The sequence below is a fragment of the Lynx canadensis genome, chromosome X (assembly GCF_007474595.2).
Source record: "Lynx canadensis isolate LIC74 chromosome X, mLynCan4.pri.v2, whole genome shotgun sequence".
In the NCBI taxonomy this organism is placed as follows: Eukaryota; Metazoa; Chordata; class Mammalia; order Carnivora; family Felidae; genus Lynx; species Lynx canadensis.
In genome coordinates this window covers 1,908,580-1,980,668 of record NC_044321.2, presented here as the reverse complement: position 1 = coordinate 1,980,668, position 72,089 = coordinate 1,908,580, and the positions used below count along the sequence as shown (strand labels likewise).

Genomic DNA, 72,089 nt, shown 5'->3' with positions numbered 1-72,089 from the left:
CTGTTCTTTCCACCCTCAGCTCTTAATTGCCCGCGGACGCTTCTCCAGTGAGTGCCTGACAGTTCTGCCTTTCCGGAACTCGCACATGGGGAAGTAAACAGCCTTTATTTTTGCGTAAGAGTCTTCAAATGCAACATTTATAAATACAAGAAGCAAGCCGGAGGGCCAAGGACATGGTTACGCATGCTAATGGGTGATGAATATTCTCAGCACTGGTGTCTACATAGTGCTGAAGGAGAGAGAGCCCACTGGACTCCTGTAGACACCTGCCTGGCTGACGATGCCTTTTTGTCTGATCTGAGTTAGGTTCTCTCCAAGGCAAGTGTCAGCTCTGAAAAGGCTCTTAGGGTTTCCTTGCTGTGATGGACTATGGCAGGGACACGGGCCCTCGGAAGTGATTATTTTGACACTTTGGCAGTTGTTGTAGATATATATAGATATATATCTCTCTATATATATAAATATATATATAAATATATATATATAGAGAGAGAGAGATTTTTTTTAATGGGCTAGGCTGTTAAGTGGATGCCACTGAGGAGGAGAAATGATTGCTTGGATCTCTGGAAAATGTACGAAAACGTCAGTGGGAGATTTTTGTCCTTCCCCGAGACGTGTTTACTATCGTAACTGTGAGAGCAATATTACCACAATTACGTGCAATGCCTTCTCAAACTAACGTTTTCCTCTTTCTTTTACTCAAAAAACATATCTTTGGTATCTTTTAATGTGGGCGTATCCCACAAACACAGCACTCATTTCCTTTCTGAACTTTTGAGAACAAAAGACTTTCGCCCTAATACGAACTTTGTCCTGATGATAAGAGTCAAAAATGGAAGAAGCCCTCCAGTGTTGATCTTGCATTTTGGTCTGCCTCTCCAGACCCTCCCAACTCTTACGTAAAACAAGCAGAAAAGCATTGGGTCCATGATCTTACTTTCCAACCACGTGTGGGCTCCAGTTAGCTGACATTTGACTGATGATCTCATCACACTACTGAAGCTGTTCTAGCCAGGATTTTGTTTTTAATTTTTTTATTAATGTTTTTATTTATTTTTGAAGGAGAGAGAGAGACAGAGCATGAGCAGGGGAGGAACAGAGAGAGAGGGAGACACAGAATCCGAAGCAGGCTCCAGGCTCTGAGCTGTCAGCATGGAGCCCGATGCGGGGCTCGAACCCATGAACTGTGAGATGATGACCTGAGCCGGAGTCAGACGCTTAACCGACTGAGCCACCCAGGTGCCCTGATGATGGATAATATTTTAATTGAAGCGACACCAAAAGGGATTTGAGGGCAGCCATGGCCGGAGAACTGGAACATTGTAGTCTGGGTTCTAAAGAAAGCTCGGTGCGAGGCAAGCTGGTTTCCCTCGCTTGCTCGTGCATTTATGAACAAGGGACGTGTTTATCCTGTGCCTCGTGTGCTGTTTGCCCCATCGGGCTCTGCCCTGATGCCGTGGCCTACAGTCAAGAGATGGAGGAAACAGAAACAGTCGGGGGGAAAACCCTGGCCACGTTTTCCCCGAACCCGAAGCTCCGTTCCAGAGACCTGCAGTGTAAGTCACCAAGGAGGAGCCATGCTCTCTAGCAGGAAGGAAACGAGCCTGTGGGGCCAGGCTGCTGGGGAGGCACTCTCTCCGTGCCGCCTCCCCACTCTTCCCTTTGGATGCGAGCACGATACTGTTGGGCACTCCGCTCGGAGATGCCCGCAGATCAACCGTCAGGAAGCTGATTGCAAATAATTTGATCATCACTCAGCACCTGAGAAGTACTCTGTTTCTCTCACGATTACACAACCTCTCGGCGAACGTGGATTTATTTCACTGAAAAATGTGTGAGGCGAAAATAGCATGTGCATCAAGATCAAGGAGTAAGGAGGAAAGCTCCCTGTCCAAATGACAGACAACGGGAGATGCGGTCATGCGCTTGGTAGCCTCAAGGATCCCTGTTCACCGTCAGCGTTCAGTTCTTCGGGGACGTTGAGGCAGGGTCCTCACAGTTGTGCTCCCGACAAGCCACCCTGATGTCCCCACTCCCTCCCTCCGTGCTCCCCCAGCGTCCTCTGAACACCTCCCACTTCCGGTTCTGATGCATTCTTCTGCTGTGTTCACCTCTGCCCCCTGGCCTTCCTCACTGCTTCCAAGAGCGTTTCTTGCAGGATTTGTTAACAAACACAGGTGAACCGCCTGTCACTCAAAAGAGCAATTCTCAAAAGATGAGTTTTCATTGGAAAGGAACTTCAGCTTCACCCAGGAGGCCAGCAACCTGGGGAGAAGGCAGACTCCTGTCCAAAAGCCAACTCTGATTTCTGCCTGGCCCACGGGTCTTTAAAGGGTTTCATCAGTTAAGGGAGTGCAGTGGTCTGTGATGTTCCTGGTAACAGCCAGGCTCGACGACCTCAGCTACAGAGTTATCTCGGTGCTTGGAGGTTGTGCGAGAAGTTGTGGTTCTTGGTGCCCAGGGAGTGGTTTTGCAAGGTCTGGTTCTTTGCAACCCCCAAAGGCAGGGCGGGTGGGGGGAATGTTGTGCAAAGGTACTCTGTTCTTTCTGCACAGGAGGGCAGACTCAACAAATGCACACAGCTTGGTCAGTAAAGTCATTTGTGTGATCTTAAAAAAACAAAAACACGTGCTCAAAGATTGCCAAGGTTGGGGCGCCTGGGTGGCGCAGTCGGTTAAGCGTCCGACTTCAGCCAGGTCACGATCTCGCGGTCCGGGAGTTCGAGCCCCGCGTCAGGCTCTGGGCTGATGGCTCGGAGCCTGGAGCCTGTTTCCGATTCTGTGTCTCCCTCTCTCTCTGACCCTCCCCCGTTCATGCTCTGTCTCTCTCTGTCCCAAAAATAAATAAACGTTGAAAAAAAAAATTTAAAAAAAAAAAAAAGATTGCCAAGGTTATCAGAAAACCAAGAGCCTTCAAACAGACCTGTGGGCCTCTGTGACCTGGGAGCGTTGAGGTCCTTCGCTCCACAAAAGCCACCGGACTGCAGATCTCGAAGTAAATTAGTTCTGTTACAGATCAAGGGCCTTAGGTCAGCAAAGAAGGAGCGTGTTAGCTTGAAGCAAGTTAACCCTTAAACACTGGCTGCAGTGTCTAGGTAGCCGGGAGCAAAGGAACAGTGCTTGGACAAGCCACCTTGATGAACCAAGGTGTCCAGCCGTGTTGATGAAGGACGCTCCTCCCCGCAAATCAGTGAGCACTCCAGTGGGAACACGTGGTGACATCACTCATTGCCGTGGCGATGGCTAAGTGTACCGTTCATGGTATGTCTGCCTCCATGATGCGTCGTGCAAATTAATCATGGGATTTGTACCTTCACAAATGTTACGTAATTACTGATTCCTGATATTTTTATTAAAATTACAGATATGCAACTGGGAAATTGAGAGAAAGCTGCACACAGGATGTGTGTGGCCATAGTTCTTAATCCTCTTGTCTTTGGAATAAAAAGTGGGACTCCGTGTTCTCACTGTTGTACCCCTCGTAGCTTTTTAGCTTCATGCCTGTCTATATCCTTCTGCTCCAGGAAAGGAAAAACTAATAGAAAAGCCCAGTTCTCTGTTCTTTTGTGCCAGCAGGAAGTTTACCCCAGCACCAAGCCCTAACCCAATGAAAACCCCAAATCTGGGACGCCTGGGTGGCTCAGTCAGTTGAGCGTCTGCCTTCAGCTCAGGTCATGATCTCACAGCTTGTGGGTTCGAGCCCGCATCGGGCTCTGTGCTGACAGCTCGGAGCTTGGAGCCTGCTTCCGATTCTGTGTCTCCCTCTCTCTCTGCCCCTCCCCTGCTTCCATTTTGTCTCTCTCTCTCAAAAATAATAAAGCATTTTTAAAAATTAAAAAACAAACAAATCTCTCTTCTTTCCTTGTTCTTTCTACCCATTTTCAGATGTTGGAGAGGAAGAATTTCCTCTGCCATTCAAGGTCCTCCTGGTTGGACTAAGAATCAAGTTGACACGAGGCAGATGAGCATGAGAAAATCACGTTTACTTTACTACATAGGGGGAACCCACACAGACACGGAAATTCCAACGACAGGCAAAATGAGGTACATATGTCATTCTGAATTAGGGGAAAGGGGCTAAGGGTCCGGGTCTTCAAAGGGAAGGAACGTAGTTCTCAGGAATACGAAGAAGGAAATGTTTGTCTCTGATCAGAAACCGGTCTCATGGCTGTTCCTAAATTATTCGCAACCAAAGAGAAAGTGAGAGTCTCTTGTCTGGCCCACATCGAATGATCCTTATGCTCTGGGCTGGGGAGAGGCTGAGCTTTCCAGGGCGTGTCGTTTAAACAATATCAGCCTCCTAAAAACTGAGAAGAAAGGAAGGTCTGTTCACCAGACAGCCATCCCCATCTGCTGCCAGCAGTCACCTATGCGTGGAGTACCTTACCCTTTCTCCAGTCCCCAAGCCGTGGCAAGCAGGGAACAGCCTCTTTAATTTAACACTGTGAATATGAAAATAAATAAGCTCACAGGGTACATGCTCTGTGAAAATATACGGCCAGGAATAATAGCTATCTTCGACCTTTGCCTGCAACATTCATGTGTTTCAATTAATTTTTAAGACGGTCTGATAGTATAGAAATGTACAGGGAAAGACATCCAAATAATTGTGGAAGGGAGAAGCTTGAGTTATTTGTAATCATGTGGAAAATTAATTAGAATTAGATAATCACAGCTTTTTACAACGGTGGGATATTTCATTTAAAAATTCATTAATTTATGTATGAATAACAATCTTTAATTTAGTCACTGTATTTTAGCATCTAATTATTTGTGGGAGAGCCATAATTCGCTAATTTTGAGTATACCCAAATGGATTCATTTGACTTCTTAACAACCAGAGGACTAAACTGTGAAACATGGCAAAACCTTTTAAAAACGTGGCGCCTCAGGTTGTCATCAAAATCTGTCATAACATAATATTTTAAGGCTGCTAAAAGCATCCTACGGTAGGGCGTTAATCAATACTGAGAAGAAAATTAGTGTTGGTGGTTATGAAATACACGTTAAAACATTTTCGTTAATAGTTTGGAGTTTGAAATAATGCACAGGTTCGGGGAGAAATCTTACGTGAGGCAGGGGGATTCTGAGACACGTGTGCAGCTGTGAGTGTCGTGTCAGCACTAAGACAGCTCCCCGTCCTTGGCTGGTGCATCAGTCACGAGCCTCGTAGGGTTCAAAGCTTATGAATGTTTACAGGCAACGCCTGCAAGGTTCAACTCTGAGTCATTTGTTTGGAAGAAAATAAAGTATTTGTTTCTGCACAGCCGTGTTATTAACAATGGCAAGGTTCCCAAACAACCCTCAAAAAAATCTTCTCTCTAGCCTGGCACAAAGAACACGAGATACTCAAGACTTTCGGTGCACAACCGTAGGACATAACACCATGGTAGTCATAAATAAATGAATATAGACTCGAATGTTTTAAAATCACAGTTTCAGAAACCTCTTAAATGTTGAAACACAGAATGAAGGCGTTTCCTTTCGAGGATGATGAAGTGTCAGATGTAGCACTTTATGGGAATTCTGCAGACTCATTCTGGAACCTTTGAAGGAGTTGGTACGTTTGATTTCTTAGCACTGGCTGCAAGGACGGAGGTTGGACCAGAAGAGGACGTGTGGGCAAACATTCCCTGAGAGGCAGGGACTGTCGGTAGGAAAAAACCCAGAAAGGAACAGAACAGGGCTTGGGGAGTGATCCTCGTCACCCTAACAAAAATGATGCAGACCTAAACCTTGGCGACAGAATTCTTAGGCCAACGCTGGGCGGAGCCGTTGAGAATCTGGTTAAAGCAAACTGGAGGGCAGAGTCCATTCAAAGGTACATACTAACCGAGCGAGCGCCCAGTGCAAAATCCCTACATAGCATTTGAGAATCCAAGGTCAATTTTCAACATGCAAAGCTTAATTGCGGGGTCAGTCTTTGCTGGTTGGCTCATTTGTATACGGGACTTAAATGTTTCCAGAATTTCAAAACGCATACCTTAATCGTAAGGTCAGTGTTTGCTGGCTGGCCCAGCTGCATATCGGAGTTAAATACTTCTAAAAAGATACTTCCTGGGGCGCCTGGGTGGCTCAGTCGGTTAAGCGTCCGACTTCGGCTCAGGTCATGATCTCGCAGTTCCTGAGTTCAAGCCCCGCGTCGGTCTCTGTGCTGATGGCTCAGAGCCTGGAGCCTGTTTGGGATTCTGTGTCTCCCTCTCTCTCTCTGACCCTCCCCCATTCATGCTCTGTCTCTCTCTGTCTCAAAAATAAATAAAGGTTAAAAAAAAAAATTTAAAAAGATACTTCCTTGCTTTTGATGGTGACCAGCATAGCTGCCCAGACATCCAAGCTATTTTCTGACGTGTCAGAGTGACTTCAGGCCATCTCCATTGAATGAGTAGCGACCTCATTACCCTAAAGATGTAGAAATTGTACTTAAAAAGAATCTGTTTGCTTTGTTTCCATTTATTTCTTGCATATTGGAAATGTAAATTTCTGAGACTCCAATTCTCCCGTTGCGTATTCTCACACAAGCTACCGGAGGGGGATTTCATAGATGTTTCCTCAGTATTTACCAAATACTTAGCATTTCCACTTGTGGTTTCCAACTCAACATATCCGAAAATGACTCCGTTCAATGAAGCCAGGTTTTGGTCTTGGGTCGTTCTCTTTAGAGGTGATAATTGGGCTGGGGTTTGAGACACCGGAACATACTTTTTGTCTAATGATTTCCTTCCCCCCAAAATTATGGAACTGAATCTGTTGAGCTGTGCTTTTCCATTTTACCACCATATCCTCTTTATTGATGCTGGTAACAGACCAACTGATGCCTTCTCATGTGCAAGACCTTTGTGAACACAGCCTAGTTTCCTTGGTATTAGAATGATGTTGAGTACATTAGAGTTTTCCACATATTATATGGCATTTATTATATGAAAGCTGTTTTAGATTCTCGCCAAAACTGGGGGTAACTCATTTTGCTGATCTAGACTTAAGTTTGATTTTTTAAACTACAAACAGTGATCACGTCTAAGGACAAGAGACTTAAAGACCTGTCAAAGATATAGAAGGTACGGGCCAGGGCAGACAGCACGTTTTGCCTAAAATTGGGTATTTGTTTCAAAAGAATGGAGCACAGGATCTTGGGCAGAAATGGTGCAAAAAAAAAAAAAAAAAAAAATTCGACCATGAGGATTTGACAGGATTCTTGGGCTGGCATAATTTGTAAATTGTGATAATTTTGGGGTTCCTTTGGTTGGAATAATGTGAAGTCGTATCATCCTAAGAAAGATGCATGCAGGTATTGGCATGACGTAGTTGGCATCCATTCACAAAATGTTTATTTTCCCCTGTGTGAAGACTGCAAAGACATCAGTAAGTGTATGAAGGTGGGTCGAGACATTCAGATCTCAGCAGTGGCACGTCACTTAGCATCTCTTGAAACACCATCGACAGATAATGCATACTGCTGCCCACAGTAGGTGGTGACCCACTTATGGGTAAAATAGGGCCTTATTTATGTTTCCATACTAATGAAGAATATCTTACCACAGTAGGAACATAATAGCATAAAGAAAAATAAGGAAGGAAAAACACCTAAGGAAAGCAGTAGGACTTAATCAAAAATCCCAATGTGACACCAATTATAAATTTTGAATTGCCATTTGAGAATGGGCATGTCAATATCTTGAGGCAGAGATAGAAAGTTCCATTTCGTTTTATTGTATTTATTTTACATTTATTTATTTCGAGAGAGAGAGCATGAGCACGAACAGGGGAGGGGGAGAGAGAGGGAGAGAGAGAGCCCCAAGTAGGGTCCCTCATATCAGCACAGAGCCCACTTCAGGACTTGAGCCCACAAACCATGAGATCGTGACCTGAGCCAAAGTCAGGAGTCACAAGCTTAACCAACTGAGCCACCCAGGTGCCCCTAGGAGCTTCTGTGTCAGAGGGAACATTCACATGAGGGCAGAAGTTTTGGTTCTGTATTCTTGAAATAGGTGGTTTCAATTCCAACCAAAGAATTTTTTTCAGGCATATCTCATGACACCCGTCTGGGTGTCCTTAGAGAAATCATTGAACCTCAGGGGTCCTAAAGGCCAGTGATAAAAGTCTGTAGCAAGACCCTTAAAACCAAATGAGAATGTTCAACGTTTGAAGCATGCATGCATCATTCTAGAGAGAGACTCATAATGTGAATCAGATGCTCCAAGGCTCTGTGATCCCAGAAATATTAACAACCGCTAACAATTCCCTTGAGTCTATTTTTTTCAAATGATGGAATGGAGCACACTGACCTCAAAGTCAGTAGTAGCTCTATAATTGTAGGCATCTGTGAATTATATAGTAACTTCTTAGAGACAGACTTCCTCTCCCCCTTCCCTTGGTATCCTATCTCAGCATGGCCTCCTAACATCTCCACAAGGAAATAAATCACGTTGAACCAAAGTAAGTGATCACAAAGACAGAACTGCATCTGTCAGTGCCCACAGATTCAAGATTCCCTTTGAAGAACGTGTCAGATACCATGGTTTATTGCATCACAGGGAAATATTGTTTAGAAATAATAGTAACTGCTACCTAAACCATAGGAAAGTGTCTTCAATCAATCAGTAAGTCCAATAATGGCATGTTGCTACAGTGCTGTTTCATTCAAAGGATCAATCATTTGCAACAAATCCACCCACATAACCATTTTCCAAAACTAATAATCTTGCACATTTATGGGGAACTTTTTCTTTTGCAGTGTTCACCTACTTTGAAATCATTTAGTCTTCATTTAATCTCATTGCCCTCACATATAGTCACATAAATGTGAAGATAGGTAGCCATACTTTTCAGCATTTAGGGAAAAAAAATACCATCCCAAACCATGAGATATTAGGAATGTCTCCCCAATATGGCACAGACAGGAATGGATGGGAAAAGTACCAATCAGGTCACGGTTCATGACAGTGGCAGGAAAAAATAGAACCTTAGCAGAAACACACCTGTAACACAAACAAGGAATGAAAACAGACCCGTATATGCTTGTTGTATCAAAGGAGCCATGTCTGAATAAACTGTGGTGTAATCATTTGGCATTATGACTTGTCTTCAGAAATTATATCAATTGACTTAGGGTCACCGCCCAGAGTTGCCGGCTTGAGTATGTATCCCTCATGCATATATTGTCAAAAGTGGCAGCATCCAGTTGTGCCTGCCCTCGTGGTGGAAATCAGCTTTTAATCGATGCCACACAAGGTCTCTGCATGTATCCCATGCCATGTCGCACAAGGGCTGGGTAGTATTCCTTCTCATGGTCTCATGGTGGGAGACCACAGTCCGTGAAAAAAGGAATTTCCCCATATGTCCATTTCAAGAAGTAAATTTGAGATGTTGTATTTACAGGTCCTGTCTCTGGTAAATGGAGATTCTTTGCTATTTTTGGTTTGTTTTTTTGTGTCACAGAAATTGGGAGTGTTGGCAAGATACGATGCAGTAAGCCAGAGAACATTACCATTGCTTGGGGAGCCCACCTAGCCATTCAACAGAGGAACAGAGAGAACCCCACGTACGTAAGGGACAGAATTCCCAAACATTGCTCTAGGATATCTGAAAGGTAGAGTGCAGGGTGGCAAGGAGAATGGACTGGAGGCAGCGAATGAGACATGGCATTCATATGCTATTTCACCCCGACTTACCTTGGTGGTACCACATGGCCACCATCTTGGACCTTTGACACAGTTCGTAAAAACAAGAGGCAACTCTTCACTGAAGGGAAGGGCCAGTGCCCCACCCTTGGCATCCTAGGAACATGCAGTTGAAACACAGAGGAGGTAGTTTAGGTAGAGCTTCGACCTCGAGCCAGAGAAGGAGACACATGGGCTATCTGAATTCCCAAGTATATTTCACTTGGCCCGCAAAATGGTTTTTTAAAATGTTTAACCTGTAAGTACTTCAAGCCCCAGACACATTCATCAGTGCCCTACATTCTCCACCATTTCCCTTATTATTACCCCTGGCCTTAAAGGAATTTGAATTTCCAAACAGCGCAGAGGATTGAGTGCTCTCACACTCAATAATTTTGTAAATCTAAATTTACCTAGGAGAGACGGCAAGACAGCAAAGAAATGTCCACTTAAATAGCATTACGATTTCCATCTTTAATAGAGTGAATACATGTCTGGTCTAGCTCCAACTGTAATCATTGCCTGGTTATTTTTTTTTTAATAAGACAACTGAGTGATTTAAAATCCAATTTTTCTTCTTTAGGGCTTTATCTATTTATCATTCATTTCTAAGTGGAAAATAAGTTAGGCAAGCATAAAGTATTGGTTATAAACTTAGCATATCAACAAAGCTCATGTGCAGAAATCCTCAACAATATAACAAAGACCAGAATTTGTTATTAGCCCGAAATAAATTTTCATTAGGAAGGATGAGGGTATTCAGCAGTGGAATTAGGATATGAGGTGGTTTACCTTGAATATCCTTCACACGCGCCACTCTGAGGACTAAAAATTTAATAAGAAGTTATTGGATTAAACTTTCTTCTTTGAAAACAGTGACAGAATTACATGGGCTCTGATCATAATCATCCGTTAAAAAGACATGTCAAGGGAACCAAGTGCCTTAAGACAATGTAAGACTTTGAGGCAGGGAAGTTTTATTATATGGACAAGTTTGACTATGGCTACAGCACAGAAGTGAGCAATCTTGGGTGAACACAGATGTCACCTTGTGCCCTAGGAAGAATTAGGGGCATCGCCTCTAGCAACTTAGCTAAAGGTGTTCTCTTAAGCTGGGAACTTCTATAAAAGACAAACTAAGGAGGAATTTGGCTTTCAAATCCATAGGCTTAAAGACAAGACAGAGTTCTCCTAACAAAATGTTTTGCATGTATGCGTTGTCTTCATGGCCACCATGGTTTAACACCACACCTCTTTAAAAACCTCAGGTGTTTCTCTGTTCTCTACCCAGGAGGTGTTAAAGGTGCCACATCATGCATGAGTCAGCTATAGCTCAGAGAAGCAAAATATTTTGACTGGGGTAAAACGGTTTTCAAGAAGTCTGGCACACTTTACCATTCATGCTCAATCTTTGGAATCCTGTCCAAAGGAGTAGGGATATGAAGAGGAAGCCCAGAGAAATCTTACCTCTTTCTTTCTTTCTTTCTTTCTTTCTTTCTTTCTTTCTTTCTTTCTTTCTTTCTTTCTTTCCTCCTTCCCCCCTCTCTCCCTTTCTTTCTTTCTTCATTTCTGTCTTTCTTTCTTTCCTTTCTTTCTTTCTTTCTTTTTCTTGGTTCTTTCTTTTCTTTCTTTCTTTCTTCTTCTTTCTCTCATTTATGGATATGTATGATGTTCGAGATGGACACCTAATCTCATGACTCACCCCTTAAGAGAAATAGGAGATAATAGGGCGCTTGGGTGGCTCCCTGGCTAAGCATCCGACTCTTGATTTCGGCACAGGTCATGATCTCCTGGTTCGTGGTTCGAGCCCTGCGTGGGCTCTGTGCTGACAGCTCAGAGTCTGGAGCCTGCTTCGGATTCTGTGTCTCCCTCTCTCTCTGCCCTTCCCCTGCTTGTTCTCTCTGTCTCTCTCAAACAAAAATTTAAAAAAAAAAGTTGACATGAGATGATCTCCCTTTTGTGTTCCAACCACGTACCCCCCAATTCTCTGAACCATGTCTACGTATCTTCACAAAGTCACCAGCAAGTTTGACGTTTATGTGCTCATGCACTATTCAAGAGCAGCCTGCTTCAGCCTGATTCCTGCCAGTATCTGAGTTCCTGAAGTTGCCTTTTCATCTCCAAAGATAACTGTGGACCAAGCCCACAGGACCTGTCTCTTAGGAGCATTCCACTCAGCTGTCCATCCGCCCCTTGAGTCCATCCTTCCTTCTATGACTGGGAGCTCATTTTCCTACCTCACTGAGTGGTTCATCTTTATGATCTCTTTCCATGGCTTTCTTCCCAGTTTTTAACACTGGGGAGCTCGACTAGCTTGGTTTGGGACTTCTGGGCCCTTCCCTCCATCTACTCTGTCTGTAGGTAACTATATTCGTCCTCACACTTTACATCCCATCTCTGTATGGGTTGATTTCCAAATTACTATGCCCAAGGGCCCCTTCTCTAAACTCCCATCTTAGATAAGCACTTGACTTCATGGTTTCCCCAGAGTGTCATCCCACGAGATCGCCAACTTACCAACCCAGAGACAAAGCTTTGATTTTTCTCTCCAGACTTGGAGGAGGAGGAGGAGGAGATAGAAGATAAAATAAAGGAGAAAAGCAAAGATGTGAGAACAGAGAATAGAAAATACACACCAGGTTCAGTCCCTGAGTCCCAGCCTTGGCTGGCTGGCCCAGGTGACAACCGGCCTCTTTTGTGGAAGTCTGCTTCTGTTCTGTTTCAGTTACTGTGAAACAACACAACCTCAGCACCCTTAATCATCACCTCCATGCACGTTGTTCCCTAATCAGGTATCTGTATCATGGCCTCTCCTCTTTGCCCCAGATTCACATTTACAAAGGTCTCTCAGATATTTCCGGCCAGCCGCCCTGCCGGCACCTAAATTTCAACAAATCTCGAACCTAATTAATCATCCCATCCCCAATTCCAACCCTTCTCACTGGGCTCCCTCTTGTCTTAATGGCTTCATCATTTTTATAGTCAAGGTGGAATCCTTTGGGCTGATCTGTCATCCGTGCTGTGGTCCTCCTACTATTTGCCAGCCAGCGGCGTTTTGCGGATGGACGTGCAGTGTCCAAGCACTCCGCCACATTTTGACCTTTGCCTGGCATTGACTGTGTCCTCAATAACATCTTCAAAAGACAAGTGGAACCCCTCCTTTGTTTCCTCACACAGTGCCCCTCATAAGAATCCTATATTCCCATTCCTGCTGATGTCTTCACCTTTCCCTCCTCAGCTCATGCTAAATGAAAATTTCCACATCACCCATCAAATGCCATTCTTGGGGGTTTCTTCTCCCGCTTGTCCTCATCGCTTGTTGGTTCCTTACTTCCCCATCCTTCTCTGTGGCCTTCTGGTCCTCCCTCTCCTCTGACACCAGCTCTCCCTCTCCCTTCCACTCTCCTTCCTCCGCTCCCCTGGACTGTATCCTTCTCTTCCTTCTTCCCCCGACCTTTCCCTTTTTTGTACCCCCTCTGCCACCATCACTGCTGTTCTCTCCAAGATGTATCTGTGTTGGGTGCTTCCTCTGTTTCTCTCTCATCTCCTCAAAGGCCCTGCAAGATGGATGTTGCCCTTGTCGCTTGGTGAACAAGACGTCTGTGGAATGTGGGGTAGGTCCCCTCACTGACCCTCAGCCAGTTGCCCCGCAGCTCAACCAGTATCCACTGCTGAGTTGGGCGCCCTGATCATGGGTCTCCATGCTTCGTTGTTCCCATCAGCAATCACACAAATGGTACCGTCTTGCATTTCATTATTTTTTTTTTTTTGTATTTTGTTAACTTTATTTATCTTGAGAAAGACAGAGTATGACCACTGAAAGGGCAGAGAGAGAGAGAAGGAGAGAGAGAATTCCAAGCAGGATCTGCACTGTCAGCACGGAGCCCAACCCAGGGCTCAGTCCCATGAACCGTAAGACCATGACCTGAGCCGAAACCAAGAATCAGACACTTAATGGACTGAGCCACCCAGGCGCCCCTCAGGTACACGATCTCGAATTTCAAAGTGAGTTTTAAATGTCACGTTCCCCACCTTCCTCTGCTCAACTTCGCAGAAAAACTCCTCAATCACTGTTGAAATTCACTAACTCCCCTTTTCTCTCCTTTATGTTCTCTTGAGTGCATTCCTATCGACTATTATCCCCATGACTGGACTGAGCCACTTGTTGGACAATTTGTCCAACGATCTCTTCAAGGACAAACTCATCGGTCATCTCTTGGCATTCCTTGTTGTCCACATCAGTGCTGATTTACCAACTTTCTTCTCTAGTCTGTTTGCAAACTGCTGGCCCACCTCATTTGCTTCCATTCATTCATTCAATAAAGACAAACTTTATTAATAAAAGTCAACCCTTCTCTGCATCACCTCCAGCCACCAGAACAAATGCACTTTCTCTTTCCAGCAAAGATACAGACGTGTCTCTAAGACGGATGCTTCGCATTTGGCTTCCCACCTATTGGATGTGTTGTCTTTTCCACTGAATTTTTATCCTCTAGGGGCCAAAGCTGATAAATTTTGCTGTTTCTCACAGTCTGCAGCATATGGAAAACTCTCACTAAATATTTGTTAAATGGATAATAAAAGAGAGAATGGATTTTATCATTTCTCACTGTGTAAGCCTAACATCTCTACTTCGCTTAATAAAATTCACAAGAGAGTGGATTGTCACTTTCACGGTTAGTTTTTATCTTCAAGATAATAACAGTAGCTGCATGGTTCCAATTCCAGTCAACAGCCAACTTTTTTTAAAATCATTTCTCATGTTATTTAAGTTTCTCTAATGAGTTTGAAAATTCTATTTCAGGTTGCAAATGAAAAATTTAATCACTGCTTTTTGGTTTGGAGTATCTCCATTGATGTCCCTAGTTTATTCTGTACAAATGCGGTCCTTTGATATTGTGATGCAGGGAGTGAGGACATTTTTTTTTACCGTGTCCTCTCTGCTTGGGGAGCTCAAAGTCCCTAAGTGACACGTGTCCTGACTGTGTCTACCACCTGCGTGGAAACCTTTACTCCTTGCCTGTTGCCTGTGGAGTAAAACCCAAAACATTTTCACCTGCTGCTACGTGTCTGGGGAAAATTCTCATTTCGGTTATTTGTAACTGAGTCTGAACTCGGTTCGCACTTCGACTCACATTCACTTTCCTGATTCTATCATTTCCACTTGTGTATCATCAAGTCGAGAACCTAAGCGTTTCCAAGAACTGTGTTTATGGCCTTTTATTGACCAGGAATGGCCCCTTCATATCCTATGTCGTCAAATCCAAGATGCTTTTCAAGGTCAACTCACTCAGTCACTCTTACTGGGTAAAGTACTATTCCCACTGAAATCACTCATTTTCTCTTATTGATTGCTATGGGCTCATAGCTGAAGACACCACACCCACAGCCTGTAGGATCTTAATGGTTTTTATACCACATGACATTTGTGCAGAGAGGGGCACGGCTGATTTTGTTTCATTTTGACTGCCTCAAATAATTCATTTGTATTTTTTTAAGTTTATTTATTTTGAGAGCAAGACAGCATGTGAGTGAGGAGGGCCAGAGACAGAGAGGGAGAGAGAGAATCCCAAGCCGGCTCTGAGCTGTCAGCACAGAGCCCGACACGGGGCTCAAACTCACGAATCATGAGATCATGATCTGAGTCAAAATCAAGAGTGGGACACTCGACTGACTAAGCCACCCAGGTGCCTGGTAATTTTGGTTTTAATTTCATTAAAACACAGTGTGTTTGCCTTCAAAAGTCTTCATCATTAATGCCATTGGATGGCTGTATTTTGGGGAGAGGAAATGTGAAATACTGAGTTAGGATCCAAGCACACAATCAGGGCTCTGTCAGTCTGTAACTCATGGAGAATATGTTACCCCCAACAGTTAACGGTTGACCTTACACTGATTTCCTGCTAGGTCCTCACAGATACAAGGATGCCCCAATAACACGTGTCACTGGCAAAGCTGTTGATCTCTAGGGCATTTTTTTAGTGCGTTATATTTTTAATTCCTCTGCCACTCCATGATACTGGTTTGCATTTTTATTTCTCAGGTGAAGACTTGCAAATCAATCAGAGCATTAAGTGGATCTCCAGAAGTTTCACAGCAATTTAGAAATGAAACCAAGATTTAATACCAGCCTGCTTAAAAAGTATGTATTCGACAGGAAGTGAAGGTATCATGTGATTTATTTATTTTTTGGTATCACGTTATCTAAATGGTTGCGATACATAATGAAAACAGTGCCTTTACACAACAGGAGAAGTCAAACATTTCTCTAAAATATACATTTTTTAATTTTAAAAAATGTCCTTCAAAATATCCATCATCATATGGGCATTCGGTTAAGCATCTGACTCTTGATTTCTCTTATCCCTGCTTGGGATAATTATTATACCTTTGCATGTAACAAAAAGAAATGTATTTATGTACGTATGCATTATACTTACGTATATGTTTAAATATCACTTCTTTTTAATGTTTATTTATTTTGAGAGAGAGCAAGCACAAACAGGGCAGGGTCAGAGAGAGGGAGAGAGAACGCCAAGCTCGAGCACAGCCTTGAACCCATGAACCGTGAGTTCGCGACCTGAGCTGAGATCAAGAGTTGGACGCTTAACCAGTTGATCCAGCCAGGGGCCCCTAAATATCACATTTTTAATTTAATTTTTTTTAACGTTTATTTGTTTTTGAGACAGAGAGAGACAGAGCATGAACGGGGGAGGGTCAGAGAGAGGGAGACACAGAATCTGAAATAGGCTCCAGGCTCTGAGCTGTCAGCACAGAGCCTGACGCGGGGCTCGAACTCACGGACCGTGAGATCATGAGCTGAGCCAAAGTCGGCTGCCCAACTGACTGAGCCACCCAGGCGCCCCTAAATATCACATTTTTATAACCATGTCGCAGTTGCAAGTTGTGGAGGCTTTGATCATATAATTCAAGATGAACTATTTCTATATAATATATATATTTGTGTGTATATATATTACAAATTATTAACATTACATATTATATATTACATAATACAAATATATTATGTATATATTTATATATATTATATAAATTACTTATATAGTATATATACACGCCATAAAACCTTGGTTTGCGAGAATAATTCGTTCCAAAAACATGCTTGTAATCCAAAGCACTTGTGTATCAAAGCGAATTTCAAGAACATTGGCTCAGTTGTAATCACGTGACATTGGGCATCACGTACCACTCTTTAATGGGAGACATCTCTCGGTCATCAAGTTAAAATGTGTTAGAAATGTTTGCTCGTCTTGTGGAACACTCGCAAAACAAGTCACTCACAATCCAAGGTTTTACTGTATGTATAAATGATAAATACATATGAATATTTAACTGCCGCTTGTAATTTACTTTGTATCTGCTGACATTTAATATTCTTTAGTATGATCATAAGGAACACAGAGCAAGACAAGTTCACCCACCTTAAAAATACTACCAAATGGGGACGCCTGGTGGCTCAGCCGGTTAAGCGTCCGACTTTGGCTCAGGTCACGGTCTCACACTTTGTGAGTTTGAACGCCGTGTTGGACTCTGTGCTGACAGCTCAGAGCCTGCTTGGGATTCTCTCTCTCTCTCTCTCTCTCTCTCTCTCTCTCAAAAATAAACATTAAAAAAAAAACTACCAAGTGTCTGTGTGAACTCTGACATCCATACTCTCTGAGGACATCCCTGTGTCTGGCCATGTGCTGACAGCTCAGAGCCTGGAGCCCGTTTGAGATCCTGTGTCTCCCTCTCTCTCTGCCCTTCTCTCGTTCATGCTCTGTCTCTCTCTCTCTCTCTCAAAAATAATTAAATATTAAAATAAACAAATAAAATAGACACTTGTCACCTACTGAGAGTATTTGCTACAGGACCACACCGTATCACTATCCCCCCATTGTCATCCAGGGTGCCATGTCGATGATGCACGCCGCGCAACAGATGGGAAAAATCCTCATGCAACTTAACAACATGCTCACGTTTTCCTGTAGTTCTGCCAAAACACAACTTTGTGAGAGCTCCCTCCGTTACCGCCAAGGTAAGCCACACCTGCTACAAAAGCATAGCTCCCATGTCCGCAAAGTCTCTGGTAGCCTTGAACGTCTGATTCGCCTTCTGGAAACATCCTGTCCAGACTAGAGTATAGGCGGGCGCCTGCGTCTTTTCCTTGGGTTTTTGGATTTTTGTTGTCATTGGGAGGATGCTACAATGAGCTGGTGTTCCCGGAGCTGTATCTGTAGGAATTCTTGGAGGGTTGCATTTGAAATATGTGCTGCTCAACAAAAATACTGTTTCTACCAAACTCCCGGAGGACCAACCAATTTAGAATTATTTCTTTTTATTTCTTTTTTATTTTTTTAAATGTTTATTTGTTTTTGAGAGAGAGAGAGAGAAAGACAATACAAGCTGGGGAGGAGCAGAGAGAGAGACACAAACAGAATCCAAAGCAGTCTCCAGACTTACCTACAAGCACAGAGCCCCACACGGGGCTCAAACTCACGAGCCGTGAGATCGTGACCTAAGGTGAAATCAAGAGTTAGACGCTCAACCTCCTGATCTGTAAAGACCATCATCCATTTTTTTTTACTAATGACAACCTTCGTCTCTCAGGAGTGGCTGGAAACGCTCCCTTCTGGCTTTTATATTTGGGGAACACTTCTTCGTGTCCTCCTCAAGGCACTCGGGGGTCATTTTTTCCTTCTCTGTCAAAGTTTACAATAATAACTTACAGTGTGGAACATGGCGTTTTGTGACCAGTCATTTTTCCTGCATCTCTTTAAAAACTTCCAGACTTTTGAGGAGGTTGGGAACCCCGACCCAAGCCAGAGGAGGTACATGCCCATCACACTCAAGATGAACACACAATCCAAAGAGAAAGCTCATAGGCCAATGGTCCATGTTGCTGCAATTTATATTTTCGCTCTAATACGTACCCAGTTTTAATATAGGATCCATCTTGATTAACAGACTCAATGTGTATTCTCAAATGTATAATAAAATAGAAAGAAAAGCCATAAACTGTGCCAAAAATTGATATGCCATCAAGCCCAGTGGCTCCGGGCATTAAAAAAAAAAAAAAAACTAAATCATGAATATTTCTTATTCAATTCTCTTGGGCTGAGCAATGCATAACCAGCTTCTCTACAGATTAGATAAAAAAAAACATTGGATGGATATACTGAATTCAGCTAAAACATTATATTCTAATGCATGTGCCATTTGAGATATATCTTACTCTTTTTATACAGAGTGAGTCCCTGCCTTTTATTATTTTTTTAATAACATCAGATTACCGTGGCCACAAATCAACTCGTGAGACCATAAGCAAGTTACTGAACTATTACTATTTTTTAAATTTATTTTGAGTGTGGAGGAGATTGAAGAATATTCACAGGCTGGTTCAGAACTACATTCAAATAAGCCATCAGTGAAGGCTGGGCGTATCAGACAAGCTCTCAGTGCTTCGTCTGTACGCCTTCAACTTGTCAGAATACTTGAATACCCTTTCCTTTCATAATAAACTGTCCCAAAGGTCATGGAGCAGGATAAAAAAAAAAAAACACGTGATAAATGTTCTCATCTTTTGCATTGCAATGGAAAGTATTCACTGAGCTTCATGGAGACTGAAAACTTAGCCCATGGCTTTTATACTGAATTTCTGGTCTCCTTTTTTTGTTATTGACATTTGATAATAGCAAAGAGAATAGCACTGATACTATTTACCTTAAGATGTTCCATTAGCAGACACACCCACGGAATTAGCTTTGTAGAGCCCTGTCCCCACGCACTGTGAGGGCTCCCTGACTGTTGCATCCTCTCTGGAGGGAATCAAGTGCTTTCCAAAGGACATGCGTTTTTCCAGTTAGGCATTTAGGGGGTCGGTGTCCTTTTAGAAGCTCCCCCCAATCTCAGAATGTGGCGTATTTATTTACAGTGACACTCTCACAGTTAAGTCGCGCCCTCGTGTTTAGTGAGTGGCGAACATTTTCACAGAGTGACCCAGTGTCTTTGGAGAAACAACCCCAAGGAGTCAGGAAATTTAAGTCGGGTGGTACAATAGCAGACACTGAGCATGTCAGGTTCATGGGGAATGTAGCAACAGCAAGGAAACAGCAGGTGCTGGGGATATGCTGGGTCAGAGTTTGCACAGACACGACCCTGTTGGTTCTGTTCTAACTTGATTAGAAAACCCTTAATCAAATACTGATAAGCAAAGTCCTTAAAGCAAAACGCTGACTTCAATATACGGGGTAACCTCTCCTACAATAGCCAGTGAGAAGACCCTTTCTTGTTATGAAAAAAAGTATATTATTCTTTTTTGCTTTGCCTAAAATTTGCATGGGTGATAACGCTATTTCTAGTGCCCACATCGCTGGGTACCTGTTCCTTTGCCATTTGCAAGATTTTCCCCGGGCTGTCAGAATACCTGGAAGGATTCTCTAGCAAGGAGAATCTCTAGCAAAAAGAGGCTATGTCCAGAATGAGAAAAGCGACTCTATAAAGAGAGCACAACAGACACATTTAGAATACGGAGGTGTAGAGGGTATATACTGTTTTCAGAAATCAGTTTCTATTTCTGATTAATGACCTCCCTGTTCCCCAGATGGATGCATATGTAGTTTAGGTTACCTGTTAAGGCTCAGATAATTCTCCTGACCTCTCTGATCTTTTTTTAAAAATGTTTATTTGTTTACCTTGAGGGGGGTGGAAAGGCAGAGAGAGGGAGAGAGAGAATCCCAAGCAGACTCCCTGCTGTCAGCGCAAAGCCTGACGCGGGGCTCAGTCCCACGACCGTGAGCCCAAGTCAAGAGTCAATGGGTCAACCCACTGAGCCACCCTGGTGCCCGCTCAGTCTGTCCTCTCTGATCTTGATTCTTAACGTAATCCATTCTGAAAGAGAATGGGAACTGGCATCAGTTTTCCTTTTGTGTTTCATTCCCAAGTTCTCCCGGTAAAGGTAGACGTAGTTATGAGGGGCAGGCATATGAGGACATAGTTTTTTAATCCTAGGAATTGGCTAAGATAAAGTGGGCCCCTCAGGCCATTCAAAAGACGAAGGCAAATCAAACGGAAGTAGATCGTTTGTGGGGAAATACAACGATGCCTTTGGGTCAGGCTCTACGCAGTGTTCTCTCTTGAATGGAAGCCTCCGAACATGGAAAGAAGCCTTCCTGATGTTTCCATTTTCCATGAGCCACCACTTGACCTTATTAATATTCCCTTATAATCTCTGTGGAGCTGGTCTTTTGAAGTAATTTATATTATTAATTATTCCCTCCGGATACTTTCTGAGATCAAGAAAGGTGTCAGGATATTGTCGACAGCGACCACCTACTTCCTATACGTGTTACTCTGCTGTGGCTGCTATAAGAGAAACCGTGGACCCGGGGGCTTATGAACAAGGGACACTTACTTCTTACAGTTCTGACGGCTGGATGTCCACGATCAAGGCACCTGCAGATGGAGTTTCTGCTGAGGGCCTTGCTTCCGGGTTCATGGACGACATCATCTCACTGCACCGTCATATGATGGAAAGGGCGGGGGGCTTTCTGGAGTCTCTTCTAAAAGGACACCTAATCCCACCACGGGGACTCCACCCTAAAGTGGAAGGAATCCCGCCCCACTGCCTAACACCATCGCCTTGGGGGTTAGGATGCCAACATACGAATTTTGGGGAGGGGGACACAGGCATTCAAATACAGATATTTACCAACATATATTTACCATGTACCCACTACTTGGGTAGGTAGAGACTGTTACACAAGGTCTCTGTGCTCACTGACTTTATATTTGAGGTTGATTCTCGGTAAACAATAAGGAAAACACACAGATGTTGGAAATCACCATACACAGCATGACTTTAATAAGCAGGATGAGGGGTCCGTAAGTGGAAGGAGAAGGTATATGCAGGGGTCACTGGTGATCATGGGTCTGTCCATGTGAGCCCACACTCACCTCACTAGCCATACAACAGGTGTAGACACCAAGCAGGTTCAAGGCTAAATTTGCATCCATTGTACCATGGGAGCATTTGAGCTGAGAATACAGATCCCTCCAGGCCCCTTAAGAGAAACACCGTTAATCATCTGAACTGGTCAGTTCTCTTTTCACAGGTGCCTCCAAGTAAATGACTATTTATTCCCTCAGCTGATGGATATCAATAAATCCAGAGACACCACCCCCATATGGCCCCAGGGTCAAACATATTCCATCCTGACTTGCAGAGAAAAATCATATGCAGGGACAAAGTCGCAAGGGAGATCCAAAGAAGCCCATCTTTCTAGAGCCTTCAAGAGGCCAAGGTGCTCCCACGTTTCCGTGGCTGCAGGGACACAGGAGTAGTTGTGAGTTCAGCTAGTCACGCCAGGAATGACATGGGAGCATCGCGCCTTCTGGCTTATGGACCTACCTCCTGCCCACTGAGAACTTCCTTCAGACCAGACAACTTTCTCATCAGCCAACAAATCCACCATACTCTCCGGGAAGGGTGAAGAAATGATACCCCCAAGATTTATTACAGAGCATTACTTACATAATTTGTTGGGCAAATAAAAAGAAAAGAAAAAGAAAAAGGAACAATGATAGAGACAGTCTCCCTGGATTTCCTTTCTTTCTTTCTTTCTTTTTTTTTCTTTTTTTACTTTTATGATTTTTACTTTAAAAGTCATTTCGAAGACATCCCCTTAGGTAAAATAGGATATTCTTTATTTTATTACAAGCAAAAGAATCAACTTTAATTCACTTCCTTAGAGATTTTCCAACTTCTATAAAGATGATAATGTGCACAATAAAATTTAACTGACTTCTAGAAAATCTACTATTAGGAATTTCATTTGAAATCATCTTGAACTTTTTAAAGGCTCTTTTTTTTTGATGTAGTCAGATGCTCCTCCTTCTTCAGAAGGAAGAAGGCTTCAGACTATGACAGATTTTCCAGAAAGGCCTTTAATTTGGTGCCTCAGGCTTCTATCATGAAAATAAACATGGGATGTGAAACAGAGAAGCCTATTTTGATTTTGTTGACACTAAGTTACAAAATAACAAGGACTCGATTGTGGATTTTAACAAGGCCGTTAACATGATAAGAAAGCTTGCTGTTAAACCACAAGGACAATTCGGGTCAAAACTTACAGTTTTCCAAATATTTATTCAAGTTCTTCAGCAACTTCTTTCTGGAACTATGGCAACAAGAAAACAAAAGTCTATGAATGCCATTTTCCAGGATGTGCCCTGAAAATGTTTATAGTAAATGTGCTTCCACATACATTACTCAATGAACTAGACATAAAATGTAATTATGTTATGTTAGTAAAAAGTATGTCAGAAGGACCAACGTTGGGCACATAATTCAATCCAATGCCTAAAACCTATGCCCTTCGTGTTTTTAAAATAAATATTTGATGCTTTTGTATTTTTCTTTTTAAAGACTGTTTTGGGGTTTTTTAATGTTTATTTTTGAGAGACAGTGAGCAGGAACATGGTGGGGGGCGGGGGCGGGGACAAGGATCCACAGTGAGCTCTGCTGTGACAGCAGAGAGCCCCGTGTGAGATTCGAACTCACGTACTGTGCGATGATGACCTGAACCGAAGTTGGATACTCAACCAACTGAGCCACCCAGGTGCCCCTAAAAGACTTTATTTTTTAGAACAGGTTTAGTTTCATGGCACAGTTGAGAAGAAGAGACAAAGAAGTCCCATACACCCGCTGTCCCCCACAAATGCACAGCCTCCCCCGTTATCCACGTCAATCAAAGTAGGACATTTATTACAACTAATGAGCTCACAGTACCATGTTCTCATCCTGTAAAGTCCACAGTACACATTTGGGTGCATTCTTGGTGTTGGACCTCCTGACTTTGACCAGGTGTCCACTGTAGCTTATCATACAGAATAGTTTCACTGCCCTAAAAAATCCCCTGTGCTCCGAATATTCATCCCTCCGTCTGCCCCAACCCCACAGTGCATATACTGGTTCTGTTTCTCCAGGGAACCCTAACACAATGGTTCATTCTTTTCTCCTAATTATGGAGGAAACACTGTTAGATAAATCTGTACATTCAGTTTGACCAAGATCAGACGGGTGAAAGAAGAAAGGAAAAAGGAAGAGAAAGGTTTTCTGCCCCCTGGGATCAAGAACAGGAACAAATGTGGCTGATCAGCCGTACAAATGTCCAGCACCCATCACCCCACAGGCAAAATTATCTCACTGGCGTGGTGGACCCTGGAGGAGCTGATAGCTGAAAAAGTTCTTGCTGAGAAGTGAGCTGCATGGCACCACATGGCGTCATCTACCTGTGGGTTGATCAGTTGTACAAAAGAGTTCCATGAAGTATATCGGTGTCCCCCAAAAAGCCAAGAAGAGACCAGGTGTAGGGTGTTAGGGGGGTCATCTGTGTCTCCCTGAGTCAGTGGTTAGCTTGAGCTCACATCACATAATCGAGTCACCAAACCCATGGCCTTGAGATGCATTCTGGACTCTGGAGCCTGGGAAGCTGCAGCCTCTCCTGAAGAGAAATACCTCTGCAGCAAGGCAAGCCAAATCCACCCTTTTGTAAAGAAAAATCAGTGACCCCTTCTAGGGGCCACAAAAGAAGACATCAGTCAGATAAGATCGGACCCCTCTTTTCAGGGGACAAACTCAGTGGGCAGAATAATGGCAGATGGGTTTCATCAAGCTCAATTGTATGACTTAGGAAGAGTGAAAAACGGAAGTACCCCTCTAACGGGTTGTAACTCGTTGGATGCTGCTGCATAAACACCATCTGAGTCCCTTCTCTCCTCCCTTGTCTCCTTCATTTCTTCCTTTTTCTCTACATGTATGTGATGTGCAGTAGACACATTCTTCTTATAAAGCTTTCAGTTGAAAATGTAACTCAAAGGACGAGCAAAAAAGATATCTGCCCTTGAGGACCTCATACTCTGTTGCAGAACCCTGACTGGCAAAGTAGAATCACGATGGGGCTCCACGATGGCTGGTCTTCCCAGGAATGGACACAAGAAAGGAAGAACTTCTTCAACAAGATACTCAGTGCTCTTAAGGACAAGCTACTATCATGACGTGGCCGGTAGTGGTAGCGTCTCACATGAAGTGACCCAAATCGGAGTATGAATATTAAATACGTTTCAAAATTAGAACAGGCATTGAAAGATATTCCTTTCGTGGCCCAGTTGGATTTGCTTAACTCATTTGATACACGGCACCATGTGGCAACCCGCAACAGCAAGGTCTCAAATAGAATTTCTAAATGTTAGATCAAAGGAGAGTGAATGGAGAAACAAAAAAGGATCCAGCAACTTGATCTGCCAAATGTTGGGAGGCTCAAGTCTGGCCGCAGGTGGCTATGCACCAAGAATGAGATGTGAGATCTCAGGGATCCTGTTTCCAGAAGACGTCCAGTGCCTCAGTCTCCCCACTGCCCGTTGGATGGTGCACACCGCACATCCACAGCAAGGTGCACAATGCATTGCGGGAAGGATCAAGCAGTAGAGCGCGAGTTATTCTTTTTATGGGATACATAATCTTAACCAGCAAGACCAGATAGCAGGCATGAGTGATACCAGAATGCATTTGTAAAGAAGCACAACTAACATCAAATTATTATCGCGCTAGGGGCGCCTGGGTGGCGCAGTCGGTTAAGCGTCCGACTTCAGCCAGGTCACGATCTCGCGGTCCGGGAGTTCGAGCCCCGCGTCAGGCTCTGGGCTGATGGCTCAGAGCCTGGAGCCTGTTTCCAATTCTGTGTCTCCCTCTCTCTCTGTCCCTCCCCCGTTCATGCTCTGTCTCTCTCTGTCCCAAAAATAAATAAACGTTGAAAAAAAATTTTTTTTAAATAATAAAAAAAAAATTATTATCGCGCTGGGTGTAGCCATATACAAAGGAGCTGATGTTGGTTTCGAACCCCCTTTGGAGATTCATGCGTGACATTTACAAAATTGCGTGAAAAATGCCAACCTTTATTCGAGAATTGGAATGACTATATTTCAGTGGGCATGTGTCCCTAAAATGTAAGCGCTCTTGCAATGTGCAGACAAAACTCCCTTACTACGTTGGTGGATGGTTTATATGGCAGGATGCTTTACCGATGTCCTCATCTTTGTGGTTTTCTCAATCCTCCCCTCTTCCTACCCAAGGTTTGAATGGTGGTGCTTTCCAGGAACCAGACCCTAGTTGTCCTCAGGTTCATTTAGGGGACTTTTTGTTTTTGTTTTGTTTTTTGATAACAAAGCTCCCTCAGAAATTTTAAAGAGAGATTTGCCTTTCTTACCTAGAAGTTTCTTGAACCCATAAATTCCAAACAGAGCAGTTCCTCAGAAAGTTAAACATGGACTTTCCATATGACTTAGCTTGACTCCTTATGACATCCCCCGCCTTCAAACATACTTAAACCAGTTGAAAGCCAGGACTCAACACACCTTTGTACACCAATGTCCACTGCAGCATTAGTCACAGTGCCCCAAAGGTAGAAGCAGCGTAAAAGTCCAGCAGATGAAGGGAGAAGTATATGCAGTAGAATGGGGCACAAACATACAACTGAGTTTTAAAAAGGCAGGAAGTGCCGCCATGCTACAACATGGATAACTTTGAGGTAATTATGCTGGGTGAAATAGGTTTGTCACAAAAAGACAAGTTTTGTATGACTGCACTTATATGGAACGTACAGGGTCACATGCATAGCGACGGAAAGTGGAGGATGGCTCTCAGCAGCTGGGAGAGGGGGCTGAGGACTTAGCATTAAAAAGGTGAGAGCTTCAGTTTGGGGAGATGGAAAAGTTCTGCATGGCTGCACAACAATGGAGTGTATTTACTGCCGGGAAACTGTACACTTAAAAATGGTTAAAAGGACACATTTTAGGGGCACCTGGTTGGCTCAGTTGGCTAAGCATCCAACTTCGGCTCAGGTCATGATCTCGCGATTCATGAGTTTGAGCCCTGCATTGGGCTCTGGGCTGACAGCTCAGAGCCTGGAGCCTGCTTCTGATTCTGTGTCTCCCTCTTTCTCTGCCCCTCCCCTGCTCACACTCTGTCTCTGTCTTTCAAAAATAAATAAATGTTAAAATGGTACATTTTATATACATATCCCCGAAACACATATAATGGAGGCCAGCAGAGAGAGAGAGTCCCAAGAACAGTTGGATTGAAGGCAGGATCCCCATGGAATGGGAATGTAAGAAGGGGTGCTGTGTCTCTGGAACCCAGTGGTTCCCAATGCTAGTGTCCCTGAGGCAAGAGTGAGTCCACAGATGGACGTGGCTGGAGGCCTGGCCCAAACGTGCTGAATCCTGACACAATCTGACTGACCTTCCTGACTTCCACGTGAACCATTGGTGCAGATCTGGGAAGCAGCCAGGGTTCCAGCATCAATCACAAGAAAGTTGCAAGGGTGCAGAGTGATGCAGGGGGACTCTACCACTGTGTTGGGGCCCCACGTGGCCTCCTAGCTGCTCACAGATGCCCGCTGTCCCTGGTGCCTCAATGCCCACCCTCCAGTGACTAATCAAAGTTTATTACTGCTTCACATGGAGGAAGTCAGGATGATATATGCTTTATTTCCAAAGTTAAATTACATTAAAGTCATGTAGGGATTCAGACTGGACACACAGCATTTAGTGGGAAATCTCTGTGCCCTCCTCGCCAGGTCCTGACAACTTCTTGTCTCCGTGTATTGGTCTCTGACTTCATAACCTCCACCACCACGAACAGAGAGCTATTTTCCTCTCTCCATAGTTCCCAGAAGCTAAAATGGAAATATGTGAACATCCATGAAGCCAGGAATTTCAATTCCTGCATGTGGAGGGGCAGAGAGAGAGAGGGCGAGAATCCCAACCAGGCTCCGTGCTGTCAGCACAGAGCCCAATGCGAAACTTGAACTCAACAAACCGAGATCATGACCTGAGGTGAAACCAAGAGTTGGATGCTTAACCGACTGAGCCACCGAGGTGGCCCTTGAATGTATTTTTCCACCAAGGCCGCCAGGTGTACTTTTTCATGTTTAAAATGGAAGAGGTGACATCCTTCAAATTTGCATGTTTATTCTCAGAATAGCACAGACAGTGTAGTTCGGTCTATGCTCTCAAGAACTATTCCTGGCTGCATAAATGAAAGAAATGTCAACCTTATACGTACTAGTTCCTATCATACAAAACCATCTATACCCCTCTGAGAATTTGTGCTGCCTTAATATTCGGATGCACCGTGAATATAGGCTGATGGTCCTCTGGACTATGTAAGCTAGCATTTGTTTAAAAAGGAGAAGCTATGAAGATAATCTCTCCAAGACATCTTTAAGAAAGCCATTCGTACAAACAGATCATAAGAATGCAGGGGACTAAATGATGGCACAGGAAGAACTTGGGATGAAGGCTTTGGTACAAGATGGAAAAGCTAATTGTGAAGTGTTCCTGCTTTTAAAAAAAGTGGTTATGGGGTAATGATTTTGCATTCAACATGAAGATTTTCTTCATTTCATTTCAATTATTTTTCTCTTTCGCCAAAGCCAGTCCGTGGGCTAGCGAAAAAAAGCGAAATGCCACGTAGCATATACACACAATGAAAAATGAGGCAATAAACCTTAGAGAAAATACATTTCAAAGAGGTAATTCATAATCCCAATTAACAAACATACGGGAACAAGACTGCGTCTGCGTCTAATTTTAGTAGGAGAGGCTGGAAAATTTTCAAAGTGAACACAGTATCATTGTCTGAAGCATTCGACACAAAGAAACTATAAATTCAGCGCGAAGCAGTCTTGTTGATAAAATAGGAGTCATTTTCACGTCATAATATAATTTATGGAACATTTTCGCACACGTAAGTTTCTTGGATCAAAAGTCTTTCTGAAGGAAGGAGGCCATGGGCATTATCTCTATTCTGCAGAAAACTAACAGAGGCTCATAAATACTGAAACTTGTCAAATTCACACACACACACACACACACACACACACACACACACACACCATCATTTTAAGCTATCTACGTACACAGTTGCTCTTCCGCGGCCTTTAAATGCGATAGTCTGCATCTAGGCATGGACTTGAGTTCATCGCGGGTAGTTTTTCTCTTCATATTTTTCCTACTGTTGTCTTTTTTAAGATGTCATTTCTTCGTTGTATTGAAGTATAATTAACATACAATTTTATATTAATTCCAGATGTACAACATATCGATTCAACCATTCCATACATTATCCAGGGCTCCTCTCACTAAGTATAGAGTATTCCTCAGTCACCCAACAATGTATTACAGTATTATTGACTCTATTGCCCATGCTGTGCTTTTCATGTCCATGGTTATTTATTTTCTAGCTCTTGATCTCTTTTCCGTATTTCACCCATCCAACTACCCACCTCTGTCTGGCAACCAGCAATTTCTTCTCTGTATTTGGGAGTCTGGTTTGTGTGTGCATCTGTTTTGTTTCTGAGATTCCACATGTGAGTGAAATCACATGGTATTTGTCTTTCTCTGACTGTCTTATTTCAGTTAACAGAATAGTCTACAGCTCCATCCATGTTGTTGCAAATGGCAAGAGTTCATTCTTGTGTATGGCTGAGTAATATTCCATTGTGTGTACGTACCACGTGTTCCGTATGCATGCATCTTAGTGATGACACTTCGGCTGCTTCCCTAATTTGACTGTGGTAAATAATGCTGCAATAAACACAGGGGTGCCTATATCTTTTTGAATTCGTATTTTTGTTTTCTTTGGATAAATAAACCCTAGAATTAACAGGATCATATGGTATTTCTAGTTCTAACTTTTTGAGGAACCTCCATACTGCTTTCCACGGTGGCTGTACCAATGTACACAGAAGACACATGACATGACACTTTTATAGCAACGTGGCACTGATGTCATCGTAAGACTTGATTACACATGAGGGTTATTTTATTTCCCACTTACTCACCTCCAAAGTGAGTTGAGCTAACAGTACAGTTAGCACTAAAGAGTGGCTTGGGGTCTGAAGGCAAAAAGACAGGGTCTCCGCTTCTGTTTCTACAAAGGCAGTCCATCTAGTTCAAACGTTAACCCAAGACACATGAGGTGCAATTGGAAGAAAATCATTCAGCAGAATGACCCCTGCATGGCACGGTGTATCGCTCAGGACGTCGCAAACATAAATATGAATGCGCTCACCATTCCCTTGAGATCTTCCTAAAAGCAGATCCTACTTTAGTGCCTGAGAGTCTGGCATGAAGTTCACCCCCAGGAAATTGTCGTGTTGCTCATTCAAGGCACAAAAACCTAGATTTGGGGGTTTTTAAGGGTTTTATGGTCACAGCCAGGCATGCCTGTGGGTTTCCACCTGTCAAGATGCAGCCATTTGAACACGTTGGCATCTTACCCAGGGTAGGCACTTGACAATCCTATCAGGTTTTTATCAGCTTTTTTGAGATGAAATTTGTATACCGTAGAATGCGCTGTTGAAAATGTACAAGCCAGGAGCACCTGGGTGGCTTAGTCAGTTAAGCGTCAGGTCATGATCTCATGGTTCATGGGTTCGTGCCCCACATCAGGCTTTGTGCTGACAACTCGGAGCCTGGAGCCTGCTTCAGCTTCTGTGTCTCCCCCTCTCTCTGCCCCTCCCCTGCTCATGTTCACTCTCTCTCTCTCAAAAAATAAATAAACATTAAAAAAGGAAAATGTACAAGCCAGTGTGTGTGTGTGTGTGTGTGTGTGTGTGTGTGTGTGTTTTAGTATATATGTGTGTGTGTTTTAGTATATTGAGTTGTCCAAGCATCTCCACTGCCTATCCCAGATCATTTTCATCACCACAAAGGGCACTTTTTCACGCATGGCTAGTCCTTCCTGATTTCCACGTCTCCAGTTGGGAACCACCCGTCTACATTCTGTCTCTATGGATGTGCATATTCAAGGCAGTCCATTCATATAAATGGACTCCTACATTGTGTCTTTGATGACTGGCTCCTTTCACTTGGCAGAATGTTTCCTTTGCCATGTTTTAAATATGCAGTATCATGGATACTTCCAATCAGGATGCTAGAAAAATACCCCTGCTGTAATCGACGATGTGTGTAATTCCCAGAGAATGTGTGCATCCTGGAAACAGATATTTCTTATGTTGACCTGCTGGACTAAAATCACACTCCCTCGAACCCAAGTGTTGATAGATGCTCACGTACATCACAGTAGGCTTCTGTGGTTTCAAACGCAGATTCCAAGAATATCATGTTTTAGCATCTACCCAGCAACGAACCAACAGAGACCAAGACCAAAGTACATTTCAGGTTTTCTAACCAAATTCCAGATGTCTTTTTTTCTCTCCTCATATTTTCTGACTTGTCTCTGTTTTCCGATTAAACACAGCAAAAGCATTTCTGTGTTTGTTTTCCCCCGAATTGCTTAATAATCCAGGAACAGCTAGGAATGTTATGAATCACTTTGGTGCATCAATTACTCTGTCGTGTCCTCCCAATGCTGCTTTAGACAGACATACTGACAAAATCTAGAAGAAGGTATCAGTTGAGTCGTGGATTCTCTCAGAGTAATACTGTCTGCTTTTTAATAACGTGCAATTTTCTTTCAGCACTATGCCAATCCTCAAACTACGATTTTGCATAAAAATTACTTGATTTAAAAAAAAAAAGAAGTGTTGAGTTCATTACCACTAAGTGCTGGGAATTCAGCTAAATAATTCTTTCTCTAACTAAGCTCGACAGCCCAGCACAAAACGCAAAACCAACAATTTTCCTTTAAAGATCAATACTTTATCAAGGTTTATTACAGTGAGGAAATATTCCTTCTTCAATGGCTTTTCATCCTCTTTCTATCAATAACACCATTCTCCACTTCTGGTAATAGCTTGCCATGGATCATTAGATAAATGCCTTTTTAATAAAGAGAATCCAGGTGTACTGGTAAAATGCTATGATTGAGTATCTTTAATCTCTCGGCTTCATTAGGCAGGGACAGGCTATCACGCTCTTTTCTTATTCATTCGGCTCGAGCTGCCAACCTTTCCCTGTGGCTATTAATGATGACAGCTCATTCGTTACTTTATGAGAATAGAGAAACATTTCCATCTTCATTCTACGTATTTCTCCATCCCCCAAGACGGGCAATTTAGAAACCCGCTTCCGCACCCCCAGAACCCACTGCCTGCACTGTCTTCCCTAGCAGCCACCGCCAGTATCGCCATCCAAATGCAGAGTTGAGAGTCACCGGTTCAATTGGTTCTGAGTATCCCCCCCCCCCAGTTGATTTAGGTGTCACACACACACACACACACACACACACGGAAATCAAGGCGTTGATTATGATTCGTAGGACATCAAATGACAATAGCACCACGCTTTTTTCCTTCTGACAAGGCACGTGGTAGGGATAATGTTCACTCTGCAAAGGAGAACCCATTACCCAGACCAGCGGGCTCTTGACAGGACCTGAGAAATCACTCAGGTCCGGAATCACAGCTACAGCACAAGTAGAGGGAAGACTCTTCTATTTCCATTCATTTATTTTTTTTAATGTTTTAGTTTGTTTTCTGAGAGAGAGAGAGAGAGCACAAGTGGGGTAGGGACAGAGAGAGAGGGAGACAGAGGATCCAAAGCAGGCTCCAGGCTGACAGCAGTGAGCCCAACGCGGGGCTTGAACTCACCAAGCACGAGATCATGACCTGAGCCCAAGTCGGACGCTCAACTAACTGAGTCACTCAGGACCCCTTCGTTCATTTCGAACAAGGAGTAAGACCCCTCCTCTCTTTTAACCACATGTAGGAAGATGGGCGGTTTGGGGAAGATTATTTTTGCTATGCTGGGAAGACTGTCATTACTCTACTTGTGGTCTACCACTCAGATTTATAGATTTAGAACAGGAAAGGCCGAGGATAATTCTAAGCTTGGGATTTTTCCAGGCAGCCAGGTAATGAAGGAGTCAGAAAGTGGACAGAAGCTGCCGGCAAGTTGTTCCTGCCTGAGAATGGAATTGGCAACCATGAAGCCTTTCAACAGGTGAATGCAACAGGATATCATTCAGGGATACAAGGAAATAAGCTGTCAACCCGTGGAAAGACATGGAGAAAACTTAAATGCATGCTCATAAGTGAAAGAAGTCCATCTGAAAAGGCTCCCTATGCTATGATTTGAGCTCTATGACGTTTTAGGAGAAGGCAAAACCATGGAGTCAGTAAAAAAAAAAATCAGTGGTTGCCGGAGACTTGGGGGTGGGGAATGAGCAGACAAAACGCAGGAAATTTTTAGGGCAGTGAAACTATTTTGTATGAGTCTGTAATGGCAGACACACGTCATTAAGCATTTGTCCAAACCCAGAATGCCCAAAACAAAGATAGAGCCAGTAATGCAAACCATAACCCTTTATTAATAATATTCGTATTTTTCATTGATTATCATAAATGTAGCACACTAGTGCCAGATGTTATTAATAGGGCAGATTGTGTAAGCAGGGAGAGGGGTACGTGGGAACTCTGTACTTCCAATTTCTAAAAAAATAAACCCGTTACTTTTTAAAGGGTTTGGTTGTCCCAAGAACCGTGACGTTTGCAACCATTTTGGAATGGGTCGTGGCCTCGGGAAGGAGCTTAAAGAAAATCACTTTGCCCGAATTCCACGTGAAAATGGCACGATGGTAGGTGATGCATTGGTTTTCTTCTCCTGAGATCTGGGCGACCGTCCAAAGAGCATCTACGATATAACTTAAGCATAGATTTTATTAAGGGTGGAGAGAAAAGTGCATGGTCTTTGAAGTGAAGGAAATAAGAAACTGAGTTATGACATAGCAATGCATTGTAGACAAAGACAGAACGGTGTTCTTAACGTTGGGTATGCTCAAGATGCACGTACATGTCTACCTATGAGAGAGAAGGCACACGTCACGGTGAGTCCAGACCCGTGTTGGCATTTGTGATTGTTTAAAATAGACTGTAGGAGTTGCCTGCGTTTCTGAATATCTTTTGAATCACAGTGGGGTTCAGAAGTTAGTTCTTCATTTCCCTCTGCAATCTCTACCTTCTAGAAAGTGATAGAATCACTGTTTTGTGACTAGAAATCACAGTGTCTTCTCTATCAATTAAGAAGCACGTTTATATTATTCTATTTGCTGATCTGAGCTTTGTTGTGATTACGGAGAGAGAGAATCCCAAGCAGGCTCCCAAGAGTTGTTCGACACCGGGGGACTGACAGGATTTTGTCTGCATGGGCCAATGGGAGCCTCAGTGGGTGATATACTACCGAGGAAAACACAAAAGGAACAGAATACATGTCGCTGTCGTGTGCAGAGAATATATATTACTTTCCAGCAGATTTCCTTGCCAAATACAAAAACACATCATTTTAGAACATGACTGTTAATATATACAAATCACATGTATCTTTAGATATGGGCCAATCCAACAAGAGTAGAATCATGCAGAGCTCAGTGATGTCCTAGCTTCAGTCTCGTTGGGATGGTCTGATTCTGGTACCGGGGGCAATGTGCGTGGGAGACGGGTTTGTGCGATGCCGTATATGAAAGAACTTTAAAGCACTAAAACCTGTAACTTATTGTAAATGTGTACATATGTAAATTAGTATATACTATCATAATTATAGACACACATCACATAGATACTGTTATAACATATATTCAATACATATAACATGATGTTATAATGATTATTTACTTCTTTATTTTTAAGTTTATTTATTTATTTTGAGGGAGACAGAGAGCAAATGGGGGAGGGGCAGAGAGAGAAAAAGAGACAGAGAATACCAAGCAGGATCCATGCTAGCAACACAGAACCCAACGCGGGGGGTTCGAGCTCAGGAAGTGAGAGATCATGACCTGAGCTGAAATCAAGAGATAGACACTTAAGTGACTGACCCACCCAGGTGTGCCTATAACCATTATTTAATATAATCATGTTACACGTAATATATGTTTATCATTTATTATACATTACATTATCTAAACATAGCAAATAAATTAACATACTTCTATCCTACGTTATTAGTTGTATGTACGTAAGAGATATATTACATATATAGTATATATAATACACATGTCTATGTACATTATATATAATACATATATTATATATGTATTATATATACATATAGTATATATGTAGTATATATACATATATACTACAATATATACATATATACATATACATATACAATATATACATATATACATATATAATACATATATACAAATATATATTACATACATGTTATATATTATAGACACATTGTATATAAGTAAATCAATTTAAATATAAGGGTCTTCATAAAAACTCTTCAACTGCAGTTTCCTTGAAACCTTATTCTTTTTTTTTAAGTTTTCTATTTATTTTGAGAGGCAGAGACAAGGTGAGGGAGGGGCAGAGAGAGAGAGAGAGAGAGAAAGAGAGACGGAGAGAGAGAGAATCCCAAGCAGCCTCCACACTGTCAGCCCAGAGTCCTACATGGGGCATATTCCTGCTACATTGGAGGACCCATCTTTATGAAAAACGTATCTTTTCCTCTTTTGGCCTCTTCCTCCTCTTTCAGTGATCATAAACATTGGTTTCTGAGGGCAAATAGGGCTTCAGAGATACCCATTTGTATCTCACAGAAATACCAACTTCTGGGCTGCCACGAGGCTGGGCTCCAGTTAAGGGGAAAGAAATCCAGCAGAGATATTTAATAGAATTGTGGGAGCAGGGGTGAGCTGTGGAGGTCATGACCAATGAGTCCTGCGCTCACCATTGAGGTGGAAAGCAATAGGTAGAAGGGACTCCCTTTCCCATCTCACCGTGATAGGCAGATAAAAGCAAAATACGCCCAACGCTGCATTACATGCGGCCAGTCACTGCGCATAATTGTGGTGGAGATTGGCTGCTTGGCCCTACAGTATCTCCTGGTCTCCTGTTCCTTGTCACCGTCTAGAATCCCCATCACATCTCCACCTTTACACAACACCACGGGGTTAATGCTCATCAGTGGGCTTTGGGCAAGACCAGTGGGGGCCATTGGCAAGCTACGTTCATCCTGTCTGATGGCAAAGCCCCAATGGCCAGGGTCACCTCTACCTGCCTTGCACAGGTAAAGCCCCCTTTTAGTCTTTGAAAGAGCACCTGTTTCTCCCCAGTGTGGGCAATAACCCCTGGTATAGACTGTGAGGTTAGCAAGAAATGGATTCTTGTTGGGGGGAAGCCGTTGTGACTGTGGTCGTCTCTACCACAGGCACCCTCTCGTGACAACTACCACAGGCAGACTGAGATCCATGACTCAACACTATGGGCGAACCACTTTCACAGGGAAAGTCAGCGTATTCATTGTTTTAAAAACACTGAAAGACGTCTAGCGTCTCAGCTGTTGAGTGCAACGCAGTGGAGACCTTCTGTCCAAAGCATAGGAGGACCGTTATTTTAAGAGTCTTTACGCTGCAAAGCCGTCATTCATTTTAGGCTGGACAGAACCATGCTTTCCACCATAACATGACTGGGCTCTTGGCCCATCCACAGAAACATCAGACCCCTCCTCCAGTTGTTTTATGTTGAAGTTTAAAACCTCTTCCTTTTTCTCTGCATTCGGCATTTTCTCTTGCACGCCTCCCAGGCAAGAAAACCATCAGAAAGGTTAAATGAATATGAAGGTGATGGTGTCACAGGATAGAATCATTTCGTTTAATGAAAAGAAACTCCATGTAGCTTGTTGCCTTGGGCTGCAGAGTTGGGTACTCAGTAAAAGGTCAACTTGATATTTTTTATTGTTTAGATTACTTTTTCTTCCTGTCCCTGCAAACACTTGGTGCTTGGCTAAATGAAAATGAAGGACAGATAAGCTCACGGCTCAACATTATTGTCCTCTGCATACAAAGTTCCACATTCCAGGTGGGTTTTTTTTTCTTTTTTTAATGTTTATTTGTTTATTTTGAGAGAGAGTGTGTAAACAGAGGAGGGGCAGAGAGAGAGAGAGAGAATCCCAAGCAGGCTCAGAGCTGTCCGCACAGAGCACCATACGGGGCTCAAACTCACGAACTGTGAGATCATGACCTGAGCCGAAGTCAAGAGTCGGTGGCTTAACTGACTGAGCCACCCAGGCGCCCCAAGGGGATTTTTTTCCCCGTAAAGAAAGCCTTACCCTTGTGAAATAATGCATCGTTGCTGTGCTCACATTAAGGAAACTTCTTGAAGAAACTTCTCTGTGTTGTATAGTAACCCTCCATGTGGGTTGGTTCCCTCTTTTCAAACCTGGCAAAGTGCAAAGACGACCCAAGAGACACCTGCCTGATTGGGACTTTGCCAGTGTGAGAACATAGCTACACAACGTCCCTCCCAATGAAACACCTTCCTCGGAGGATACGTCTTTGTTCAGTACTTGGGGTTTAAAGGAAGCCAAAGGAAAGGCAGAAATCAGAAACAGACGCGAACATCTGACCCGAGACGTGAGTCGACCCAAGAACATACAAGAGGAAAGATTCGTTGTTCGTTTTCCCACCTTCAGGCAACAATATCTAATGATTTTTGAACACGAGCAGCCAACATGGTATATGTATTGCTCAGGCTGGCGGGAATATCGATGGCGGGCCCGGTCGTGTCCCACAATCAGTTAATGGTGCAGATCTCAAGTTTTCCTTCATCGCGGGTGGCTTCTCTGTTTCTGAGTTCTCAGAACGCCTCCGTGCCTGCCTTTCACTCTACGGTACAGTTATCGGCACAGTGGCCTGATCCTTCGTGGAATTATTGTGCTAAAACGAACCCGCCGTACATCCACTGATAAGAACTGTCTGGAACGTGCAGATCCGGACACAGAAAGCAGAGTCGTGGTCTCCAGCGGCTGTGGGGGGTGGGGAAATACAGAGCATCCGGTTAGCACGCACCGTGTTTCCTCTGGTGAGCACACTCAGTGTGCTGCTGAGTTGCACACTTTCACCCATTAATTTTACGTGAATTGTGCTTCAAGGAAACAAGCGTGCACTTGCGTGTCATTAGCTCTGAGCAGCCACTGGGCACAGGCCAGACTCAGCGCTCCTCAGCGTACCGTGAAGGGGCCCAACACTTCGGACCTGTGCAAGCTCTCCACCAGCCAAGTTGGTCCCAGGGCACACCCGAAACCTAGGGAGATTCATGATGGCGGCCAGGAAAAGGGGAGCTTCTCCCATGCACAGGAAGGGGGTCCGGGGGGAGGCTGGGGCTGTTCCTACCTGGGCATTGCAGGGAGACCGCTGTCTCAGGGCAGGAGTTACAGGATCTGACATGCAAAAGACACAGCACGCTATGGGTCACAGTTTGGGTGAGCCACGTAACCACCTGTGGGACACCAAATTTCACAAAACGTTTCCCTGGGAAGCTCATACATTTGCTGAGCCTTGAAGGGCGGGTGCGAGTTCTCAGGGGAGACAAATGGGGGAAGGGGGACCTTTCCGTCCGGCGAACAGGAGACAGCAGCAAACTGCAGGTGCCAGATCCCCCGGTGCCACTGAGCTCCCTCTGCCGTTAAAACGGAGATGAGCCGGGCAGGGTGCTCATCACACACGGTGTGCATGTGCTTTGATAGACATGCTTGTTTGATAGACAGAGCTCTTTGCTTTAGGGGCCCTGGGTGTCCAGTCCCTCCTTCTTTTACATGCCTCGCACTTGGTCAAGGTGCCTGTGCCGTTTCCACTGACATGTTGACACTTAATTTTCCGTACGTGCCTATGGGATCCAAGGGTGCGTTTTGCATAATGTTGTTGAGTGGGGAAAGCCCCCACTCTCACAGGCCTCTGCTGTTTTGGGGTTCAGTGCCAGGTTCCTCTGCTTCATAGGGTCTGTCTCGGGAGAGATCACGGACGTGGCTGGGAGCCAGGCTCCAAAGCGATCTTAAGGCACGGACGGGAGACCTCTGTGGCCTGTCAGTTCAGATCCGGTATCTTCCCACTTTGGGAAATGTGCCTGGGAACTTTGCAGGGAACGTATTTTTGCGAATGTAAACTCAGAGACATTCTCCCAGGCCATCTGTTTAAAAGGACTGATGCATTTTATATTACAAAGTGGAATGCTTACGTAAGTGTCAAACTGAGCATTGTCTCTTACTGGTGGCGTCTCCACCAAAGTGTAAACCATAACGTGGATGCAAATCTCACCGGTTGCATTCAAAGACTCGTAATTGATTCCTAGGATTGGATTCCACAGGAAAATGTGCTCGACAGTCAGAAGCCCTTGCTACTTTATCCTAACTGTGGTGACGATCTGGAAAGGAGTCTTGGTCACTGACCCAACAGCCAACGGTAGGTACCGTGTGGTCTCAAAAGAGACAGATGTTTGCGAACCCCCACGATCACATGCCAGTCATGTACTCATCCTGGCAAACGGCCAAACAGGAAGGCATCCATTTCCAGCTTCTCATGAGTTAACTAAGCGCTATGTTCACGCATAGACCTTGGTGAAGGCGCTAATGAAAAATCATCGTGTCTGTGATGACAAGAGCAATGAATCTGGCGAATTAGAAAGCCGCGTTGGACAGCCACTGGCAAAACAGTACGTATTGGAAGGACCCGTTCCTGAATGTCTCACGTTTCACGTCATAAAGAACAGCCTTTCTATTCACAGCAGAGGTGGGACAGACTCTGTACGATATTGCATACGTCTTTACAAATGTGTGGAGTTTTGAAACATTCTCCAATTCCCACACCACTTTGCCATACAATATTTTTCATTAACTATATGTGAAATGTCTCATAGATACCATACATTGGGCTAGTCCCTGTGGATATGAAAACATTTTTTAATGCGTATTTATTTTTGCAAGACAGAGAGACAGAGCTTCAGTGGGGGAAGAGCAGAGAGAGAGGGAAATGCAGAATCGGAAGCAGGCTCCAGGCTGTCCGCACAGAGCCCCATGTGGGGCTCGAACCCACGAACCGTGAGACCATGACCTGAGCCGAAGTCAGATGCTTAACTGACTGAGCCACCCAGGTGCCCCTGAAAACATTTTTTTGTATAAAAGGACACCTGTGTTCAAGGCATTTCCTGGTCCTGTCTTGGCCTCCATGCTTTCAATCATTTCTCCTTCAAAATATTAGGATCCTCAGACTAACCCTACACTCTATGTTAACTAACTTGGGTTTAAATAAAATCTTGGAAGGGAAAAAATTCAGAACACGAGGAGACAGGTTCCAAGTCCAACATCCTGGACAAGGCAGAACTATGGAGATGGTAAACAGATTGATCGGGGGTCTCCAGGGACTGGGGGGACAGCAGATGGACAGACAGAACAGATGCGTATCATACATCCCTCAAACCCACAGAAGGCACAGCAAGCGTGAATCCTGATGTAAACTAGGACTTGGGGTATTCTAAGCTGTCGGTGTAGGTTCATCCCTGTTTAAAAAAAGCACCGCGTGGTGAGAGAAGTTGGTAACGGGGGACGCCGTGGGCATGTGGGGCAGAAGGAGGAACATAGCAGCTCTCCGTATCTCCCTTGCAATTTTTGCAGTGAACCCAATCCTGCTTTTTTTTCCTTAAGATTTTACTTTTTTGTTTTATTTATTTTTTATTTTGAGAGAGAGAGTACCAGTGTGAGCAGGGGAGAGGGGCAGAGGGAGGAGAAAGAGAATTGTAAGCAGTATCCACACTCAGCACGGAGCCCCACACTGAGCCCAAATCAAGAGTCAGATGCTCAATCAGCTGAGTCGCCCATGTACCCCCAAAACCCTGGTTTACAAAAAAAAACTTAAGTCTTAGGCACACACACATACACAAGAGGAAGGTTTTAGTTTTCAGAAATTTGGAATACTGTTATCTGCCAATTCTTATCTCCACTTGAGAAGGAGAGAGAGAGAGAGTTATTCTGTCCTGTACCTGCTGTGAAGATGATTCAGCCTTGGAATCAGCTCTTGGTCAGAAAGTTCCGGATCCTCCCCGGCTAGTTAGCGTTAACTTGAACTTCAGTCCTGGTGGGCAGGACATTTACACATGTGCCCCAGAAGAGCCCTTGACTCATCCTGACCATCTCTCTCCTCAATGAATTCAGAAGAGCGGTCTCAAATAATAACACATCATGGTAGCCATTCACCTGTCTTAAGGCACATCCTGATACTATACCTGCTTTTGGTTTTGTTCTGTTTTGTTTTGTTTTGTTTTACAACGAAGACCGTTAAATCTTAGAGAACCGTGAAATGGCTTGCCCTGGGGATCAAAGAGTCTGCAGGTTGACAGTAACGTCTTCCTACTTCCCCCTACGGGACCCTCTGTGCAAACCCACCTGCTGGTGATGTTCACTTTCCCCAGGTAGATGTTCGTGAGCTCAAAGACCATCCTGGTTAAAAGCCTGAGAGCCACGCCCTGGAGACACCAGAGTGCTTCTCAAAGCTTGACTAGGACCTATGTTCTCAACACATTTCAGACCGTTAATTAGTAAGGTGGCTACGAAAGGGGTTTCTACATGACGTTAGAGAAATCTTTGTGCCACAGCAAATTATGCACACGCACTGAGCCCAGCAGGGAAAGTAGTATTTATTCCATTTACACATAGGCGAATGGATACCTCCAGGAAGAGATCCACCAAATGGCACCGTGTCTCACACTGTAGTGACCAAAATCGCCAGCCTTACCGACCTTCAGTGGACTCACAGTTGTGTTCTGATAACAGCCCTCGAAGCTGGGATGCCTACAGGTCAACACTAACTCCTTTCACATTGAAATAAACTGATTACCATTTATATTTGAACAGTTTAGAGCAATTTGGGACCCATTTAAGAAAAATGTTTGCGCAAAACTGGAATTTAAATTTGTTGGAAGATTGGTGTTGATTCAGACACAAGCCACAGAGCTTCAGGTCACAAAGCCCAAAACACATCCCATGCAGATGAGGTCCGGGTGACAAAATATCATCCTGTTTCCCACCACGGCCGCCTCCCACCTCTAGAACTCCCTGTGAAAAACCCCCATTGACACGTTCATTTTCCAATCTCCCGGCTGAGATGAAAATGATTTCCCACCACAAATTGCCTGCCGCAGCAAAAATGGATGGCTTTTCAGGCAAACACGTTAACGTTCCCACCTGAAGATTTGCTTCTAAAAGGTTATATTTTTCCTCTTCACTTTAAAGATTAAAATATCCAATTGAGCAGAGTGGGTTTGAATTATGCAGCGACGGGGAGTGTGGAAATACGTTCCCTGTAAACAGTCTCTGAGGTCTCCTACCTTCTGCCACCTTCGGGGGGACGATGCCAACCTTTTCCTCCACGCGACCCAGCCAGGAAGCATTCCTTTGTACCTTCCGAGTCAGGCTGGAGCCCACGTTAAAATTTAATTCTAATGAATACTGACAGAAATGGAGAATTACTTCGGAATGGGATTCCAAGTCTTAATTGTCCATTCATCAGCGTGTTTTTGTTTTTCTTTTGATTTCACTGGATTTTGGCACATTCGCAAAACTCTTACTAGTTGAGGAATATAGAACACCCTCCACAAAGCCTAATGATAAGCCTAATGATATTTCTCTCCGAAATTTTTCTTTATGTCTAAAATTCCCTTTTTTATAAATCATATTGGATTAGAGTCGACCCTAATGAAGGCATCTTAACTTCATTATTAAACGAAGACCTTATTTCCAAATAAAATTGAATTCACGAGGACTGGGGGTAAGGATGTTAGGATTTCACATATCTTTTTTGGGGGAAACATAATTCAACCCACACTGCCACCCCAAAATTAGCATATATTGTAATATGCCCTCCATTAATTATCCTTCCATTATATATATATATATATATATATATATATATATATATATATAGAATATGTTTTAGGGGCTCTTGGGTGGCTCATTCAGTTGAACGTCTGGCTCAAAACAAATAAACATCTAAAAACTGTCAAGAACATAAACTTATTAATATTTGTTCATTGTGGGTGGGGTTTTTTTGTGGGTTTGCATTTGTGGTAATTTTGAGACTTAACCGAAGAAATCCATAAACAGTGTGAACAGCGGTGGTTTATAAACAAGATCATAATATGAAATGCTAAGAGATTTACCTGGCGATTTATCCCATCTGTGGCTTGGATTCCTCACTAGACCATGGAGTGCTTCCTCATACAAATGTCGGTAGAACACGAGAGGCCTATATAATCTTCAATTCAAAGTCTATCAGAAGCCTACCCTGCATGTTTCCACCTCTGCAATCTCCTATCACCCCCTGCCTTCTGCTTCTGGTAACGGCCGGGTCTTGGAGAAGTCAAATCTCTGCCCTGTTTGTATGCCTTTCAAACTTCAGATGCATCTGTAATCCACACCTGTAAATGAGTGGGGGGATTGCCTATGTTCTTAGACACATGATGTACATCTTTAATATGCCTTCCTTTCCTGCTATTTAAAGACTTCGTTTTTTAAGCATACATTTAAATTAAAACCACGGTGAGAAATGGTAACTTCGGGCAAGTAAAACTCGGATGTGCTTGTTCACTACACCCAATCCAAATGATATCACCATCGGTTCTCAGCCTCACCATAACGAAGGCATGACACTCTTGAGTTCTTTTGCAGGAGTGAGCCCCGCTCTCTCACGGAGCATCTACTCAGGAAGTTGTCAGACAGCCTCTTAAATCGCATTTACTATAATACAGTTTCCAGAGGCATTGGAGATGCCAGCGCCTTTGACGGCTTGCATGGCTAAACCAAGTCTATGCAGTTATGGACCAGCTCCAAGAGAGCCTCAAAGATAAATGACTCCCGTAAAGCCCACTGTCACGTCGGCCGTCCTGGCTGAAAACCAATGTGCTGTAAAATTGGACCTCTCTGTATCCTCACTTCCCAACAGGGTATGCTAATGGTCTGTCTCTCTTGCATGTAAAGAGCAACGTGGATCATTAAATAGCCAAGTCGGAAGAGAACCACTCACAGCTCAAAAGCTGTTACCCACACAAGCAATATTACTTCTCAGTATATTTTCTGGACCGTTCACATTTTTGTTCTCTCTTCTGTTAACAGAGTTCACCCGTTGCAATGCTGGGTGTTGGTTCCAAGAGCTTATCTGTCTCCTTTCCTTCCAGGAGAGACACCGTGCCATATGGTTAGACTCTGTGCATCACGGACTGAAGTCAGGTGTGTCACGATAGGGAAACTGGCCTCCACACACCTTGCCCCCAAATGATTCTATCTCAGCCTCCACCTGCGAAACACCACACAGTGTGATGTGCAGAAACGCTCAGAGCAACCATTCCACGACGTGTCAACCCAAATGCAAGGCCAATACCCACATTCAAACCAGCTGTTTGTTTTAAAATAATACCATAAAACAGTGCTGAATTCCAGGGGGTCAAAGTGGTGTTCAGTACACCTCCAAAACTCTGCGTAGGCTTTTACCATCTTGTATTTTCATCCCAGGACTTTCTGCAAATACACAAGCCGGTCCATACTGTACCTTGCACACACATCTTGTTTTTACGATGATGTTAATACATTCTGCACATCATTATGCACACTGCTTTGGTCACAAACACCTGTGTGCCTTGGAGACGTTCCCAGCAGCACATAAGTCAGCCTCACATTGTCATCCTACCCCTGTGCCGTGCAATAACACACTTCCTGGAGGAGGTAAATCCGTTCTATTGACCGGATCACACCGCACATGTGAGTTCTCCTATGTCCAACTGCCTGTAGCCAAATCTTTCCTAAATAACTCCCAGGCATTATAAACCCAGTGGGTTCAAGCCATAAGGTTGTCCTGCTCTTTTCAATTAAGATCGAGGTCATCTAGACCCCACTAAGAGGCTTCGGGACCATTTGTGACTCATTGAAATCGGTTCTTTTTTCATGCCGTGTTATTTACCAAAAGGTGTGGTTGGTTACCCTCCCTGTGTGCCTTCCTGCAAAAAATATATGCTGAGGTCCCAACCCCAGGGCTTCAGAACATGACCTTATTTGGAAATAGGGTCATTGCAGGTGGAATCTAGGATAAGGTCATACCAGAGTAGGATGGCCCCTAACCCCATATGACCGGTGCTCTTATGAGAGGGGGAAGCAGGACACCTTAACTGTGGTACTTTGTTATGGCCCGGCCCTGGGAAATCAGCTCACCCCTAAAACCCACTTATATCTGCCCCTCTTCCCCCTCTCTGGCAATGCCAAATCTCATAGCTTTTGGCTCCTCACCAAGGCCATGGCACAACCTTCCAGACTCCAATTCACACCACCAATAAATATCATGTCCTGGAGTACAGATCAGTGTGGATTTCCCCTGCTTGAATCATTTATGCGATTGCACATTTACCAGTGAGATTACATCTACGGTCTTATCTATCATGCATTGATTGATGGATATTTGATTGATGGATTGATTGGGAAAACATCCACTGAGGGCTTCCTAGATACCAGGAGTTGATATGGGAACCAGCCCCCAAGTTCATTGCTCTCTCCTCTCTGGAAATCTCCCTGAATCTCACTGTGGAATATCAACTCTTACTTTGCTGCTGCCTCCTTGACATTCTCAATCTCCAAAACTTATGTGAAGTCACAGGTCCTCTTTGCTCGGGGACAGAAAAAGGCTCTCATGCTATCTCATTAGTCTTCAGAGCTAGCATGAGGGAGTCCTGTCTCATTTTATTTATTTATTATTTTTTTAATGTGTATTTATTTTTGAGACAGGGAGAGACAGAGAATGAGCAGGGGAGGGGCAGAGAGAGAGGGAAACACAGAATCCGAAGCAGGTTCCAGGCTCTGAGCTGTCAGCAGAGAACCCGACACGGGGCTCGAACTCACAAACCGTGAGATCATGACCCGAGCCAAAGTCGGACGCTTAACCGACTGAACCACCCAGGTGCCCCGTGGTGTCTCATTTTAGATATTGTTTTTTTTTTTTTTTAATGAGTGAAGCAGAAATTTAGACACAATTAAGAGCCAGGGAACAATGACACGAGAATATTTGTAACTGTGGTTTATGCTCCTAAATCCCTTCATGCAGCACGGTCAACACACCTGGACAGGGCAGGTCCCTGACCTGGGGCCCCTACTGCCGACGGCCTCCTGTATCACAGACACAAGTCAACCTATAAACACACGGAGTTAATAAGGGACACATTGGACACCCTGTCATGCAAGATCTAGGTCTCACCTCTGGCAGAGACTAAATGCAGCCTGAACTATCTATTCCCACAACTAACACCTTTCATGTCCCCAGAAACTTCCCCAAGAATTGACCTATGTTCCTGAACTCGAAGGTGACTTATGCTAATGTCCCCAAGGTCTGTGGGTTACAGCCTTGCTCTTGCTAAGGCAGACGCTGCTTTGAGGCGTGGACAGATTTGAGCTGCAGAATTGCTTCCGTGAGTGAAAAAATGCATTAATTTCTCAAGCGCTTCCTCCCAGAGCGACTAAGGAATGAGCGTGTGCAAGCCATGGCTGGGAATGGCTTTTCCACCGGTAGATGGCTGCACCACAAAAGGCTGTATAAACACCCACATAATATCCTCAATTTTACCTCCTAGGCTGAAGCTGACAATATTTACTCTCTGGCTCTTTACAGAAAAAGCTTGCCAAGTCCTGATGCAGAAGATTGCTGAGTAAAAAACATCATTCCCAGCACCGCCAAGCATGCGCTAATCTCTTCTCTGCGTCTTCCAAATCGTGGCTCCAGATGTTGTCCTTGATTCATGGGGTGTTCACGAAAGCTGGCAAGGCCACCGACAAATGTGTGACAGTAAGCATGGAACAATATTTCAAAAAGTCATACATGTGTAGTTCCATAGGTATTACATGGAAAATATGTATATGCACGCAGTGCTAGACATATATAGCGATCTCAATATTTAAACATTTATATTTCATATCAAAGGTTTGATACATATGTGCATATACGTATTTGCATGTTATAGGTATTTATATATGCATAATGGTGCTATATGTGTGTGCATGATGATATGTGTTTGCATAGGTACATAATGGTGTGTATATCTATATGCATAGTGATACAGTGACATAACACGTATTTGTATATGCATAATGCTGTGCATATGTATTTGCATAACAATATATGCATAAGGATACATGCATATATGCATAATATACATATGTATCACACTATATAATGGTTTTTTAATATTGTTTACTAGTATATATACTATATAAAGTATATGTTATATATACATAATATATAACCTATATGTTATAATATATACACATAATATATATTATTATTCCTTATTTTAGCCACCAGGAGAAGGTTAAATGGTAGATTAAATTTCATTTTGAAAACATAGATTGAAACTCACAAATTTACTTTAAATAATTCAAGTTATAAGATTTAATATGTAGGAACTAGAATTTGTGTTATATCTTTTCCTTTTAATAGACTTTAGTATACTTTAGGGAAAAAAACAACTTCAGAAAATATGAAACATATCTTAATAATTTGATACTTTCTATGTATTTTAATGTTATAACGTTTTCACACAATTACATTTCATTGTTTAATCCTTTAGAACAGGGTCAAATGAGGAAAGTTTAATTGCTGGGAATCAGCACATAAAAGCTAAAAGTCAATAGCCATACAATTCCAGTGTCTTTTAATTCACTACATTCGAATTTTAAAGGCATTCATTACTTTGTAATGTATCCTGAAGCAAGATGAGACACATAAAACAGTGTCCAATATAAGACCAAGAAATAACTTTATACATCTCTTTGTAAACCCAAACACTGAAGCACTTTTCTGGGAAATATGCTCGTTTCTTATTGGAGTGTGATTTTCAAAATAAACTTTTTCATGGCCCTCTTTCTGAATAAAACTTCCCAGGCAGGTCAAGGGACACTTGGGAAACCTCACCTCCTAATAAGGCCACTCGCTGTGGGCGATCCCGCTTTCATCTGTGAAGAAATGTCTTCACATGCACGCAGCATGTAGACCATTGTATTCCCCAGAGATAATTTCAACAACTTACAACGTGGGGGAGGCAAGGCATGGAATGTTCTCCAACATCCTGCCGTCTTTCTCTTGGGCCTAAGCAATTATGCAAACTTAGGACTTCTATCCTAGGATAAATCAAACCCCAGCTCCTGCCACCCCAAAGAGGAGAACTTTGAGCTGCCCTCCGTGTCCTTCACTTCAGGTACAAGTTGGGACTTAGGTCACCTTCCTCCTAATCAGACGTTGGTCATGGGCCTTGGACATTCATGACATGTGGTCACTGATGGCTCATAGGAATGGGCTTTGTGTGACACGAACGAGATCTCACCAACTAGAAAGCTAATGAGGGTGGCATTTGATTATCACCGACTGCAATTTTGACTTTGAAAAAACCTAAAATATTCGGGTTTTTTTTCAATGTTCCCTTCAATTAAAAATGTTTTCCTCTGTAGTGCTGATGGTTACATAGCTTTGTGAATGGAGGACGCAATACCGCTAAATTGTACATTTTAGAAAATGTTAGAAGATAAACAGACAAGTAAATATTTTAATCATTAATACCATCATTAATACCATTACTAAGGATTTTCATAATTATAATTTCATATTCCACAATTTCCATATCACATAAGCATTTTCTAATATATAGGATATTGTATAAAATATATATTTTTATTAATTAATACTTGAATTAAATGATCAAATCACTAAAATAATACAATTAAAGTACTATTAATGGTCAAGAAAGTATTACAATTAATTTCAAGATTAAATAATTGATATCATTCAGTAAGTAATAAATGGGGCCCCCGGGTGGCTCAGTCAGTTAAGCATCTGACTCGACCCCAGCTCAGCTCATAATCTCGTGGCTTCATGGGTTTGAGTCCCACATCAGGCTCTGTGCAGACAGTACAAAGCCCACTTGGGATTCTCTCTCTCTCTCCTTCTGTCTCTGCCCCTCACCCACTCACACTGTTTCTGTCTCTCTCTCAAAAAAAAAAAGAAAAGAAAACTTAAATAAGTATAAATAAATGATATTACATAATTAAAATGAATTATACTGATTGAAATATTATTGAGTATTTAAATCAACTCAGACACGTATTCATGCCTTTTCGGTCACTCGGTACAAAGAAAAGCAGTGCAAAGAAAAGCAGTGAATGTAGAGAGATCTCTAAATAACCAAATAGACACTTTCCCTACTGAGTGAAAAGCTCCCTCCAGCGACAGTTTTGTATGTTTTTTATGAAAAGTAAACAGGACGTCCCCGAGAGCCCCCAGACCTTGCTGCACTGGTGTAATTCTGCACCCCGTGTGTTCAGAGCACCCGACCTGTCTGGTGTCTCTGTGTAAGTGCCGGTTATGATCTGTCAGGAACAGATATTTGGGGGAGTTTCCTAATATGGGAGGAAACCACAAGGAGGCATCTAAGGGATATCCAACGTCTGTCCTGCAGACAGTGGCTTATGTTGTAGGAGGGACAGCAGAGAGATACAGAAATATATTCTATTTTTTTCTTTTTTTTTCTTTTTTTATTCTTTTATTTTATTTAAAAAAATTTTTTAATGTTTATTTATTTTTGAGAGACAGAGACACAGCATAAGCAGGGGAGGGGCAGAGAGAGAGAGAGAGACAGACACAGAATCCAAAGCAGGCTCCAGGCTCCGAGCTGTGAGCCCAGAGCCCGACGTGGGGCTCGAACCCACAAGCTGTGACATCATGAGCTGAACTGAAGTCGGACGCTTAACCGACTGAGCCATCCAGGTGCCTGTACTTTTTTTCCTTTTTTAGTATCTATTCATTTTTTAATTTATATCCAAGATTGTTAGCACACAGTGGTACAATTTCAGGAGTAGGTTCCAGTGATTCATCCCCTACATATAACAGCCAGGGCTCATCCCAGCAAGTAGAAATGTATTTCAAACCACAGTAACCAGTGGTGTTTGTGGGCATGCCCATCGGGTGCCCCATATTATCTCATTTAAATTCTCTGCAGGCTCCGAGGGGAGGGGGAATGCGATCCCAAAATGCTCAGCCATGAAGAGACAGAGCTGAGATGGGGAATCCTGCCCTCTCCTGTCCCTTCCGTAGACCTTATTGTGGAAGTCACATGCAAGGTGAGGGAGCTGTGGAGAGCTTGTAGAATTTACACAGAAGGCATATGGAAAACACACATCTGAGGATCCCGGGTGAACTCACCCGTCCAGCGGACACACAAGGGGGACACCCGTAGGAGGCTCTGTTCCCCTTACGACACACGTCCACTCTTTTTTTCTTTCTTTTTTGTTTTAGTTTTAAGTACTGATTCCCTTTTTCGTTTTTAGTGTATTCAATAGGACTGAAGTATTACTCTGAGTAAAATTTTCAATATTTTTGAAAAGATGGGTTGTCTACTCTAAACTCAAGAAAGCCTGCATGCAACTGCTACTCCCTGAGATGTTTTCAAAGCTCCTGAGAATTTAAAGAACACAGTATTTCTGTAATTTGGGACCTAGTAGAAACATTGGACAGCTCATGGCAAGATTTCTAGTAATTGTGCACAGGTAATAAACAAAACACTGTGTAAGTTGCCCCCCCCCCCCGCCATGTCCCCAGTTCATCTTTACGGTGATAAAGAAAACATAGTTAAGAGCAGAACCTTGAATTTACCGTCCTGGCTCAAACTCTGCCTCTTCCCCTCACTAGCTGGGTTGGAGAATCCCAAGCAGGTTCCATGGTGTTAGAGCAGAGTCCGACGCAGGGCTCGAACTCACGAACCCTGAGACCATGACCTCAGCCAAAATCAGGAAGCAGATGCTTAACGGACTGAGCCACCCAAGCACACTGTGTATCCATTTTTCACGATGTCCTCTCCTTTAGCTTAAAGTGACTCTCAGTTAACTGACGGACCTCAGGCTCTAGAGCCATGTCCGTAGAACATCATCTCCCACCGCCCAAATCAACACCTACAATGTTCCAAAGGGGTCACCACTCATCCTGTCTCCCAGGGTATCCTGACCGGAACCCGTTCATCAACTGACCGATGGCACTTGCACGGTGATCCCCCACCCCGTCCCATCTCATGGACAACTGGTCGCATTTACCTCATTTGCAGAGCCCCATGCTGTTCATGCAAACCCTACATCCTTGAAGCTTCCCCATCATCATGGGCTTAAGTCTCCTGTTCCCTCCCTGTGGGTCTCGGACGTATCAGTTATAGCAATTTCTCTCTCTGGCCCAGAACCAAAGTGTTGCTTGCCCTGAATAAAGAGCTCATAACTCCGTTACCTATGAAAGCCAGCAGCGTAGACACAGGACGCACTCTGCAGCCCATCGATTCGTGCTATTATTTACTGACTTTGTCTAGAAAAGCTCAGATTCAATAGGCAGCTGGAAAAGGGCCGTGTTTACAGGAAGAGGCTGAGTGCTGTGATGCCAACCCCATTCTCCACGTCCCTGTGCACCAGGCAGGGTCTGCTTTCCAGGGATACGTTCCCTACGCTGAGCAAGATTTGGGAATCAGGGTATGCTGCAGACTGCAGGCGACAAAATGTGCCCCAGATTCCAGGGCTCCACGCAGATCTGAAAGTGGGGGTCAGGTGTACCCACATAACACTGCGTGCTCCCCAAGATCCCTCTCAGGAAGGAAGCCGGGTGTCCCAAGGCTGCTGGAGATCCTGTCTGTGTCCTCCCCGCCTTGTCCCCAGCCCTGCCCATCAGTCTGCTTGAAAGACCATCTTTCCCAAAAGGTCCATTTAGTTTTCTTGCAAAGTATCATAGGTTCCAAGCTCATTGAATTTGGAATATATATTTTTTTAATTTTTTAATGTTTATTTATTTTTGAGAGAGAGACAGAGTGTGAGTGGGGAGGGAGCAGAGAGAGAGAGGGAGACACAGAATCCCAAGCAGGTTCCAAGCTCTGAGCTGTCAGCACAGACCCCGATGTGGGGCTCGAACTCACAAGCCCTGAGATCATGACCTGAGCCGAAGTTGGACAGACACTTAACTGACTGAGCCACCCAGGCGCCCCTAGAATCTATTTTTTATTGCTTTTTTCTACTTTTCCCAATTTGTTTATGAAGGGAAGGAAAAATAAGATAAAAATAGAGAGGGAGGCAAACCATAAGAGACTCTTAAATATACGAAATGAACTGAGGGTTCCTGAAGGGGAGGGGGGATGGGCTAGGTGGGTGATGGGCATTAAGGAGGGCACTTCTTGGGGTCTTTCGAGGTGCCTGGGTCGGTCATTCGGTTCAGCGTCTCACTTTGGCTCAGGTCACAATCTCATGGTTCATGAGTTCAAACCCCATGTCTGACTCTGTGCTGACAGCTCAGAGCCTAGAGCCTGCTTCCGATTCTGTGCCTCTCTCTCTCTTCCCCTTCCCTGCTCTCTCTCTCTCCCTCAGAAGTAAATAAGCATTAAAAAAGGAAAAGAAAATTCATAGCCCTATGTAATGATACAAATTGATAGATCCTACATTTCCACCCATATTTGACCCACAGCGTCTGTCAATCTCTCCCTCTCTCTCTCTCTCTCTCACACACACACACACACACACACACACACACACACCTCTTAGAAATGCAGTCTTTGCCCCATACACAGATCACGGTTTAATACATAGCTCGGTTGTGTATGATGGAAAGTTAACCATACGTTTACGTTGATGAAGCTGGTCCCGTCTTCCAAGACTTCCATATCGTGTAAAACCTACCCTAATTGTGGATTCTCGCCAGGAAATACGATTGATCCGTAAAACGTTGACTTGGCTGTCTTGTTTCTATGCTCGCTTCCCAGTGAGATTGCCTTTGCAATTAGTTCATGAAGAAAGTGCCTACGAAAACATCGCCAAGCAGGGCAATAACCTGATCCAATTTGTGGTCATTAACTGTCCGGGAATATGGAATCCTCCAAACTCCTGGGCTCTCTGAGGCTCTTGCGAAGCCATTTCCAGATAGAATCCATCAATCGTAGCAATTCGATGATATCTAAAATCTCATTTTAAATGACAACCACGTAATAAGAAAGATGATGGCCACAGGAAACGATAATGGATGCAACATACTGACAAAGTACGAAATCCGTGTGGATTCCCGGAATTTGATACAGAGAGTTGTGCCTGATAGAGTGGAGGCCGGAAGAATTATTTTGTAACAATCTGACTGTGAATTTAGTTAAAAATTTTTCTTCATTCTGTGTCTCCCTCTCTCTCTGACCCTCCCCCATTCATGCTGTCTCTCCCTGTCTCAAAAATAAATAAACGTTAAAAAAATTAAAAAAAAATTTTTCTTAATGTTTATTTACTTTTGAGATAGAGACCATGAGGTGGAGAGGGGCAGAGAGAGAGAGGGAGACACAGAATCTGAAGCAGGCTCCGGGCTCTTAACTGTCAGCACAGAGCCCGACGTGGGGCTCGACCTCATGAACCTGAGATCATGACCCAAGCCGAAGTCGGATGCTCAACCGACTGAGCCACCCAGGTGGCCCGGAGTTCTACTTGTTTTAATGGCAAGAAACTTTATTACAGAGTGAGTATACTGATTACATTTACCAGAAATTCTCTGCAAAACCTTCGGGATAGTCGTGCGGGACCAAAGTCTGGGATCTGGTTGTCCGTTCCACGTTCCATATCCCTGCAGAGATTTTTTGCAAATGTCTAACCTTATCATTTCTATTTATGCCCTTTTGTCTTCATCCGCTGACCTGGGCCTCTGGGAGGTTAATTGCAGGTTCTGAAGTCTCCCTGGAGAGGATCAGGACGGAGAGCAAAACTGGAACAGGCAACTTTCCGTGTATGTTGCAATTCCGAAAATAGGATGACGCAAAGGTCAAATTGTTCCCATTCCCAGGTGAAAAAATATGTTAGTGTAACACCTTTGGAAGAGCGAACTAGGTATCTTACGTTTCAACATAAAAGCACCTTGAACCCCAAGCGGTAGCTTTAATGGACACATATCGAGCTAATGTTGCACTATATTTCACCCGTGGTAGACGGAATCAACACTTTCACCCCCCACCATTCAGGCCCTGGCCACCATGAATCTGATATGTGTGTCCGTGGGTTTGCCCGTTGGGGACACGATCACACATGACACGTCCTCTGGGTCCGCAGCTCACACTTTGCTTTTCCATGCATCCCTGGACGGGTGTCTGCGTGGTTTCCACGTGTCGGCACAAGCAGGGGAGGGGCAGAGAAACAAGGAGAGAATCCCAAGGAGGCTCTGAGCTGTCAGCACAGAACTGAGTCCGGGCTCGAACTCACGAACCGTGAGATCACGACCTGAGCCGAAATCAATAGCTAGGTGCTTACCCCCACCCACGTGCCGTGAACTTTATTTTTTTTTTCATGGCCAGAAACAAATAAGACACATCCATTTCTAAAAAAAAAAAAAAGCCATTCTTTTCCAGAAGAGAAAAACTGGAATCAGACGGCCAGTTGCTGGGCACCTGGCTGGCTCCGTCCCTGGAGTGTGCGACTGTTGATCTTGGGGTTCTGAGTTCGAGTTCGACATTGAGGACTTAAAAAAAAAAAAACCAAGCAACCCAGGGACTTGCATCACCTCAGGGGCCATGATAAAAAGCCATAAGCAGATGATTGCCACGTATCTAGTAACCCTGCTGGAACGACGGCCCCTTTTAGTTCTACTTGACATTAGCTTTGTGTATATGACTTACAATATTTTATATATAAATGCAATTCCTTTCCACTTACAGTTATTTCACTGTTAGCCCATTTCTTTTTTTTTTAATGTTGATTTATTTGGGTGTGTATTACTTATAGTTATTTCACTGTTAGATGTGAATTCCTTTTTCTATGCCATGTACTGACCTCAGCCCCTTTCTCCTGTTTTTAACTTTTTTAATGTCTCTTTATTTTTGACAGAGACAGAATGAGCGGCGGGGAGGGGGCACGGAGAGAGGGAGAGAGACAGAATCCCAAGGAGGCTCCACACTGTCAGCCCAAAGCCCAACATGGGGCTTGAACTCCCAAACCTCGAGATCGTGACCTGAGCTGAAGTCGGACACTCAACCGACTGAGCCCCCCCAGGCGCCCCCCAGCCCATTCCTAATTTTCAACTCTGGTTGAGTGACTTTGCATCCCTCCTGGCCACAGGGACAAACTGTTAAAAATATCGACAGACTTTTGCCCACGTAGGAGACCCTGTGTTTCTCTTATGTTGAGGACATGTAATTTTCTTGCCTCATAATTGGTGGCATTTACTGATACATATTTTCTGAGATTGGTTAGGAATACGCTGAGATCCCGTTGCTTTAACAAGTATTTAATGAGTATTTCCCCTTTTCTGTCTTCATGGCTGTAACAGCAAGCTGATCACCCTTTATCTTTCTCTCTCTCTCTCTCTCTCTCTCTCTTTTTTTAGCTGTGTTCATATCAATTTATGCCGGAAGTCTGCCTTTGCGTCCCCCTTTCCAATTAAGAAATGTTTATCACAGGTTAAAGTTGAGGAGGATTTTCCATAGAGACACCAGGTACTTTGACATCTCAATTCAGAAATTTGAAACTTAGCAGGGCGGCTGGGTGGCTCCCTTGGTTAAGCATCCGACTGTTGATTTCCGCTCAGCTGATGATCTCACGGTCTGTGAGTTTGAGCCCCGCGTCAGGCTCTGGGCTGACAGCTCGGAGCCTGGAGCCTGCTTTGGATTCTGTATCTCCTTCTCTCTCTGCCCCTCCCCTCCCCTGCTCTCTCTCGCTCTCTCTCTCTCAAATAATAATAATAAAAAAACGTAAAAAATAATAAATATTTTAGGGGCGCCTGGGTGGCGCAGTCGGTGAAGCGTCCGACTTCAGCCAGGTCACGATCTCGCGTTCGGTGAGTTCGAGCCCCGCGTCAGGCTCTGGGCTGATGGCTCAGAACCTGGAGCCTGTTTCCGATTCTGTGTCTCCCTCTCTCTCTGCCCCTCGCCCGTTCATGCTCTGTCTCTCTCTGTCCCAAAAATAAATAATAAATATTTTAAATAAATAAATAAACAAAACAAAACAGGTTCTAATATGTGACCCTGGAGCCTGCTTGGGATTCTGTGTCTCCCTCTCTCTCTGCTCCTCCCCTGCTCTATTTCTCTCTCTCCCTCTTTCTAAAAAATAAACATGCTTTAAAAACATTAAAATGCCTCCTGAGGGATACCAGGCTTGCCCAGTGGGTAGAGCATGTGACTCTTGATTTCAGGGTCATGAGTTTGAGCCCCACTTTGGGTATAGGGATTACTTAAAAATAAAATCTCAAGGAAAAAAATGAAATAAAAATAAAACACAAAAGAAAGAGAGAAAGAAGGAAAGAAAGAAGAAAAGAGAGAGTGTGAGACAGAGAAAGAGAGAAGGAATAGGAAAGAAATGCCTCTGGCTACAAAAGTCTTTAGTTAACATAGAGGAACAATGAAAATAGCATGGTAATTATCAATATTTTACTTAATGATTCCTTCCAAAATGGGTTCTACCCTCTCAGGTATTGGACAGGATGGGAAATATAAATATTTTCCAAGTAAAGTACATTTCTTATCAATATTCAACTGAGAGTAAATCCTGCACCATCATGTATAATGCACAAGCAGCTTTGTTAAATATTTAATAGGCTTGGAGCGCCTGGGTGGCTCAGTCGGTTGAGCATCTGCCTCTTGGTTTCGGCTCAGGCCATGATCTCATGGTTCATGGGGTTGAGCCCCGCGTCAGGCTCTGTGCTGACTGTGCAAAGCCTGCTTGGGATTCTCTCTCTCCCTCTCTCTGCCCCTCGCTGCCCCTCTCCGTGTCAAAATAAATAAATAAACAAACATTGAGGAAAATATTTAATAGACTATCCAAGCAGGAATAATGACTACACTATATATATATATATATATATATATATATATATTACATAGGTATTAAACATATACTTTCTGTGTATATTATACAAATTATTCTGTGTGTACTATACATATTATAGATAGTAGTGTATTCGTATATAATAGTATAATATAAAATAATTACATAATATATGATATATACTATAACATAATTATTATCTATCACACTATTATACATGTACCATATCAGATACATACACTAACAATTCTTTAAGCACTTGCTAAATGTCAAAATAGTACATAAAGTACTTTATATATACTGTATATATATATATACTGTATATCCACTACATGTATATCACATATATATAGTAACAATTCTTTAAGTACTTGCTAAATGTAAACAGCATGTAAAGTACTGTACTTTATATACATTGTATATACACTCTATGTATCAGATACACATACTAACAATTGTTTACGCACTTGCTAAGTGTAAAAATAGCACATAAAGTATTGTAACATATATACACTGTATATACTATATGTACGCTCTGTATATTCACTATGTATATATACATCAGATGTATACATAAACTAACAATTCTTTCAATCATTTGCTAAATCAATGTCAGCCAGCCTCATTCTCCCCATCTTCCTGTGGCAGTGATGTTTCTACGTCTGGGTTATAGAAAATATGCCATCTTTTAAAACATTCTTGACAGCTATCAGAGCTTTTTAGGAGAACACTTAAAAATCACAGAAATATTTCAGTGGTGTTCCGTCTTCTCTGTTCTCGTTAGTAACTGTGTAGAGAGAGGATCCATATATCCCATGGCAGACTTTAACCCCAAGGTCAGCCCAAGACCTCTGCAGATCTATGGAAAATGTCACGCTTTCAGGAGACCAATTGGGTTCAGAAAAGTTCAGCCATAGCTAAATAGAAACTATATGGCTCACTACAGTTTAAATTAGACACAGAAATGGGGCTGAAGTGTTTTCTGCACATCGGAGCTGTTTAAACCTCGCAAAGTATTTGCAGATCATGGATCTGATGAGGGATTTATGTCCAGAACATATAAAGAACTCTCACATCTCAGTAATAAAAACACATATAACCCCATTAAAAATGGGGGGGGGAGGAAAGCCACACAAAAACCCTAGTATATGCAGAGTACAATCTATGCAAAACCTCTTTTATGTTTCTCTTTGCATTCATTTTTATTCAGTGAATGGCACTGGTAGTGGAATCCATTTTTAAATTTAATGCACAAACATACAAGACCCTTTATTAGAGAAATTTTGCATATCGGTGAATATGGTCAAGGTTTGCCTCTGTAGGTGAAATATCAGGGGTTCAAGAATTGTACTGGAAAGTGTCTTCTATTAGTTTCCTGGGGTGCCATGACTCAATACGATGGAGTATGCAGTTTAAACAACCCACATTGGTTTCCCATGGTTTGGGGGCCTGGGAGTGTGAGACCCAGGAGGGGCGGAGGCTGGTTCTTCGTGAGGCCTCTCTCATTGGCGTGTAGAGGTCGTCTTGTCCCTGTGTCCTCACGTGGTCATCCCTGTGTGCGTGTCTGTGTCCTCATCTCCTCTTCTTATAAGGACCCCAGTCTTACGGGATCAGGGGCCATCGTGATGACCTCATTTTACCTTAATCCCCTTTTAAAATGACCCCACCTCCAAATATAGACACATCCTGAGGTCTCAGAGGTTAGGACTTTCACACATGAATTTGGGGCAAGACTTGCCTCCATCCGCAATGTTCGAGTAGTCATATTCTATCACTGGAGCTCCCGTCGGTACAAATTTTTAGAAATAAGAGATTGAGAGGCAGACGTGAACACATACACTAAATATAACAAGTCTCCCGTTCAAGAAAACTACTCCATGTTTCTAAGAAAGGCTTCCTTGTAACTGCAAACATCAGGCGTTTGTAATGTATCTCCATAAATCCTTCTTTCCCATCCTTCCGTGCCGACTCCTAGACTCTGGTTACATTCCCAACGACGTGGCGAATCAGGGTGTCTGAGACTTATGTCAGAGAACGCACAATCGACATCATGTCAGTGCTCCCCATCCGTGCCGGGTAAATGCCCTCCTTGCACCAGCTCCGTAGGAAGAGGACCCTACAGGCATCCGCACGCGCCCGTTCTCTACGGGGACCGTGTCCAGCTGGCGGTATTTGCTCCTGAGGCAATGCCAGGGAAACCCACCAGCATGTCTCCTCTGTGCCCAGACCAATAACCCCGTCCTTGAGTGGCATCCCCGGGAAAGCTGGTCTGTCCCCTAAGGGCCCGCTGCTTGTCACGACAGGTGTGATGCTGCTATTGCACACGTGTTGTTACAGGCTTTTCTGCTGCAGATCTGAGCTCATCACCCACAGCCCCTACCTGTGGCTCACCCTGTGGACACGCCTTCCCCTGTGTGCCATGTGGCTGCGATTTCAACTCTGACGGTCGGGGTATCCATGCCTTGGACGTGCCTCCACTTAGAGCCACGTGACAGACATTTAAGTGGCTCAGACGAAGGACACTGAAAAAACATGGTGAGACGATGCTATCTCGGGCTTTTAAAGGCGTTTGGATGTTTGTTTTCCAAAAAAGGTCACTTGACAGATAGGGGGAACATGCAGGATTTAAGAGAGAAAACTTGCCATTTTAGTGACTGCTGCGCCTTGAAAAACAAACAGACCGACAAAGCTGGCCTCAAGTTTCTAACTTGTTACAGAAGAACGATAAGAATAGCATAAAATGGAGAACTGAGGTATTTCAAATTAATTTAGATATTATTTAAGAATATATATATGTACATTTAGGAATGTAGATGTATATATGTATGTTATATATTCTATTATATAAATATTTATATAACCTATTGTATAGAGTTATATAGATTATATGAGTTATAAATTATATATAAAAAGATTTATAGATTATATAAATATATTTTTATATCTGTATTTACATAAATATGTACTTATATGAAATATATTTACTACAGGCTTATACATAATATATTATTATACTATATAGCTATACATAGCACATATTTTTATATATATATCATTCTCATTGCTTCTGAAATATATATGTATTTTTTAATAAAATAAGAACTTAACTCTTTAAGGAAAAACAATGCAAAATATAGCACATTAAACTCAATATCTGAGGTCGAAATTCCCCTTTTATGAAATCATGCGCTTAATATAAAGAGTACTTTTTTTTTTTTAAACGTTTATTTATTTTTGGGACAGAGAGAGACAGAGCATGAACGGGGGAGGGGCAGAGAGAGAGGGAGACACAGAATCGGAAACAGGCTCCAGGCTCTGAGCCATCAGCCCAGAGCCTGACGCGGGGCTCGAACTCACGGACCGCGAGATCGTGACCTGGCTGAAGTCGGACGCTTCACCGACTGCGCCACCCAGGCGCCCCTAAAGAGTACTTTTTAAAAAATGCTTATTTATTTTTGATCAGCACACAGCCCTCTTCGGATCCTGTGTTCGCCTCTCTCTCTGCGGCCGCGGGGCTCGAACTACACCATAGTCATAAGGTCAATATTGGGGAAAACAAAGAAAATCAGAGTGTATTCCCTTTGCTTTCCAAACCTTATTCTGGGGTCAAAAGGCGAAAGAACCTGACACTCATGATTGCATCTGGCACAATTTTCTGCAAAGTTCTAGAATGTTCCTCCCCTGCTCTCGCAAGGGCGAAAACACAGATTTTACAACGCTGCCGACTTTCGAAGGAACACGAAAGCCAAGACTTGGCTTCTCCGGCCATTCCGTGGAGGTGACGATAGGGAAGAATCCATAAACTTCTCCAACAGTAACATAAACGAGCTGGGCCAAGTAAAGGAACCCATCAGAACGATGCTCCAGTGTCACACAGTGCACATTCTGGAAAACTCTGGGCCAGGAAAGTTACCATCATCCTCAGACACAGGTCTGAAAGATGCCAGGTCTATGTGATAGCCGCGTGGCTCGGAAATCAGTGCAGGTACCTTTGGGTTTTATGTTTCCTCACAGAGTCTGTAGGGAGCCAGGTAGGGTACCATTTATGCCTGCCTCCTTCCTCTTAGATGACCATCTTCCACCATGGGTCTGGGCACAAGGCTGTGCACTGAAACACTTCCTCAACATCTTTTGCTTCCAGACACGGCCCCGCCACTCATTTCTGGCCAGTTACATGTAGGAGACATGCTGAAGTTCAAATTCAGGTCCTTCCCAAAGCAATGTACTTACCTTCTAACTCTCCCTCTCTGGCCCATGGCATCACTTTCAACCGGGAAACAGGACAGCCCGTTCCCACATCCCTTTACAACAGTGTTATGGACTAAATTATGGTCTCCTGGTGGGGGGAAAAAGATACTTTAAAGACCTATTTTCAGGGGCACCTGGGGGGATCAGTTGGTTAAGCGTCCAACTTCAGCTCAAGTCACGATCTCACGGTTCGCGGATTCGGGGCCTGTGTCGGGCTCCGTGCTGATGCCTCAGAGCCCGAAGCCTGCTCTGGATTCTGTGTCTCCCCCTCTCTCTGCTCCTCCCTTGCTCGTATTCTGCCTCCCTCTGTCTCATAAATACATAAACAAATAAATAAACGACCTATTTTTAAAGATGTATTTTTTGCCCTTTATTCTGTAAATGGATTGAGTCATATTCATATATTTTCTGATGATCAACCATTCTTGAATTCCTAGGATAGCCACAATTTGGTTATGATGGACAATTAAGAAAATAGCTACACCTCCAAAATGAACACCATGATTTTATCCAGCAACAGCACTCCTGCGAATGGACTCTAAGAAAACCAGTGGACCAGATTTAGAGTCCCCACATACACATGTACTTGTTTTCGCCTTATTTTTAGCAAGGTTTAAATAAAAGCAGAGAAGGGAAAGAAAGCCAGTTAAATGTGCCACAACAGGGAATAATTAACCAAATCATAGTGCAATCATCCAAGGAAATAAATAACATGAATTTAAATTTAAATGGATGCGTCATGCATTCTGTATGCCTCCATTATAGAATTCACTCCAGATAGTAATTTGTGATGATATTTGCCTTTGCATATATAATGTTTACATTCGTGAATAATTAAAGTGTTATTAAAAATAGTGGAAATGAATTTTAATGTATTTTAAAAACTCCCTTTCCCTTCTTCCCAGCCTTTAAAGATAATACGTACATAAATAATAAACGTGCTATTTGGAGCATTACTCCAATCGATGCAGACATAGAAGAAAGTGCTATTGTCTGCTAGGTGAAGAAAAAGAAGGAACATCTAGTAACCATTAAAAAGATGCAAATACAGGGGCACCTGGGTGGCTCAGTCGGTTAAGCATCCGACTTCAGCTCAGGTCATGAGGTAGCAGTTCATGGGTTCCAGCCCTGCCCTGGGCTCTGTGCTGACAGCTCGGAGCCTGAACCCTGCTTTGGATTCTGTGTCTCCCTCTCTCTCTGCCCCTCGCCTGCTCATGATCTGTCGCTTGGTCGAAAATAAGCAAACATTAAAAAATATAAAAAAATTTTGAAAGATGCAAATATAACAAAATGTCAACAGCAGGCCAAGAACAGAAGGAAGGAAGGAAGGAAGAAAAATGAGAGGTTGTCATTCCCAGGTCGCCCCAAATCTTTTGCCTTACAATTCTTGTGCATTGTATCTATTCAGCCACATCAATGTTCTGCCTGAGCGCAAACGTCCAAAGCTGATAATTTGTTTGACCTTTGTTTAAAAATAAATTGTTTGCCTATCACAAGATAACAGGGATATGCAGGAAAATAATGAGCCAGACCGTCATCTTGCCAAGGTAGAAAGAAATTGGATGACCAGTGAGCCTTGAGAGATCGGGATGCTTTTCCTGTGACATTCTTTTAGCTCATAACAAACTATTTAATGCTGTCTGCTCTCTGGGAAGAAAAAAAAAAAGACTTGAGTGCTCGTAAGACTTCAGTATCGCCTGAAATCTGGTTCACTGACTTTCTTAACTCCCTCACGTCCAGCGTATGCCAAATCCACCAGCAGCGTTGGGTTTCTTACGAAACTGAAATGCAGCCAAGATTGGGTTTTAAGGCAGCACCCCGTCTTAAATACAGCATTTGATGTCTTTGTCTCCTGAAACCCTACAAAGAACTCTGCCCGAGCGTACTTCGGACTACTTTCTTCTTTTTCTTTTAATTTTTCTAATGTTCATTTATTCTTGAGAAAGAGAGACAGAGAGTGAGCAGGGGAGGGGTAGAGAGAGAGGGAGACACAGAATCCGAAGCAGGCTCCAGGCTCTGAGCCGTCGGCACACCTTTGTAACAACCTACAAGGCCGGTTCACACATGGGGAAGGCTGTGCGATGCAGGCCCATTCCTGAGACACCCCTAGTGATTTCCACCTCCACGTCCGGCCCCTCACCTCTTCAGCACCCACACGGGGACATCTCCGCCTGCACAGTCACCTTCCACCTAACCCTCACTGTCCATCCACCCCTTAACACATCCACACTCCAGCCCTGCCCTCCATGGATGTCCATACTCCATCAATCCCCTTAACACACATCTACGTTCCAGCCCTCCCCTCCATGGATGCCCATACTCCATCCATCCCCTTAACACACGTCCACACTCCAGTCCTGCCCTCCATGAGTGTCCATACTCCATCTCCTTAACACACGTCCACATTCCAGTCATGCCCTCCATGGATGCCCATACTCCATCCATCCCCTTAACACACATCCACGCTCCAGTCCTGTCCTCCAGGGGTGCCCATACTCCATCAATTCCCTACAGCAGCCACATGATCACCAGTGAGAACAGTAATGTGGTTGAGTGTGTGGTTCATTGAACAAGACACCGGCCATGGAAGTCGATGTAGACAATGTCTTTGAAGCAGAGATTTCCAGGGTCCCAGGTACCCAGAATGGGATCTAAAATGAAGTGTAGGTCTTTGATCTTTTGGTGTTCTTGGAGGGAGAAATTGGGATGGCGGATGATCAGAACTGGGTCCTGGGAAGTAGGTAGGACCCAGGACAGAAGCCTCTAGCCTCCGTGCTCATGGGGTTATTTTCCAGGTTTACCAGATAGCCCATCCGGCACACAGCACCCCAACTCTGGTGTTCTATCCTGGCACTCAGCAGAGTGAGAAGTGCCCGCGACTGGGAACCACTTGCAAATACCCCAGAAGGAACGATCTACTTCTAATCTGCCTACTGCCCCATGACTGCAGGTTGGACTTGTATTCGGCAGGTGGGGTAGGCGCGGACAGACTGCCTGAGCTGTAGGTATTCTACCCACCCCCAGGGAGGGCACCACCCTCATTTCTGAATGCCAGGTGCACCCTGGTGGTCAGCCTTGCCAGACTCCCTTGGGCTTGGAGAGCAGAGAATTGCAGCCATCTCATCGCCTGGCCAGTGGGCTGAGGAAATCCCCCCTCGAATGTCATCCTTGGGTGGGCCGCCCCCTCGCCCCGGGGTCCCCATGCTCTAGGTCACCTTCATGATCAGCACAAGCTGCCGTGCCTCCTCCTGGAGAGATTAGCTTGGATTTCTGCGTGAGTCGCTGAGGCGGGCACTTAGAACGTGTTCAGGTTTCTCTAAACGTGTTCTAAACCACTGGCTGCTTTCGGAAAGGCTCTTTTCTGCGTTGAGTATTTCCCCTTATCTTCTCTGTGAACAGTAGGGTCCACCTGGGTTGTCACTCTGTTTTCATTTCTGCAGCCGTCCCTGTGTTCCTGTTTCCATTGTATGCGTTTTTAGAATAGACAGTGTTTCCTTGACTTCCCTCCTTGCCGCTCTCATAAACAAACTCTGGCATTTGGGGTCTGTTGAGAGTGAAGAAGCCCTTATCTCTGCTCCCTTACAAAAAGCTTTGGGACGTTTCGCTTCGTGTGCGGAAGGCTGGTTTTGTTTATCTCTTCCGAGGCACAACTGAGGTCTCCGTAAGTGTGACTTTCTGTTGCCCCTCACCCTTAATTCCTGCCCTGCTGGTGAGTGGTCAAGTTCCCGCGGGGGGGGGGGGGATCATGTCAAACCATTTCTCTTTCAACACTGCCACGGCCCACAGAACTATGTGTGCAATTCTCTGCTGCTTTTCCCACTAACACATGCCTGTGCCCCAGCCAGTGCGGCTTCCTGCGGAAGCCCGGATATTCAAGCCCTCTACTAGCCCTCTGTAGATTCACCCCTATCCCCCTTGTTTCCTGTGCATTCCCTCCCTCTTACCTCTTTTACTATTATTATTCTTTGACACATTTCTCCGACCACCTTTCCTGCACAATGTTCATGTAGAGCCTCCTCGCATTATGACGCCTTTCGTGAAATCAGTAGAAACGTGTGTTCATTTACCTTAGATTCTCCCTTCCTTCTGGCACCACAGGAGGAGTGCCTTATGCCAATTGCCTTCATTTATACATGTTTGTGAATCCAATAACAACAGAGTTATACTTTTTTTTTTTTTATTTTTTAATGCTTTATTTATTTTTGAAGCAGAAAGTGACACCATGAACAGGGGAGGGGCAGAGAGAGAGGGAGACACAGAATGCGAAGCAGGCTCCAGGCTCTGAGCTGTCAGCACAGAGCCCGACGCGGGGCTCGAACTCACAGACTGTGAGATCATGACCTGAGCCGAAGTCGGATGCCCAACCGACTGAGCCACCCAGGCGCCACCAGAGTCATACTTTAAGAAGAACTATTGCACAGGGCCCTTGTGTGGCTCCGTCCGTTAACTGTCCCAGTTTTGATTTCAGCTCAGGTCATGGTCTCACGGTTTGTGAGAGCAAGCCTCAAGTCAGACTCTGCACAGTGTGGGGCCTTCTTGGGATTCTGTCCCTCCCTCTCTCTCTCTGCCCCTTCCTCTACTCACACTTTCTTGCTCTCAAAAAAAAAATTAAAAACATTAAAAAAAAAAAAACTATTAGACAAGTCACTAGAGATTTATATGTCCTTGTTCTGCTTGGCCCCAAGATTAATTTTAAAAATTAATTTAATTTTAAATGGTGCTCACATGGTAGTATCTTTCTGAATATCCAAGAAGGTAGACAACCAAGTCATAAGATTGCACAGAAAGGATCAAGCCAGAGGAAATGGTTAACCACACCTTAAGACAATTCTTACCAAATTATTTTTGAACCCAGAAAGAAACCTTGCCTCAGCTCCCCAAGGTTAAACAAACACCCAAGACCCAATGGTCAACTCAACAGTCAACCCAATATCTAATGGTCCTTCATGCTTCTATTCATGTTGGTCACTTCCACCCCTAAGTGCCCACCTCACATTCATCTCCTAAATGGGCTAAATGGTGAGCTTATCCTACCAACACCCCATGTCAAGTTGCAGGGGAAATAGAGGTATTTAGTACCAGTAGTAGATGCTTCTTTGTGGCCAACTCTGTCTTTCAGCAAGTGGACCCCAAGTGGTCCTCCTTGAAATTCTTCTCACTGGCAAGCTTACTTTCCTCCTTGAGGACAGCCCCCCACACCATTTTAAGTACCTGAAAGCCACCAATGGGCCACAAGTCTATGGCTGTCTGCTTCTGGAGTCATCAGTAAACCAGCAGAGGATCCGCTGTGGATCAAATGGTCATGGGGACTCCTCGTGAGGCTGCTAGGTATAGATTTTGGAAGGATAGGCAGTGCAACAGAATGAGGAACACACACGGTTCCTTCACATTTAGGTCCTGCGTCCACCCTCAGAAACTGTGGACGCTCAGTCCCAATTACTCTCCTTCCGCAAAATGACCCACACCAACTTCATGATTGTGCGGAAGGGCAGTTCTTGATGGGGGCCTGGGTCGCATGGTCATTAAGCTCCACGTGAGCCTCTCTTTCTGTCTTCTGGGGCTCAAAAAGCCATCCTGAAGCTGGTTTGCACTGGGACGCTTTGTTCACAACCTTGAGTCTTTCACTCTTGTCCCCCTGTAGACACTCCTAGTGGGTTCTGATTCGGCAAACTCTACTGGTGCTATCGGGTCATCAATGCCAAGTAACATGGCTTCTCACACTGCCTCCTCAACCTGCTAAAAATTCCTTTCCTTAATGTGAGTCTCTGTCAAAGCAGTGAAGTGCTTCAGATAACTCAGTGGATGCAGTAGGAACGTTATACTCAAGTGAAATGCATGTTATCTCAAAAACCCAAAGTGGGGGTGCAAATGGGGCACCTCTTCTCTCAACTTAGATCAAATGCCCTGGCAAGTCTCAGCCAGCAGACCGTACAAAAATGTTACCTGAGCAGCCAATCCCTTAATTTTGTGTGTGTGATATTCATTTGCTGCCCTTGGTTAACATTTCTCTCCAAGGCTCTCAAGGCAATTGCTTCTTCTTGCTCTACAGGTCCTATCACCATGATAGAATCAAGACTGTGTGCGAGGAATATGTCTGACTCCTAAGATAGGACAGGGACCAAATATCCTTCCAATAAAGATAGCTTTGGGGGGGGGAGCAAGTCTGTGCAATACATGGCATATCTTACTAGGTCCTGCTTCTTGAACTATCCGCCTCCAACACTTGAGCTGTGATGATTAGGAAGGTGACACAAAAGAATTTCCCGTATCCATAGATGCTTCCCAGATTTCAGGGTCGACATAAGCCACTTGTGGAACAGCAAAGAAATTAGCAACACCATATGAGTAAGCTCACCACGATCCAGGAAATCTCCACACAACCTGCCAGTCCTCAGCCAAGCCCAAGAGGCTCATTGAATTGGCATTGGTTTAGTTCGCTACGGCCGCCATAACACAATACCACACACAGCGTAGCTTAAACAGCCATTGGTTTTTCGCAGTACTGGAGGCTGGGAGTCTGAGATTCAGGCGGGTGCAAGGCTGGTTCCTCCTGAGGCCTCTTTCCTTGGCATGTAGACCCCGTCTTTTCCCTGTGTCCTACAAGGTCATCCCTCTGTGCATGTCTGTGTCCTATCTCTTCTTCTTATAAGGACCTCACTCCTATGAGATCAGGGCCCACCTGTATAACATCATTTTACCATAATCACCTCTTCAGAGACCCATCTCCCAATTCATTTCCATTCAGACGTCCTGTGGGTTAGGGCTTCAACATGTTCGTTTTGAGTAGACAAAATTCAGCTCATAACAAGTATACATTAAGAACCACTGCCCCTACCTATTGCAAGACTGTAAAGACAGCACGAATCTCCATCATTTTCTAGGGACCTCTTGTTGGTTGGGTTTACCATTTTGGTAAGAAGGAGAAACCCGACAGGTCCTGCCATTATAATCCGGACTTGAAGGTAAAAAGCCAATGTTCAGGGGCGCCTGGGTGGTGCAGTCGGTTAAGCGTCCGACTTCAGCCAGGTCACGATCCCGCGGTCCGTGAGTTCGAGCACCGCGTCAGGCTCTGGGCTGATGGCTCAGAGCCTGGAGCCTGTTTCCGATTCTGTGTTTCCCTCTCTCTCTGCCCCTCCCCCGTTCATGCTCTGTCTCTCTCTGTCCCAAAAATAAACGTTGAAAAAAAAATTAAAAAAAAAAAAAGCCAATGTTCAGGTCCCTGCCAGTTATCAAGCATATCAAGTCCAAATATACATTCAGAAACAGGGGAAATAGTGACACGCTGGCTTGGACCTACTTTGCCCAAGGTGAGGTGGATTTGTAGCACAACTCCATTTAATGGAACCCCCTTCTCCGAAAAGTCCCCATTCTCAGTTACAAGAGAATCATTCTGAGCCAAGGAGGATATGTGCGAAGTCAGAGCCAGTGGCCCATGAATCTTGAAAAGGCTGATGTTTTTAGTTCTTCATGTAAAGTTACTTTTGTAAATACTTTTGACTCCCTTTGGGAACCCTTACATGTACTCACAGGGCCCTTCTTGGATGACTCCCAGTCTGGAAATAATGTAGGTCTGGGTACAGTCGAGGCAGCATGTGCCAGAAGAGAACTACCCACTTGTAATTATTTTTTCCTCCAACATTGGACCCTAACATGTGCAGTGTCTCTATTTGGTCCCCAGGGCTGTTGTGATGGATTAGGGTCATCAAAGATCTCTGCGAGTGAAACCTACTGGCTCCCACACTGGTCCTCTATGTCTATTCCTCAAACTCCCACAGACGGGGCAGCTTAAGCAAGAGATATTCCTTTCTCCCAGTCTTGGAGGCTGGAGTTGGAGATCTTGGCATGGGCAGAGCTGGCTTCTCTCTGCTTGACATGGAGTCTGGGCCACCCTCCCGCTGTTGTGTCACATGGCCTTTCCTTGCACACCAATCCTATTGAATTAGAACCCTACAGTCATGACCTCACTGAGCTTTAATTACCTCATCAAAGCCCTATCTCCAAATCTAGTCACATTGGGAAGTGAGGGCTTCAAGATATAAACTTGGGGAGAACACACAGTCCAGTCCATAGCGCTTTGCATACACATAACAGCACTTTTGACAAGGGCTAGGTTCGCTTATCAATATTCTTCTTGGTGGTCTTAAAAAGGGAGAGAATGTTGCACCCCCATAGCACAGACAGCTCACGCATGCCCAGAGTCTTCACATCTTCATATACCCCCTTTCACATCACACCAGCGACCTTCCGACATCTCACCTTACATAGTATTCAGTCAACACACCAAACAGTTCAAGGCACTCCCAGGTGCTCTTGTAGATGCAGTCATAGAAATAAAATGAAACTAATTTTTAATAATTTTCCTCTCTCTTTGACTAGTACATTCACAATCCCTCTCCATTTCCACACATATTCCCAGCAGATTTTGTGATTGAAAAAAAAACAGCAAAATATTGCCTTCATTTGAGTGCATTCTTCTCTTCTGCCTGGATTCATTTAATACAAATGACCCCAGGGCCAGCTGGGATCTGACTTTTGGGATAGTCCTGGAGACCATGGGAAAGGAAAGGGGTGGGGCATAGAGAGAGATGACAGTCCCTTCGAAGGTAACGTCTCAGGTGAGGTGATGTGTCAGGTGAGGTAACAACTCATGTACAATAATACGTCAGGTGAGGTAATATCTCAGGTAAGATGATACGTCAGGTGAGGTGATATGTCAGGTGTGGTGACATCTCAGGTGAGAATGTTACAAGGTGTTCCAGCAACGTGGACGCAGCCTCATTCACCTATCCTGAGTATTTATGACTGAGGGAATATCCTGAAATGTTCCCATTCCAGTACCTAGAGTCTCACCTCCTCTCCATCAACCTGACTAGACAAGGAGGAAAGGTGCACGTCAAGCTTTGTTGAAACCACAGTATCACATACCTCATCAATTTCACATATAGCAAGCCTGGGTCCATAAAAAAAAATTACAGCTTATTTTTAAGGTAAATAGGACAATCTTTTCTTTCCTGGTGACACCCTGAGCTGAGAAATAACGTTTCAAATCAGAGATTTTCATTCTTTAAGGATCCATACATCGCATGGTAAGAAATATCTACCACACTAGGTTCTTACCGCCGGTGAGCCAATTAAACTGGCTTATTGCGGCCGTATGTGGATTGCCAAACCACTGTCTTCACTGAGCCCTGCGCTGCGATTACTAATTGAAGTGCCTTCTACCATCGCATTCGAGCATCACTTCAAAGAAAAATAACCGACCAGAAATTCCCTTGCCTTGATGGTCTATTACTGCACCCACTTCAGTAACCTGTTGAGTGCGCGGCATTGACGATGGAACTCACTGAATGTACTCTACGTGAAAAAGATTTTGTAGTTTAAATTTGTGGGGTTTTTTTGAGAGAGAGACAAGAGTCCAATTTCAAGCCATCCTTTGAAGTAAACATGGCCCTGACCAGTGGGACGACCCCCTTGCCAGCCTCAGAACCCCAGAACCACAACATTACAATGGATTCCCAGAGCATAGTGAGGTATCTGGTCTACCTCACACATGTAGAGGGATGCGGGTTCCTCAAAGGAGAAAAACGGGGACCTGGCTGGGGACCCACACGTGTTCGTGGGTGTCTGTCAGAACTAATACTTTAGTTACCAACCTGCAGAATTCTTGGAGGAAAATCAAGCACAGAACTTCAAAAGATACTGGAAAATGCAGCAGAAATTTGGGGTTTGCGTCTTCGCTAGCCAAGGTTTATTTACTTGACGTTTATGCCTACAGAAAGTTGGGTTGAGAAAATATAATTAGTTGTGGATATAATTATACATGGAGTTACATGTAATTACATCTACCATATTACATACACATGTATGTAATACATATATATGACATATATATAATCACATATGTCATATATATAGCATCTATGTACTTGCGTCTGTGCATAAATGTTGAATTAAATTAAGACTAGTGAGTTCATAGACAACTGTAGGCATGTGTATGCATATACATGGACAAGCATATACATATATGTATAAACACCCATGTGTATATGTAAAAGGTGTATATACATATATATGTATATGCACACAGGTATATGCATGTATGTAAGCCTATATATTAATGGATATACACATACACATGTGCACACACATATCCATGTACATGGATATACATGGATATGTACACGCATATAGATATGTGCATGTATTTGCACACACCCATCCATGAATATTCATATATATCCATATATATTCATGGATATGCATGTACCTATACATATGGATATGCACACATACATACATGTGTATGCATGTATATATGCATATATTCATGTATTTGCATATATACATACATATGTATATGCACACACATCCATGTGTGTGTGTGTGTATATATATATATATATATATATGTTTTCATGGATATGCACCATAATAATATATACATAATACACACACAAATAATACATGTTATCATGTTCAAGAAATGCCATTGGGAAGTGACCAAGAAATCAGTGTTCAGAATTTATGAATAAACCTTTGACTTGAAAATTTTTAACTCGGTGATTACTCAGTGCTCCTTGGCATCGTGTCAAGGGCTTGCGTTTAGACCAACTTCCCATTTATGGCACTTATTTATGAAGGCAGACATGCACCAATGAGTTTCTAGAAATGGACTCTATTCAATCTACTCTCAAAAATATACATTAATAAATAATGTTTTGATTAATAATCGGGACGTCCCTGCAAGAGTAACTTCGGTTACTAGGATCAAGGAAATCCTTGATCTACTCAACCTTAAGTGAATAATAAGAGTGCCGATCGCTCCTAAATTTTTGCTGTTTTCATTGCTTATGTTCCTAGCCTCCCCTTAATCACATAAATCTTGGTTGGGAGGCGTTTTCTAGGACTCCTGTGTGTAACACAGCACATGCCACATTACATTTTAACCTGTTCCACCGACACTGTGTGCAAGCATTTTGTAGCGAGATCTGAAATGGAAGATGTATAACATTAGCAGTGCTTCTGATGAAACGCTTTTAGTTTGAAGGATTGACTAATTCACTCAAATCTTATAAAAGCCAACACGATACATAAAGTTCTCGGAGTGCAAACTTCAACGTCGCTATCTTACACCCAGTCTGACAGCAAGGTTCAAAAACCAGGAGGACTTGATGAATTCCAGTCGGGTCCTTTGTTAATGGACTACATCTAACGCAGCGGATCCCGAGAGCTCGCGATCACTTTATATTCTGTTCAGCAGAAAGAAAAGAACATTCTGTATTCAGCATTACTCTTCCTGCAAATGTAATTGTGCCTCCAACATGTAAGTGAGGTTTCGGGCTTGTAAAATGTGGCGTGCATTAAAACTAGCATTTAGTGGTACTGGGTATGGTGTAGTTTCAATAAAAATACATGAATTTGTCTCAATTATCCTCCTCTCCCTCCCTTTTTTTGGCAGGCTATCTAGTTTTGTGTTTGGCTAAAGTCAAACACCATATTATGCAAAAATATAAAAACAGTAAAGGATTTACTTGTATAAATTTATAGATGTAATAGATGCCTTTTT

General features: G+C 43.6%; 1 long non-coding RNA gene across 1 annotated transcript; it reads left to right on the top strand.

Annotated features, from left to right (window-relative positions):
- Window positions 1-15,711: 15,711 nt before the first annotated feature.
- LOC115507792 lies at window positions 15,712-32,582 on the top strand. The gene is made up of 3 exons (XR_003966796.1): window positions 15,712-15,797; window positions 17,564-17,693; window positions 32,527-32,582. It is a non-coding gene; the product is annotated as an uncharacterized LOC115507792 (long non-coding RNA).
- Window positions 32,583-72,089: the final 39,507 nt, after the last annotated feature.